Below are 72,089 nucleotides of genomic sequence, written 5' to 3'. Positions count from 1 at the left end.
TATATATATATATATATATAGGGCCAGCACTAAAGTGGGTCTCAGAATGAATTTTGCTAAAACCTCGGCAAAAACTAATGTACAACGAACTAGTGGAAAGAAAAGATATCCTAATAAATAACACAACACTGGAAATAGTAGAAGAATATATATATTTCCGACAACTAATCCACAGCTCGGGATCTCTACTACCAGAAATCAACAGAAGAATTAACTTAGCATGGAGTACTTATGAAAGAAACTCAATCATATTCAAATCTAGAATGCCACTTTATCTAAATAGATGTCATCCACAGAATCAAATCCCTCGAGTGGCAATGGACAGGACACCTAGCAAGAAGGACAGAAAAAAGACGAACCACAAAAATTACAGCATGAGAAATCAAGAGACCTAGAGGAAGAGCAAACTTGAGATTGAACCATGATATTCGGAAAATAGCAAGGATAACTTGGGCCCGCATAGCCAACAATATACAACAAAATGGGCCCAACTACAAATAGAGTATCTAAATATGTGAGAGAGGCTGCTCTATAATTGGAAATGGTTGAATAAGCTGGAAATGATGTTGATGATGATGATGATGAAAGGTCAATTTAAAAATTACTTATCAAAATATAAAATTGAATAAGAATCGCGTTCACTTATGTTATAAAATACTTCTTTGTTTCCTTTGAAATAATAAATAACATAAACAATTCTTATCAGCAATTAAAGTCAATATATGTTTAATTATTTTGGTCTCTAAATCATTGTTAGTAATTGGATTTCCATTAAACAAACGAAATTAAATACATTAAATTAAAAACATAATTAATACACTATTGGGAGATAAAACTAAGAGGGAGGGAGCGAAAATTAAAAAAAAATGGCAAAAAAATAGGAATATATTATAAAAAAAAGAAAATTAAAACAATAGCCCCTCTCGAAGATAAAAAGAAACTAAAAGTCACTGGTTTTGAAAAAAAAACTATATGTATGTTAGAATATTTATCTCAGCTGCTAAAGCAAGTAGCAACTGTCTATACAGTATATCAAAATTTATTGGAGAACCTGGCATATTTATCAAGCAACGAAAGTTGTATCTGTAACGAACCAGTATAATATCAATTTCTGTAAATCATGAATCACTGGTGGCGTACAAAATTTACAGCTGACAGACACTCTTAATTCGAATTTCGTTCAATTAGAAGTGGCCGAACCCGCCTTAATTCACCATAATTGAGCGAGACGTTCCACGACTGATTCAATTATACGTTTAATCCCAACAAATGCAGATTCATAAATTCATGAGGGTACTTACAATTTATTAGTTATACATTGGAACCGAAAGTGATTTGTCATAGTTAATAAGTATTTTGAATGGTATAAATTAAAATAAATTAAAGGCCAGCCGAAGCCACATGCGGCTAGTGCACTACTAATAAGGGTAATTAAAGGAAACAGGAGCATCTTTTACCATGCTGCTGGTCCTTTGATGTAACCGAAGATGGCGTAGCAATAACGATATTTCTATAAGGAATGTTTATATAATTGGCTACAAACTAATATTTCCATCTTGTTTCCAATGAAAAGAAACCTCTGGTTAATTAAATAACATACGATCAAAATTGTTATAGTCAGTAACTCAGTGAAGGGAGAGATACAATTAAACTATTTTTTTTTCAAGATCGACTAAAACGAAATACTGTTTGAAAAAAATTGTAACCTAGAATAATGAAGGTCTTGCAAAAAATACAGCAAATCTATACAAACAATCAGGAGTTTTGTATGTTTTTGTCGTGTGTTAATAATATAATAATAAAATTAGTAGTTAATCACTGCGACCTTATAGATCTATTGCATCCCTTTTTCCTGTGTTATAACTCATCATACAATCTTAGGGCTTTGATAAAAGCCAGTTTCTGAGACGATTTTACAGAGGTTAGTTTTCCATCTCCAATATCAGTTGTACAAAAGCTTATGGCATAAATGGTTGTCATCTTGGTGCACTCAGCGATGAGATGTTCTGTTGTTTCCCCATTTTCCCTACAGAATCAGCCTGTTACAGAATCCCAATGTAGATGTGTATTATTTCCCGTCTTTTGTTATCTATAAAAATTAGTATTGGTAAATGGTGTTTCCAAAAGAGAATAAAAAAAATAAAACATTACATTCACTTCATATCAATCTATTTACAGACCATAGATTTAGGAAGAACAGATATCACATTATGCATTTTAAACCGATCAAACAATCGGAGGTTGACTACGTACTGTAAAAACCAACTGAGATAGAGTAGGCGACATTGCCACATATCAAATTTGCGCCTATCTACTTAGTTTGATTTGCAGAAAAGGTGACTTTAAAACCTTCACCGGATATCAATAAATCTCAATTTCTTAATTAAATTAATAGTTTATTTTTAAAGAAGCATGCGTAATAATATGTTATTAACCAGAGGATATATGCGTTACTATTAAAGGACATGTTTACTGTATAATGTGCTGAAACGTCTAGAACTATTGGCAACGTCGCTGCTAGTCTTCCAGAATGAAATGAGCCGTCCGTCCCACCACCCCTCGCGACGGCCCTTGGTCCGTTATAGCATACTACGTTTAGCTTACGGTGTGTTTGAAGTCGGAATCAAGTCCGAACTGACCTTTTCAGTGTTTTTCAGTAGTTTTCGTTTTGTTTAACGTACTTTTAAATCTGCGAATTTTCAATATGGTACGACAGTGTCAAGTGTGTGGAAAAATAAGCTCAAATTATCCGAATTTGTCTTTTCACAGGTAGATATTGGTTTAACATATTATATTTCCGCCGTAATTGTACATAGGCGTCCCACAAGGGAGCCTCTCACAATTAAAATAATTTATAATTATGTTTGTTGAATTTTGATCTATTAAAACAAGAACGTAGTAGCCGGTGATTAAATTATAATTCGTCTCAATTACTACCTAACTGTTGTAGATCATAACAAATTTGAATATAAACGTTGCACTTGATACTTTACTATTAGCCAGAAAGTGACATTTTTTTTCTTAATATTGCGTCATATTTTGGTCATTATATACGATATTCTAAAGGAATTTTGCTCAACAAATAAACAAAGGTGTTTACCCGACCCTTTTTACATTTTATTGCTTTATTATATCTGCCCCTTCGGCCTTGTTTAGACAATTTTTTACCACCGTACAAATACCTCTTCCTAGAGTTATTTGTACGGTGTGTTTACCTTTCTTTTAGAATGGGACGAACTATAAATAATTCTTAGGCTACTAGTTTTATACATATCTATATACAGAGTGACCCTCCAAAAAAGCATTTTACCTATTACGTTTTTGGTTTGTGATTTTTATTTCAATTTTTTTACATAAGATGGGGCCATTGTAACGCACATTTTCAAAATATTTTTGTCAACATACAGGGTGATGCAAACCGCAATACGTATGCTTAATACAGTTTCTTGAAAATTGGGACATTTAACTAAAATTTGATTATCTGATGAAGCTACCTTTAAAAGTAATGGATTTGTAAATAAACGTAATATTCATTATTATGCGACAGAAATCTCATACTGTAGCACACAGATTTGATACTTTTAATGATAAATGCCTTCTATTGAAAGACTAAAAGGCAATTGCCTCGTGTCAGAGCCATCATAATACAAGAAGAAGACCGAAAGACAAATCTTATATTTTCAAAAAAAAACATAATTTTCTCATTAAATATTGATTTCTTTTATTAGTAATACAAGATTAAACAACTATTACACAGAGTACTTCTCAGGAAGCTATCGATTGCGAACTAACTATATCGTTACTAATTACTAATTTTGAAAATTTCTTTTTAAAATCAAAAAAGGTAAAACTAAAACCTAAACTATCATTTGAGATTAAACGGAAAGTTCTAAATAATGTTGCCTATTCTAAACAAGAAAAATGTATTTATAAGTTTCCTAACATCTCTAATTAAATTTGGACGAAAATAATATTTCTGTTTGCTATTGGTAATTTTCTCAGGGAAAATACGTAAATAAAAATGACTTTTTAAGTAAAAAAAAAGTCAAAAATACAAGTTATTTCAAAAAAGGACTGTCCTTTTCAAAAAAGGACAGGTGGCAACCCTAGGTATTTCTGGAATGGAAATTTAATGACAATTCTACAACTTTAGTTTGAAAATATGTTCCGGTCACCTATGTTTCCAAAAATGTCTAAAATGTGCTTTACTATTGCCTCCATATTCTGAAAAGAAATTGAAAACCACAAACCTAATATATATCTGTTTCGGAAGCCTGAGTCACCCTGTAAATATTCAAAAGTAACTCAAAATTTATATAGCATTAACTGAAAGTTTAAATTGAAAATCGACGTTGGAGCGATTTTCGAAAACTACCTACTAACGTTTCAACATAAGTATATGTGGGATATTAATTATATTATTATATTAGACCTTATAACAAAACTCATCTGATGAAAAAGTGTTACTGTAGTATATTAATATGGAGTAAAAATTTTACTAATTACTTTACTTTTACTTTACTAATTAAATTCGTTCCAAAAAACGATACGCCACTGGCCATGAGAACAATCCAAATGGGCCTAGTTGCCAGGGTCGGAAATTTTAGACTTCTCTGTCTCTTCTGTCCTTGTTTGACACATTGGAATGTTTGATACACTATCAACGAGTATTTATGAATGAGATGTTCGGTCTATATTTATAATGTCTTTGTTACAGACATACCAAGAAAAAATACATTTTTTTCCTTTCATATAAGTAACTTATATGCTTCTATATTAATGTAAGGCAGCTTTGCTTCAAGGCTCGGATCTGCATTATTGAATATCTGTTGTAGCCTCGTACATTCCGTAAAAAATGCGAAACATATGTAGCGAGCAAGTGAACTTTATGTATAGCAAAATGCAACTAATCTAGCAGCGGCCGACGAAAGTGAGCAACCCACTTGTCCGGCCAGCAGGAGGTCAGCGGTCGGGCGGCGAGTTGCAGGTAGACCGTGACCATGGCACCGGGCTCAGGTTCACTACTACGTGGCCCACAAGTAACCTAGTTTTATTTCCATATAGTAACAATAAAGAAACTCGATTTGGCGTCGTCGAACTCCGTTGGGTTTGCTTTTGTAAACAATAAGCCTGCAATGTATAACATATTGAACTGATCTGCTTTGAGTGTATTTAAAAAAGAGAAGTTATGTTATTTTATAGTTATATCTAGTTAATTTCTTGAATTTATGTTCAATAACGTTCCTACTTGCTTAATCATTGCTTTTCTTAATCGTTCTTCTTTTACTTGCGCCCATACGGGTATATGCTTGTGCATTGTGCTGTATGATATTATTTTGTTCCTAATTGTTCTCTAACGTTGAGGAACTTGGTTAAGGGATTTCTCTCGGGCATTATTATTTATATTATATAGTATATTGCATGAACATTTAGGTTCAATATACTGCTTATCGATAGCTTGTAGCTTGATAAGGAAGATGTCATTCAGATATATGAGTCGCATCCCTTTTCTAAATCTAAGGGTTAGCCAATGGTGTGGAACTGGTACTTTATAATCAGTAATTTTACTGATCTGACTAATTTTCTGATAATGAGGATATCATGGATATTACTGAAGTCACTTCTGAATTCCGCTTGCGTTCGTGACTGTGCTTTTTCGTTAATATACCTTTGTTTATGATACAATCAAATATTTATATTTTATAATAGCTATTTATGTAACTAGTACCTAAAATGATGTTTTTTAGGACGAATCATTACTGTTTGCGGACGAGGCGTTAGCCGAGTCCGAAATAGTAGATGAGTCCTAAAAAACATAATTTAGGTACGTGTTACATACACTATTTTTTGTCATACGCTTTTTACAGTTTTTTAGAACGCATATTTGCAAATTTTCCATATTTGAAATTATAATAAAAAGTTGGCTTATAAATTCATATCTTAGTAACGAGTTTGTTTATTTCATCGCATTTTGCATGTCATTCGAAATTTGTCACAAAATCACACAAATTCATCAACAATTTAGACATTTTAGTCCATAAAGGTTGCCATGACGACCTTTACGGCCTAGGCCGAAAAAGAAACATTTTACGGACTGAAATGAGTCCGTAAAATAGCTGTTTTTGGGAGCGTATGACAAAAACATATTTATGTGTGTTTCTTCCATGGGTTTATCTTGTATAAGACTCTTATAAAAGAACTAGCGTGTACTAGCGACTTCGTTCGCGTTGAATTAATCATTTGTAATGGTGATGATAAAGCAAAGCAAGAATTACATTTAACATACAAACTGGATAAAATTTTCTCACATTTATGTCAGCATGAGAAAAAACAATATGGCGATATTATTATATAACTTGGTAATATTTGAGGGGTAGTTTCATCTCGTTGGAATTTGACTTTCGAAAAATCCGTTTGCCAAGAATAAGCTTTTTACGTCAAGCAGTTTAAGCAGAATCGTGGTTAAGAAATTACCCAACTTTTTGGAACACCCTGTATGATTTTTTAAAAAATTTCAATATATGTAAAATAAAAACGAAATAAATTATGCTTGTCCAAGCGTTTTCCCCAAAAGACTAACCGTTTTTTAAATAACAAATATTGTAATATATGAGGGGCGTTTTCACCCTCTTGGAATTTGAGATTCGAGAAACCTCTCCTTATCGAACCTCTACACCCCACAGTCAATCCGTTAACCAAAAATCAGCTTTAAAGGTTTGAACACCCTGTATAAATTTATAAAAAATCTTAAAATATGTAAAACAACAAAATAAAATATACGTGTTTAAGAGTTTTTCCGAAAAACTCACCGGTTTTTAAATAAAAAATATTTTAATATTTGAGGGATAGTTTCACCCCCGTAGAATTCGATTTTCGAAAAATCCCTTCTTATCGAACTTCTACACCCTAGAGTCAATCTGTTTTCCAAAAATCAGTTTTTTACGTCAAGCGCTTTAAGCAGGATCGTGACTAATCAATGACCAGATTTTTTGAAACACCCTGTATACATTTTTAAAAAATCTTAAAATATGTAAAAAAACAAAATAAAATATACATATTAAGCGTTTTTTTTCGGAAACTTGACCGTTTTTTAAATAAAAAAATATTGTAATATTTGAGGGGTGGTTTCACCCCCTTGGAACTGGAATTTCGAAAAATCCCTTCTTATCGAACCTCTACACCCTAGCATCAACCTGTATGCCAAAATTGAGCTTCTTACGTTGAGTGGTTTGAGCAGGATCGTGATTAATCAGTATGTCAGTCACTTAAGGATTTTATATATTAGTATAGATCTTGCGTTTGAGTTTTATTCACCCACAATAGTATATACAATATTGTATGCTTTATTACGAATTCCTTGCTTTACACTGTTAAACACATTTATGAATGTTTCTTCCATAGTTTTATCTTGTATAAGAATCTGATACAAGAATCTTGAGTTTGAGTTTTATCCACCCACAATAGTAAATACTGTATGCTGCTTTATTACGAATTCCCTGCTCGAAGTAGTAGTCCAAGCTACCACTGCAAGAAAAAAGGTGATCTCCAGTAACTTCCAAGACGGCAATTTTGCATGAAGGAAATACATTAACGTGTTTGGGTTAAATACAATTTACATTAATAGACTACTACAATAGAAGACTTTCAATTTTCTTTATATTTTAGTTGACCTTTAAGAATAAAAGGTGAACCAAAAAGGGTCATCCAAATATTTTACTAAATTTTTGATATTCAAAACTTAAGTGTCCAAAAAATTTTCCATTTATTAAAAAAAATTGTTTTTAAATTACCATTTATTTTAATTACTTTTTTGCTTTTCATCTGCTTAATGATGCTAACATGGTTAGCGAAACGTGCATCCAGGATTTAAAATAAAGTGTGTTTAGCTGTATTCGTGAATATTTTCCTGATTTTCTGTTTTAACACCAAAAATCTCTATTTCAATTTGTTTTCGATAATTTAAACTTATTGTAAATATAAAAACCAATATTTTATCTTTTTTTTTTCAATTTCACTTTTCAATTTCTGTTGTGTCGCTTTTTATGACACACTTTTTACGACATTGCATAAATTTGTTCATCTGTTTTTCCCCGAATTGCATCGTGAACCTTACTGGTATTCTTCTATTATGTAAACTTCGCTCTGATGCCACCTGATGAGCTATTTGACAATTTTTTTTACTTCTTCATAAAGCAAACGATTCAGCTAGAAAAAGAATGAACACTGCAATACCCAAGTGGAAACCATTTTAACAAAGAACTCAAAAACCTGGAAGACTCCATCCGAACATGAAATGGGAATCCTCTAAAGATTTTTGTTGATTTAATTAAGAACAATCTTCGGACTGTCTCGGGATTTTTAACAAGACACTGTCTCCTTAATGAGCACCTCTGTAGATTGAAACTAAGAAACAACGTTGAACGCTGATTCTGTGGGGAAACACAAGAACATCTTATTACTGAGTGCGCCGAGACGACAACCATTCGTGCCATAAACTTTAGTACGACTGATATCAGATGAAGAAGTAACCTCGATAAAACCGTCTCAGATACTGGCTTTTGTTAGAACCCTGAGACTGTATGATGAGTTATAATTCAAGAAAAGGGGACACAATAGATCAATAAGATCGCGGTGATTAACTTCCCCCCTCCCATACAATCTACAAAGCAATCTGTTTCATTTGCAGTGTTCATAAACAAAAATCTTTTAAATAAGGAAAATACCTCCTATTTAAAGTAAGCTTTTCTTGTTCTATAATTACAAAATGGGGTTATTGACACAAATAGCGATATAACGAAATCGTGAACGATCAAAATCACAGACACGATAGCCTGCCTGCCATCCGTCCTGTTCCTAAAATCCAAATCCGAAAGAGGAACTAGCCTCGTGTTATTATTACGAAATCAAGAACCGTCATCTTCCCGAACTCGATTACTTTCCTTTAACCTCTTGCACTCTTCGCTCGTCAGACGAAAACGGTTCCGTAGCCGGGCCATTACCTCCGATGCGAGCCGATGGTGTCGAGATATTCTATTTTCTCGTAAATGTCGAATATCTGGCCGGACACGAACTTGACACACTTGTCCGTCCGATTTCTGTCGCTTACGATACACTTTTCGACACGAGGCACCATAAATCATCCGAAATCTAGTTTATGCTCGGATTTATATACGTGAATTTATCTAGCTAGCAAGTTTTCGTTTTGTTCTTAAACGGAAGAAAACTGAGAGAGTGACAGGAGGCACTATACTAGTGCAGCATTTTTTTTTAAATTTAACTACGATGCGATCAAAAGTGATGGAAATAGTGGGCAATATAATGTGTTAGGGGACCTTAGACTTAGTAATAATATTATACTTATACGAAAACATTTGATTTTTGGTTTTTCTTTTATCTTCTTGAAAATTTACAAATTTTGACTTTGTTATTTTTGAAATCAGCATATTTTTCAATGTTAAGAATTACTAATTTCAATACATCTATAGCATTCAACACAGAAGAGGAAAAAACATATCTGACAGTCGATCCTTAAGGATAATCAACTCAGTAACCTTCAATTCGAAGTTGGTCAAAGAATGACTGGAGAAGTTGAACACAAAGAAGACAAAAATAATAAAGTCATCAAGGAATAAAAGGTAATGAAAAAGCAAACGATCTAGCTAGAAAAGCAAATAACACTCCACTAACTGGACCAGAACCCTTCTGCTTCCCAAGTGGAAAGCCACTTAAAACAGAACTCAAGAACTGCAAGACTCCATCCGTAGCTTGGAATGGTCATTGACGGAAACAGTACTGGGAGAATTGTTAGCTCAGGAGCTTGGAATATCCTCAAAAGAAAAATTCCACTAGTTCAACTCTCAGTAGATGACATAGATAGATAGATTAGATAGATAGATTGCATTATTTGACCACATTTTGTACAAACAAGATACAATTGGAGCATGTCATAAAAACAGTTAAATATATACAAACTAAAATACAAATTAAAACAATATGTAAAGTATAATATAAATACAGTGTGAAAACAATAAATACAACATTTAAGTTTGGTCGGTGTTAAGTTCATAATATTAAAATATTCCGCCACCGAGTAGAACGCATGGACTATCAGAAAATTCTTCAAAACTGTCCTAAATTTACAAATATTTTAACTTTTGACGGAAGTAGGAATCACATTATACAATTCAACATTTAAAGAGTTTCTTGAATATTTGGTGAGCCTAAATTTATTTGCTCTTATAACAAGAGCGGATATTGTGACATAGTTATGTATATCAGAGTTATACAAGATACTATCTTTGTTCTTGTGAATTTCTAACAATTGACATAAAATGTATAAAGATGGCAGAGTCAATATCTGTAAATTAACAAAGTGTGGTTTACAGTGAACAAGGTAACCCACTTCTACGAGGACTGGGTACTTCTGTAATTGCACTGCCTCCTTCTGTAATTTAAATATTTGTGTGGAGTTAGATGAGTTGCCCCACAGTATCACACCATAGGAGATATGGTTATGAAAAAGTCCATAATAGACATTTAAGACCGAGTGTTGACTAATAGTATAGTTCAATTTTCTCAACACAAATAAGGCGGATGACAGTTTAGGTCGTAAGGATTCGATGTGAGGGGACCAACTAAGTTGACCGTCAAGTGTTATTCCTAAAACTCTAGCACTTTTCTTACCAGAAATATTATATGTAGTGGAAAATATAATTTTTTGGGTTTTATCTGAATTCAAACTCAGGTAGTTACCAGAGAACCATTCTTCAGCTTTTAGGACAATGTGCTTAGGTACTATTTTCTTCTAGTTCTTTAATATTTTTGTGGCGGCATAACAGAGAAGTATCATCTGCATAGCTAATACATTTTTCAGGAGATAAAAAAACTGAAAAGATCGTTCATATATACTGGGTGTGTCTCAAAAGTGGCTCACCCCCTACAACTTTTTTATTTTTTCAGATAAAACGAGATTTGGTATGTTAGTATATGACATAAATTGGGATTGATTGACGTATTCAATTGTTTTCGGTCACTTCCGGTTTCACCGGAAATGACTACAACTTTTGATTTTTAAATGGCACCCTCGGTATTTTTTTACTTTATTCGCTAGAAAATGACATTCTCAATCGAATGACATATCATATGTCAATTTTTGACATAGTCACTCAAAAACAAATTCTATTTTAAATTTCAATCTAGAGTGTCATGGCTGTGTTATAAACACTAATTTTTAATCAAGGTGCCTTGGAAAAATAGATTTGATCGTCTAATGTTTTTAGTGTCCTGTCCTGGCCGGTTAAAAGATGCCCAAATCGTATTTTTATTCATATCTCAATATTTTCAAATGGAACGATTTCAAATGGCTCTAGAAAAAGCATTTTTTAAGAATAATTTGATACCGCACACTTGGTATTTTGAGTCAAATTGTCGTTATGAACCGCATGTTAAATTTTAAATAAACCATATGCCAAAATGTCAAAAGTTAACATATGATATGTCATTCGATTCAGAGTGTCATTTTCTATCGAATACGGTAAAAAAATGCCGAGGGTGCTATTTAAAAATCAAAAGTTGTAGTCATTTCCGGTGAAACCGGAAGTGACCGAAAACAATTGAATACGTCAATCAATCCCAATTTATGTCATATACTAACATACCAAATATCGTTGTTTTATCTGAAAAAATAAAAAAGTTATAGGGGTGAGTCACTTTTGAGACGCACCCGGTATAATAAATAGAATAGGGCCAAGGATAGAACCTTGTGGTACGCCATTAGTCATAAATTTAAAATCGGAATTCTCGTTGTCAAAAGAAACGATTGTTGTCTTAGTAGACATATATGACTCCATCAACCTTAGAGGGTCCCCTCTAATCTCATAACGCCGCAATTTTCCAATGAGAAGATCATGCGAGACACAGTCGAAGGCCTTAGATAAATCGCACAAGACTAGTTCGATCTGTTCACCAGCCTCCAGGCCTTCGACTATGTCCTGCACAATCTTGACTACAGCCTGATACCAACAATGTACAAAACTTTGAGAAACCCCTCACTGTAGTATTGAGCAATAAAAAGGATTTTAGGAGAGAAACGTTTGCTCAGCATGAAGACCGTATCATAATGTGGTATACCGATGCTCTTAAAACCAAAGCAGAAACAGGGATAAGAGTATTTGGACTGAAAAAAATACTCCGAACCAACGGGCACCTACTCCAGCATCTTACAACTTTTCTTAGATAGGAACTATTGAAAAGAAGAAATAGCCATCTTATCCGATAGTCAAGCAGCATTAAAAGCTAACAACTCAGTAACCATCCATAAGAAAGTGGTCAAAAAATGCCTAGAGAAGCTGAACAAATTAGGTAAAGATAATAAAGTCCTCCTACTCTGAGTAAAACCAAGAGACAGAAGGTAATAAAAAAGCAAAAGATTTAGCTCTAAGAAAGGAGCAAACACTCCAATAACTTGACCAGAGTCGTTCTGCTGAACCAAGTGGAAACCAAATTAAAGCAGAACTCAGGAACCTGGAAGATTTCATCCGTAACCTGTAATGGGAATCCTCCAACGATCTAAGATACTCGTAGAACTTTTTGGGGACTTACGACTGAGAAAATTCAAAGTTTTTTCTTGATTAAAGTAAGAATTCTAAAGTAAATTTTCGGATGATCACGGGGTTTTTAACAGAGCACTGTCTCCTCAACGAACACCTCAATAGATTGAAGCTAAAATTCACAAAGGTAGATTCTGTGGAGAAAATGGGGAAGCACCAGAATATCTCATCACTGAGGACAACCATTCGTGACATGAACTTTGGTACGACTGATATTGGAGATGGAGAACTAACCTCTGTAAAACCGACTAAGATATTAGCTTTGTCAAAGCACTGAGACTATATGATGAGTTTTAACTCAAAAAGGGGAATAAAATAGATCTTCAAGGTGGTGGTGATTAACCCTCTCCCATACATTCTGCATTCTCTACAATATTAGTCTCACTATTCTGGATTTCAGTATCATTAAAGAATCATATTTACTTTTTGGCTTGTTTTGACACTAGCGATAACACAGATGACTATTCGAATTTCTTAAATTTATTGCCAACCAAACGAGCAAAATCAAAATAGCTAACTATTTCAATCATTGTTAATCACTCTGAATATTCTTTTTGTCATTGTTACATCTACAAATTCTTAAATATGAATGCAAATTAAAATATAGTTCTAGGTATTCTAAATAAATAGGAAATAAATAGATAACTTTCATCGGTGATCAGAATTATAATAAAATAGTGAGATGGGAATTGCCTGAAATGCAATAGCAAAGGGCAATCCGAAACTCATTTAGTGTTATATAAATTTATAGAATAAATTACTTTAAAATATATTCAAAATAGAGTATTCCATATAATATCTAGACCAGTAGTTCCCAAACTTATTTTTCTCGTGGGCCACTTTCAAAATTTTACTGGTTTCGGTGGACCCCCTGCTGCTACATTTCTACCACATTCTTAAAGTCGCCAAAAAATAAAAATTGTGTCACTTCTGAGTTCTGTCCCTATATTCCGATATGTAAAATAAAAACGAAAAATGGTACATTTTATATCACTTTATTTATTAAAAGAATAGAATTACAAGAAAAAAATATTAAGGTAATATAGGTTCAGGTCATAATTTTAATTAATGGGAAGGATGTATCTGATGGAGTGTCAGCAAACGATCAATGTTTGGCTTTATTTTTGTGAGCAATAACCGCAAATCCCCCGCTCTGTGATGTTTAATTTGCTCCTTTTTTTTTTGTTAAGAGGTTTGTAACGGCACTAAAACTCCTTTCGACAAGGTATGACGAGGGAAAAGCTATTAAAAATTTCCTTGCGATTTCCCACAGTCCAGGATATTTTTCGGGTATTTCTGCTTGCAGCCAAAATGTTGGGTAGCCTTTTCTAAATTTCACCTTCAGCTCCTCATTAGTGCTTAGCTCGAGCAGCTCCTCTTGTAATACAACATTGGCCACTTCCGTTTCATCAAATGGATTTATGATCCATGGTGGTATATCCATCGTCAGTATATCTTCAAACCTGGTTTTGAAGTCATCATGCAGAGCACTTAAATGTTGACTGTAGGTATGGATATCCTCATCAATACATTCTACCTGCGACAAGTTTGGAAATTGAGAGAATTCGCGCCGACTAATGTTTTGCTTCATAAATTTCAATTTCCCAAGAAAAGCCGAAATTATCCCCTTTGTTTTTATTAAATTCAGGCTGTCCCCTTGTAACTGCAAGTTAATATCATTAAATTTTTTAAACAAATCTGTCAAATACGCAATGTCTGCTTTGAATTTGATCAAGTTTTCTTTTAAATCTGGATCTCTACTTTCTAAGAACTCTAATATGGAATCGAAAACAGAGTAAAATCTCGTTAAGCATGCACCTTTCGACAACCAGCGTACTTCAGTATGTAAGAGCAGTCGTTGGAAGTCTTCATCATTTTCGTCGCACAATTGAGCAAATAAACGCGTATTCAATGCATTGCTTCTGATTTTGTTGACAGCTTTTATTACAAAATGAAGAGATTGGTTCAACCTGTCACTTAAATGTTTTGCCACAAGATGTTGTCGGTGGATTACGCAATGAATAGCTGTAAGTCCTGGTATAATTCTTTTGAGATGACTTATAAACCCACGATATCGCCCGACCATTGCAGGAGCTCCGTCTGTTGCCACTGAAATAATGTTTGTAAATGGGATCGATTTTTCCGTAAAAAAATTACTCAGGACATTAAATATTGATTCGCCTTTAGTGTCAGTCTCCAAAGTTCTGGCAAATAGCAATTCTTCGTGAATTTCTTCCTCAACAATAAATCGGACATATGCCAATAGTAATGCTTCATTACTGGGTAACGTTGACTCGTCCAGTTGTATAGAAAAATGAGTTTTTTGCAGATGATTGCACAAAAAGCTTTCGATATCAGAGCTCATTTCATCAATGCGTCTTTGTACAGTATTGTTACTTAATGGAATTCTTTTTAGTACGTCAAATGGAGATTTGTGCAAAACAGTTTTTAAAACCTCTTCAACAGCGGGTAAAATTAATTGTTCTCCGATAGTGTGCGGTTTTCCAGATTTTGCTATAAGTAATGAGATATTGTAAGATGCCCGCAAGCCATCATCGTTACTTTGAGATGTTGAAGCGAACATACTGTGCATGGTGGGTCTCTTTCCATATTTTTCTTTCAATGTTTGAAAATATTTTAAATCTTTACCTATTTTATCAGTATGACACCTTTTTAGATGATCTTCGAGCTTTGATGGTTTCATAGAGTCATTGCTCAAAACTTTGTTGCATAATAGGCACATGGGCAATTGTTTGTCTGCCTCTGATGGAACAAAACCATATTTCAAATAATCGATACTATATTGTCGACATTTTTTCTTTGCTGTAGCCATGTTTCGTGTCAGTTACCTTACCTGTAAAAAAATGTTTTAGTAACCAAGTTTTTTTCTGAATATAGGTATCACACCGCAGCCTTTGTCAGCACGCGGAAATAGAATTACGGCTTGTAAAGGGACCAACTAATAAACCGCTGAGACAAATACAGACGTTTTCACAAAACGGTATCAATTTTAAAGTACATAATTTACCACTAATTTTTAATAGTATAAATAAAATTGGTGTACTCAGTATCGAATACTGATCATATTTGTGTAGGAAAAATAAAAGTCGAAATCCCAAAATTGTCCATAAAAACGATAACTAACATTTTATTAAATCAATGAGTTCACGCGCTCCGTGTATTTGCGTATTTTTGTCTGCGGCTTCATTGTTAAAACGTGACAAACTGGCATCGAAGTCCAAGCCCCGCCCTTTTCCCGTCGCCCGCGCACCGCTCGCTCTTTCCGAAAAGGAATAGTTTTGATAAAATAGTTACTTCAAAACCAATTTAAAATGATTATGAAATTACTGTTTTATAAAATTAGTAGTTATTTGCAAGAAAAATTACAAAATTAATTGCTCTGCAATATTGCTTATTCGGCCTTTTTAGAGAGGCAGTGTTTCTCTCGTGAAAAACAATTGAATAAAACGTGCTGTGTTTGTCTTCAAATCGAAAGAGGACAATTAAAATATCTGTAAGTTACTAAGTTACCTATCTATACAGGCCGTTGTGATCAACCGACTAGTACACGTAAACAAAATACTTAAGTACTATAACAAAAAAGGTAGGTTACTTACTTTTCTCCGGCACTAGCAAACACAGATATAAATTTTCTCACAACTTTTTTTCCAAATTCCGCCTTTTTTTCGAAATTCCGGAAACAAATGAATGCGTTTGCCTTTGGCATCAAGTATTTATAGTGGTGATCAAGTTCATGTCTGAACAAGCATTAAGCATTGTCGGGCGGATAGCGCTTTGCAAGTCTGTACACGAAATTGTACGTAATATCGAATACGCAAGTTTGGACAAGTAACAGTCGCTTGCCTTATTAAAATATTATCTGCTTAGATAGGTACTTAAAACAATGTAGGTAGGCCCTTATAAAAACTATGCTTACATTTTTGCTCTTTACTATCAAAAGCAGATAAATTTTCGTGGACCCCCATTAACATCTTATGGACCCCCATTTTTTGTTCACGCCTACGTAGACCCCCAGCAAGTCTCCCGTGGACCCCTGGGGGTCCACCTGGACCACTTTGGGAATCACTGATCTAGACTATTTAGAAACAAATTTGCTACTGAGGTTCGTCCTCGACTAGAACCCATTTTACAAATTGATGTATAGGTATTTACCCGCAATATACAACGCTTTACAATTACTATAATAATTTCAAACGACATTATTGATGTCTACTTGATGCTTTATGTTCTTCTTGGAGCAGGCGTGCAACAATGACAGAGATAGGTTCTTGCATTACAATTTACCAGTGGCGTTCTTTCACGTTAATATATTTATCGGATAATGTGAGATTGTCGGCGTCTACCGTATACGTAAAATATGCGGAATAGAATTCTGATAGATTATATGTAATCGGTGATTCGCGAATCAACGTATCTTTAGAATATATACAGAATGTCTATAACTATAAATGCATAAAGATTTATTAATTATTTTCACTTTTTATTCACCCATTCCTTTTTAGAGCTATTTCTAATAATTTATCACATTGATTTCAGAATATTTGGCCCTTTTTGGCCGTTTCTTTTAAACGCATCCTGCTTAATATTCCCTAATCATAAGGAAATTGTTTGCAGGACAATCGTTCATTTGAAACTAGATCTCCTAATCTTTAGGGACGGCTTCTTCTCCAGCCAGCCGAATTTCTTCATGTAAGTAATTAATAGCGAATCATCTTATGTGTGCAAGAATAATGCTGTGGTCTTTCAGCATAAAGAAAAATATTCAAATCATTGTTGTTTTCTTCCTGGTCATTATTTTTATTTTCACACTTCCATGTTCAGGGTGGGTCAAATTCGACGCTTTTAAAGGGAAACACCCTTTTTTATAGGAGATAGAAGGAGAAAACTGATATTAGTTCAATTTTTATCAAAAATATGACGATAAAAACAACACATCGATATTTGTTACCGTTTCGGAGTTACAGGGTGTTTTTCAAAAATGTACATTTTTAACAAATCGCTGTAACATTTTTGATACGGAAAATTTTGTATTTTTATGAAAACATTTCCAAAGCACTTTTTTACGTAGAATTTAATGGTTTAAGTATAACTTTTTTAAAATTAATAATTTAAGAGTTATTAACATAAAAATTGATTTCTTCATTTAACTGAAAAGAACTTAAAATTACCTTTCCAAAAATATAGCACACTTGATATTTTGTTATAGTCCCGTTCGAAATACCGAATTTTTAAAAGTTCGCCACTTTTAACTATAGTAGACTTTGGACCCCTTATTGGTGATCTGTCCCTAATGAAACTCGAAAACATATTTTTTCAGCAAAATGAGGCACCGCTTCAGAAAGCTGAAGTTATCAGCAAATTTTTGCAGCTAATTTCGAGAATAAATATTGAATAGTTAACCAAGATCCACGATTGCAGCCGTTGGCCACCGAGGCCGCCTGACTTAAGGATCTTTAGCTTTGCGGAAGAATAAAGGTTCTTATTTTTAAATTGCCTGTATAATCTAGACGAGAATTACTAGACTATTATTTGCCGATTATGCTAGGGTATCTTTAACCCCTACTGAGTTAATTAATTCCGCGAGAAATTTTCAAAAACGGTCTCGTCTGCCAATAACAGAAGACGGTCGACATGTCGAACAACGCTGAAGCAAAATCTGATGTTTGTTATTATTTATTTTTATGGTTATTTCATATAGTTTAAACGTGTTGATGTTGTTAAATATATATTAATTGTTATAAAATTCGGCATCTCTCATTGCAAATATTATTTTCGTTTTAATTGCTGCTCACAGCTAGAATTTTTGTGCATTACAACCGGGCGCCGTTCAAAGCCTACTTATTCAAAGTGGGCGAATTTTTAAAAACTCTATATCACGAAGAGGAATCGAGGAAAATATCAAGCACGCTATATTTTTGGAAAAGTAATTTAAAATTCTTTTCAATTAATTAATAACAAATATAATATACAGGGCGTAACATATAAAAAATTAAATTTTTTGTTGATAATTCTTACATTACAAATTTTAAAAAAATATATACTTAAACCATTAAATTCTACGTAATAAGATGCTTCGACAATATTTTCATACAAGTTACAGCGATTTGTTAAAAATGCATATTTTTGAACAGCCCGTAACTCCGAAACGGTAACAGATATCGATGTGCGGTTTTCACCATAATTTTTTTGATAACAATTAAGCTTCAGACACCGATTTAGTTTTTGTTTATCTTGTATAGGAAAGGGTGTTTTCCTTTAAAAGCGTCCAATTTGACCCACCCTGTACTTAATACTGTGCCTTTAGTTTCAAAGCTCTGGTTTATTCTTTAAACTGTTGACTTATTGGGCTATCCGGAGACTGAGCTGCGAACATCTAACAGCGGGGAAACTATATTTCCAGCAAAATGCCATTTAACCATCGTAATTTTTTGATAGTTCTATAGTAACTTAGTTGATCATATTTTATACAAAATTACCCTATTTGTACCAATTTGGTACCTTCAAATTCTTGTAAACAATGACATGGAATTTGACAATGACAAAATCATTTTTTAGCTAGTATTTTATTTGTAGCTTTTCTGGGTCGTATTTTAAATGTCACTAATTTGAAGGTAGATTTTTGCAAATAACATTTAACTTCCCCTAGGAGATGCAAGACCTTGTCGTTGGTGGGGAAGCTCCTGGTCAGGTGCTGGGGGAATCCCCCCTAGCACTTGGCTTGGTCTAAGAAGCATCTCACTCATCGTCTTGTCCCTGACTGTAGTGTCGTGGCCAGAGAATTGCACCAAGACATATAACGATACCGGGCGGGGCTACGGACAGCCTCAACCTTGGAGCACCGGGGGGCACCCCATTGTATTTTACCCCTTACTTCTACATGCGGGGCTCTGTAGAAGTGGACCGACTGTCCCTAGCGACTCATAGGAACACTATGAGATCTGGTAATATAGTAATAAAAACATCACCGGTGAAGCTGTGGGGAAACCCCCTAGCGACACTGGGAACAGTAACAATGAAAGTTCCAAGGGGCCAAACCCAAAGAGAACTACAGGAGAGGTGGCTGACACTTGCGTGAGACCATCCTCCGCAAGTGGCATACAAGCTACCACCTCCTCCAAGGGTCGGGAGCCTACCTCCTACCTCTAAACCCAACAGGCGACACAAGCTACCGTTTCGTCTACTCGGCCTGGGTCGTAGCTCTTCGACTGTGAGGGACACGGGTCTCCGTAGGAAGTCCTGGGACTGTATGATGAGTTATAACTCAAGAAAGGGGGACACAATAGATCTCTAAGGTCGCAGAGATTAACCCCCCTCCCACTTATTCTAAATTCTAATTCTAAATAACATTTAAATGTCGATTCTAAATGAAACGAAATTCTAGACGAAAGTACAACTCTAACGCCTGTTCGGTACAACTTTTGCGTAAAATTATCTGGGGAGATAATTTTTGAGGTTTTCAAAATTTACACGGGATTCTTTCCTATGCCACGTTCTTAATATGTAATCTTTGACCCCGTGTTCCGATGCACCACCCTCATATATGTATATGTACTTACGTGGATAAGCATATCAACGACTTTCATTTATCTTCTTTTTTTTGTTGCACACGCGGTGCTTCTACTCTATCTATCCTTATCGAGGACCTATCGTCACGCGCCAAATTTGAACATTTTAAAAATTTAATTAGTAAAGTACATACATTTGAACCTTGATTTGAAAAATAAATTGAATGTTTACTGTCACAAAAATGAGATTATATAAAAAAATCATTTAGACACTGCGTACGAATATCAATATTCTTAGGAAATCTAACCAGAAAGTATGCATGTGGTTTAATATAAATAAACGAACTGAATACTTTACTTGCCTATGAAAAGATAATTCGAGGACCTTTACATTATAACTTCCACACACCAAACACGTTCTAGTCATTTTTAGGTGCATTTAAAAAGTTCAACGAAAAAAAAATAGAAATCAAATTGCACAAACTTAAAATTAACTTCTCACTGAACACATTCCCATCCTTAGGTATATAAAAGCGGTCGATAAAAGAGTAATTAATACAATTTTTAAAATAAAAACGCAAAAAAACAAGTGTCGTTACACAATGGAAATAAAATTATGACATATCATAGATAAATGCAACAAGTTTAGATTGGAAAGCCCGTAAAAATTTTAGGTCGCGAAATTATTTTGGGTCGCGACCGTTATACGCGATCTGGCGCTGCTATAGCGGTCGCTAAGAACAACGGCAAACAAAAACAGAAATAATTTTCTCTTGTCAAAGTCAGAATCTTCAAAAATCATAATAATCTTTCAAAATCCAAACCGCTCTCATTAAAAAAATTCCGAAAAGTGTTTATAGCGTCCATTTTCAAAGTAATAGTTCCTATCTTATGAGTTTAATTCAAGTTTTATTTACTCCAACCGGTGATAATTGTGAAAAAGTGGCATTAAAAACTTAAAAAGCTGTGCTGTAAACTGTGAACTGCAAAAACCATCGTGGATCGTGGCATAACGTCGGTTTCCAATGTTTCATATGTATTTCATACATGCGTCCTTATATAAAATAAAGTTTCTTGTAGCCAACACAATGTCTTTTATTTATAAAATTAAACTAAAATAATAATAAATTTGAATAAACAATATTTGGCGATATAATTCCGGAAAAAGCCGAACCGCTCCGAAATTTTCAAAAGTTTTGGGTCGCGACCGTTGCAAGAATAGCGCCAAATAGTGTTTACATTGTCCTTATGGGCACTTTCCAATCTAAACTTGTTTCATTTATCTATGTGACATATTTATCTATGTGACATATTATGATTATGACAATATGATGACAATGAAAAGTTGGTTTCCATAACAATGTATAATTTGTACTTACTTTCCAAACCGTATAAAATTGTGATTATTTTCAAAATACGTGTAACTTTTAATGCGCAAAGTAAGGTCCTCGGAAAAGACAAACCTATTGAACGTTTCATAAATGGAATAAAGAAGGTTTGAAAATGGCATGCCGTGATGTTGGAGACATACTTTTTAATTCTAAACCTATGGCGTTGATTTATCCACGTAAGTATATATGATCTAGGTGTACCACACGGTATATAAAAGTAGTACCCATGAAAAATTACTAAAATATACTTTTATTCTACGCCGCTGGATTTTCAATCTCCAAGATGGAATAAAATAAAAGTAACAGAAATTCCTGTACAGGATGTATGTCGTTACGATATTCATACGAGATATTGAAAAGACGGGAGAAGAAAAAATCGTCTGCATGTATAAATCCTATTTATAGCCGGACGCGTGTTTAGAAGAAAATTTATCTATTTTTAACGTTTTCGCGACCTTGGTGATAGCTCTCGTCGTAAGTGGATGACGGCAGATTAATAATAATTAGGTTTCTGTCAGATTAAGTCAATTATATACGGTGCACTGTGTACGGAACCAGATTTAACATGAAAATCAATCCGTGCGGATAAACTGTTGATACCATGTTGCAATATTACTTGTTCGCCGTAAGTACAAGAGAGCAAAAAAAAAGACAGTTGGATAGAAATTACGAAGTAATAAGAGAGATGTATAGATATAGAGACAAATTAAGCTACATAAATAAAGACATCTACAAATATTGATCCAATGACGAGACAAAAATAGGCACATACAAACTTATAAGTGTAGAAATCTAGAGTATAGATAAATAGAAACCAAGTGTTATTTTTAATATAATGTAGATTTGAAAACTTGTTTTAAAAAATCATCATATAACATAAAAAAACGAAACAAATTTATCGCAATACCCCAAAACACTTTATTTTAAAGCCAGGATGCAGGTATTGCTAACCAAGTTAACATTAACAGATGGTTAAAACTTGCATTGGTCTAAATAATGTTTTACTTAAACATGTTTTAATAATCTACTGATGATGCAATCTTAGATTTGCGTATTTTTGTACGTTCAAAGAGCCACCAAAAGCGCAAAAACGGAAAACAGTGAAATTTTGGAACCCAGATTATACTTCATACTATGTTCATTTTTTTAGCACAAGTCATAATAGCTAGTTATAATTTAATAGGGAAATAACTTGGTTAATAGGAAAATTTTAATTTGCAAATATTTTGAAAATCATTGTATCTTTCGCTCTGCAAATGACATTTTTGACATAAATTTGTACTTATTAAAATTTTATTTCTATGCGCGCCATGGCCATTTCTATACGTATCAACTACAATCCATCAACCATATCTTGTATATTGGCCGAACTGACGCGAAAAGTTAACGTAAGCGGTTGAATATTGGACCAGTGAGCATTGGTGACACACTCTATGGGTGACACTGAGTTCGCTATGTATCATATAGGTAATAATTGTCATCTAAGCATTTTCTATGCAAATTTCGTGTGACAAAGATTTAAAAATATAGAGACAAATGTATCTGTGACGTTTATTTCTTTTTATTTAGTACACCAAATTTACGGTTCGGATGATATTTTCTAAAATCGTTAACATATCCTGTATATTTTCGATCATTTCTTATAGGATGCGAGTTTTTCGAAAAACAAAATTTGACTTACTTGATATGGGAATATTTTTGAGTAGATAGCTAACAAAGATAATCAAAATGAACTTACTTTTTTTTGTTACATTGGATGATACATACAGTTTATACATTATAGGTATATATCGTAGTCAGATAGTGTATTCCGTCTTTTCGTGAAGATCGTAGTCACTTCATGAAGCGTCGGTTAGGTTAGCAGGCTAATTATGTTATTAGGTTAGTTTTTTTCATTAAGTGACTAGGCTCTTCGTGAAAAGACGGAATACACTATGAGACTACGACATATACATTAGATTAGAACCTAACCTATTATCTATTTGCTTTAACAGTCTCTGGTTGAAAAATCGACCATCCTCCCCCACTCCCTTACTTATTAACTTTTTTATTTTTTATTTTATTTTATGTTTATACGAGTATATTTTTGAAGTCAGTTTGGTCAATCTAGAAAATAATTAGTACTGCCTTAAAAAGGGTTAAAACATTCTGATCTAAATCTAACTTTTTTCCACCGTCTAACTATTTTTTTTCCACATCTAAATGAAATGGGAGTTTTTTGTGAATCTTGTGGTACGGATGATCGATTGATCGAATGATCTGGCATGATTGAGGCCAGTCGATTTGACAGTTGTTACATATTTTCATTCCTAGTATTTTCTATATATTTCAATATCTTTCTAGATTCGATTTTATTATTTTTAACTATTTTCCGTTGAATTTCTATTCTATAATGTTCAGTATCTCACTGATTTGCAGTGAGTATTAGTTATTATAAATAAGATAAAAGCCTGTGTGACGTAAAGTACATCTACTGGGTCTGTGTCCATGAAAGGAATTTCAAGAATGCAGACACAATATTGGAGTATGATCAGTTTACTACAAAACACATTTAAATAAACAGCAAAATAGTTTATAGATCACTACCTATATACACGCGGCAGAGAGTCCACGTGGACTTGACGAGTATGCCACCGCGAAACATGCTCCTACTACTTGCCGCAAAAAATTGCCTAAAACTTGTTGACTTGCAAAAAAAAATTGTCGATTTTTGATTGACGGGACGCATCATCTATTTTTTAAGAGAAAGATCGATTATAACGGTAGTAGACCAAGCTTGGAGGACAGCGCAGTCATTATCAATAAAATAGCTGCGTGATCTTGTTAATTTTATATTGTTTTCTTTTTAATTTTTTAAAATGTTATTTAAAATATTTATAGCACGCCCATAATTTTCTGGCTAACAGAGAATTTTGTTTCCCCCTTTAAGGATGCCTGTAAGCTGTCAATTGCGAAAAATGACCGAGTGGCAAACTCAATTTGTTAAAAATGTATTTTTTGTATATTTTTACGGTGAATTTTTCGGATATTTTAACAGTTAGTTCTGCAGGTCCAGAAGCTTTTTACTTACATACATACATACTGCCATTACTCATTACTCGTTAACGAGTATTTGATATGAGCTTTTCTGTGACTGAAAAGCCCGATACGTGATGTTATCTCTCTTCCGCTCGCCGGTCCTTGTGTGAGGTTCAAGTTAACGTCTCCTTTCTGCTGCAATGGCTAAACTGGACGGGACCTACTTTGTTTACGCGGAATCCGAACCGCGGTCCTCGGCCATATCATGGTCAATGGCCTACCGACTTAGGAAGTGTCTAAATTAACTCTTACTCACGAGATATCCGATCTCATCCGGCCTCGAACCGGCGTGAATGAGCAGTGTGTATCAATAGATTTTACACTTTTCCCTTGGACAACAGCACGATGCAAAGTTTCGAACCGGTCACCCGTCCATCAACTAGCATCGCCTTACGTCGCTTAACTTCGGTGTTCTAATGGGAACCGGTGTTTCGACGTAGCTGGGCCGTTGCCCTTCGCCGGTCCTTCAAAAATCTCATTACTTTGTTGCCTCTTTACTTTTTGGTTGTCGCTTGTAACTGAGTTGACAATTCTTCTCCATTGCGTTCTACGAGTATTATGAGCTGCTTCTTCCCAGTCATTCTGCATGTTAATCCCCTTTAAGATTTCGTGGAAAATATCCTTGTATCTTTTGAGTTGTCCACCCGGCCTCCTCTTATCCTCTACATTCACCGTAAAGCAGAGATTTTGGTATGCGGTTTCCTTGCATTCTGCATAGGTGACCAGCCCATCTTAAGCAGGATTTTGTAATCATGACTTCAATACCTCGCAGTTAACTTTTTCAAGGACCGATACGTTTGAGACATGATGGAACCATTTGGTTCTTAAAAGTTGTCTAAGGTGTTTCTGTTGCAACTTGTTTAATGCGTTCATCTGTCGGCGGTACGGCACCAAGGACCTTCCATATAACATGGTGGGGATTATTATTGCTTGGTACACTGTAAGTTTTGTTTTTGTGCTCAAGTCATGATTGTAGGAAACCCTGTCTTTTAATTTCCAGAATGCTCTTGAGGCGCTGCTAATCCTGTGTTGAATTTCAGAGAAGATGCTCTTTACTTCTAAATCCCTTAAAAATAAAAATAAATTCCTCTTCATTATAAATGGTGTAACTAACCCGACTTTGTGTTTTATCTATTTAGATTAGATCATAAATCCATTTTAAGAAACCAGTTGAGTAAAACACTTTGTATATGTATACAGTTAAATCTGCAACATCGTTGAAGTATTAACTACGGCTGCTCATCTCTATACACGCATCTCTTAATACCCATAAAAATATGGAAAATACATTGTTATAAGTTATCCTCTAATTATTTTTCCTAGAACTCTCGCTAATACCTATATGAGACCGCCTGCAATTATATCCTTTAGCCATCATTGTTACAATTTAAAATTACATACTCTCGGTATCTTAATTAGCAACAAATACAAAACTGACGACCATTTCTTCACATACTTAATCCATCTTCTCTTAATATCTTCTTCGGCATTAGCAAATTGGTTTTAAGTTCCACAGAACCATTAAAAATCATTTATGAGTACTAAAATGATTTCAGGGAATCCAATAATAAAAGATACTTTATGATCCGATTAAAGTTCCCAGTTACATGCACGAAGGACTAAGAATAAAAGTACTGGGAGCCTCGATTTGTTTTTGTTTCATTTTTTATTTGCTTTGTTTTCTCTAAAGAGAATATAATTGGAACGCTATTTAAATATGAGCATAGTACAAAAAGAAATACGATGTAACATAAATTTTATAATTTACTGCACGTCATCATAAAATGCCCTTAGAAAACTGTAGGTATATTACCAATTGCTTGGGAAAATTGATTAAATTCAATAAAAATCATTTTATATAAGGTTCTAATCGAGCCAGGAAATTAGTCAAATATCTGATATTTTTAACTTTCATTACATAGGATAGAAATACCTATCTTAAACTACCGATAGGCATCAAATTTTTAAAGAAGAAAGTTTAGAGCGGGCTTGAGATTGAAGATTGGTGACATTTTCATTTTATATGCAAAAATATTTCGTGAACATCATCGATTGTCATTTCTTGGGCAACTTGACGGCTTTGTGTTTTGATCAGACGATATATGATTATAATGATATAGTTTTTACTATTGGTGTGAGCTAAATACTTGTCTTATCAAAATAATTTTTACTTTCTCAAAAAAATTTAGACTTTAAATGGTTTATTACTAGTATGGTAGGATTGAACCCACCGCTCAGTTGCCATCTTCATAGATAGCCAAGCACCGCTAAAGGTACTTGATTCCATAGAACTCAATTCTAGACTAGTCAATTGAGTGTGCGTATGTCTTCGCACTAACAAGTTTTAAGTTGTAAAGCCAGAAATTTGTATTTTCCTTTTATTTTTCGAATTCATATTTAAAGTTCTGTTAAAAAATTAAGTGTCATTTATTTTTTGTTGTTCAAGTTCATGTTACTAAACCATTCAAATATGGTATATGTATGTGGTCAATGGAAGCCCAATATTGGACGTTGTTATACTGAATAGAAGGTAATCTATGAAGAATAGAAGAAATATATGTTTTATAGATTATGAAAAAGCTTTCAATAGGACTCAACATCATAAACTTACTTATGCAGCTTCTCAGGAGATTAGATTTAGACCAGAAAGACATCCAATGTATGGAAAACCTATACTGGTACCAACCAAATTTGTATTCGCAGAGGATTAAGGCAGGGGTGTATACCATTGCCGCTCGTTTGTTCAATATATACTCAGAGGCCATCTTTCGGGGGTCGCTAGAGGACAAGCAGATTGGAATTAGAGTCAATGGAGTCTGGATAAATGACATACGATATGCCGATGACACAGTTCTGGTTGCGGATAACATGGATGATTTACAACAGTTGGTTAGTATGGCAGGAGAATGTAGTCAAAAAATGGGACTTGCCATTAACACAAAGAAAAGAAAATTCATGGTTGTCACGAGAGGTGGATGAGTTTAGAGACGCCAACTTAACATACGAAGGAAAATTCAAGTACCTGGGAGCTTGGCTTCACGATGACTAGTTATCTGACAGGGACATTAAGTGCAGAATCGAGCAAGCCCGGGGCGCATTCCTGGAATTTAAAAAAGTCTTCACCTTGAGCTTCGATTGAGATTTGTGGAATGCTACGTCTTGTCGGTACTCCTCTACGGCGTAGAAAGCTGGATACTAAAAGCGAGTGCCATAAACAGACTGAAAGCTTTCGAAATATGGATATACCGCAAAATCCTCAAGATACCATGGACGGCCAAGATAACAAACGAGGATGTGCTCAGACGTATTAATAGATAGAGAACGTGAACTCTTCAACACCATAAAAAAAGAAAGACTGCACACCTGGGTCACGTCATGCATAACCATAAATAGGTACCAAATTCTCCAGTTGATTATCGAGGGCAAGATCGAGGGCAGAAAAGGTTTGGGATGGAAAAAAATGTCGTGGCTGCGTAACATACAGACGTTGTTCCACACAGCCAGAGATAGGTAAGCCATGGAAAGTGTGATCGCAAACATCCGTTAATAGATAAGCAGAGACAGAAGATACTGAATAGAGAAGACAAATTATCGAATAATTAATAACGTTATATATTATCGAATAATTTTTTTGGCTTCCTGTCACGTCTCTAAAAAATACATTTAAATTGAATAATTAATTATTTTAGCGAGATAAGAGAGAATTACTTACACCTTCTTATCAGAAATTGTATGGTTATCTAAGTATTGTTTTGTTGTCTAAGTATTGTTTTGTTGTCATACTGCCATACTCAATGGAATTTAAATTGAAATATTTTATTGTAGAGTAAAATTACCTGCACATTCCAGAAAGATACTAAAATACCTTTTAGTGTACATCCGATATGGTCTAGTGGCTAGGATACCTGGCTTTCACCCAGGAGGCTCGGGTTCGATTCCCGGTATCGGAATATATTTTGATTCTTTTTGGTTTTTTATATTTTTTCTTTTTTATTTTTACGAAAGCCATACGGTTATTATAATTTTTTTTGAAACTGCATGATAATAGGCCAGAAAACAATAAATATCACAGATATCCAAAAAACTATAAACAGTCTTGTTTTAAAGACTGCCTTTGACCAAATATGTCATAGCTGCTTCTTTATTGCGGTACTGCAAAAGAAATGTTACGCCATTTGCTACTGTCTCTTTAATTCCAGTATTTCTTAAAATTTTGTAGAGTGATTTTATATGGTACTGCTGCGATAGGTAATACACAATAGAGGCAATACATAATAATTGATAAAATGAGTATTGACTGTTATTTTTTGGTTTGTTAACTTTAAGCCAGGTCTCCACCAAAGCAACATATGTCGACGACATTGTCATCAACTTTTGTTACTATTTTCATAAATATTGTCGAGACACGTAGATCGTACCTACCAAAGAAATATTGTTGCTCGACTTCATTTTTCTACTAAAGACCGAAAGTTTATTTAGTGTTTATCAACATGTGGAACGACGAAGATGTAATTATAATCTCAGCCGCATTCCTTATTATTTCGCGAAATGAGCGTCGTCAAGCCAGACGGCAACGTCGTTTTTGGATACGTCCTAGCCTAGTATATAGGCCTGGAATGATATATAGTATATATATTATTCCAGGCATCATATTTTCTATTTCTGTTCCTATACCAAGTATGCTTAGTGTCCCAAAGTTCGGGGTGGGCTTGATATTTTTCAATCAGATTTCTTGTTTTATCATTGCTCCACTCCATACCAAATTTATTTTTAGCAACAGAATCAAAAACAAACTTCTGGCCTTGTGAACTACACGAGTACAAATGGCAAAATATACCCGATAAAGTTACTTTGGAGTTGATTAGGTGGAGACATCTTTCGACATGTTTGTAAACATTGTCGTCGACACGATTTTTCTTCTGATGTACCGCTACGTCATGTATTAAGGATAGACAAGATACAATAGCTAGTAGAAAGTACATATGACATAATAGGAGAAAAGAAGTAAGACTGAAAGCACAGTAGATAGAAGGAATTAGGAACTCGAGCCATCGAAGAAGAATCTTGGAGAACAGAAAAAAATGCCAAAAAAGGAAAAAGCAAAATGTCTACTGAAGAAACAGGCAGATTTCCAGGAATAGCAAGGCTTTTATCATGTAACAAATTAAATTCAAGAGAATATGAAGATTATGATAATAAATATCTACAGCACAAAAACCCTATATTATAACTACATTTGCTTACAGGAAGCATTACAGAGAAATTGGAGAGCAAAATTTTTTCTATTGGAGGATACAGAAGAAGTATAAGAAAAGCAAAACTAGCTTATAATGTTTTCTGAAAATTATACTTGCAAATGAGTCACAAGCAAACAAAATAAGTCACAAAATTAAAAATTCGTTATCAAAATTTCATAATTACCGAGTTTGAGTTGTATGTATGTACTTAAGAGGAATTGGAATCTTAAAATACTTGATATATTCATACGTAAATAGATCAAGTAGACTGTTTCTAACTACTGAGTATTCGAGCTGGATTCTTAAAATATATCCGATATGGTCTAGTGGCTAGGATACCTGGCTTTCACCCAGGAGGCTCGGGTTCGATTCCCGGTATCGGAACAGAGAGGTGGCGAGGATTTTTTTCGAAAAATTTTGGAAAATCGATTTAATTTATTTGGCAATATGTTGTAGTGCTGAATGTGTACTTTACAAAACCGTATTGTTTTTAAGATTGACACTTTTTGTTCCAGAGATATTTCGTGTTAAATGTTTCGGAAAACAGAAAAAAAAATCTTTCTTTTCTAACTGAATTTCATTAACTACATGTATAGTTTTTTGAAAAAAGAAATTAATATTTTTATTCGTTATTAATGAAATAAGAAAATATTAATTGGAACTTTTTCAAAATATAAACTGTATACTAAATTCTGTAAAAAAATTAAATATTCATAATGTGTATGAATAAATGGTGAAACTAGATATTTTTGCATTTAAGTTTTTTTGAAACACGCATTATAATACTCAATGAGGGACCAATGACTCCTCATACACCGGTCTGCGGACCTGGCCTTCGGATAAGGTGTCCAGGAATAGCAAGGCCTTTATCCAACGACCTAATTTTAAAACTACAACGGAACTACTAATGCTTAGCAGAAATAAAGTGCGGAATATGGACATATGGCTGTCAACTGCTAACTATGAACAAGCTGAACCTGTATCAAGGAAGTTTTTGCTGCAGATTTTGCGACAAAGATGAACTGAACAGCACATAATATGTCACTACGAGGCTCTGGATCGCAAGCGACACTTTCTATTTGGGAAAACAGAACAGTATGAATTATGCACCCATTCTATCAATAACCTGCGCAAGTTGGTGCCGGGTACAGAAATAGTGGTGTGGGTGCAGACATAAAAAGGAGACAAACACACAATAGGTCTTACAGATCGCAATGTTTCTTACACAGGACTACACGACCCCTTATTATTGGAAAAAATTGTATGATTTAAATGAGGGAAATGAATTCTGAAATGAAACAATTTTTGCTGCAAGGCTTAGTTGTCTTAATTGTTAAATGAGTAGGTATTGGCAGTTTCTTGGTCTCTTAAGTTCAAGGTTCCTAATTCACCGTCCAGCGTTATCGGCGGACACGTGTGACCACTCGATTAATATTTGGGGCGAGGGCCACTCAACAATTTGCCGTGCCGCCCCCTGTCGCATACTAATGGGGCGTCGTCTCTCGCATTTAACCTAGATCAGTTCGTCCAGCTCCCACGCTTTCTACGGTCCGCCGCGGTCCGTCGAAGTCGTCGTCGATAGGTCCAGCGGGCGGCGCGGCGGTCGCGATGTGCATGTGGGAATGACCCCCCGTCCCCCCTGTTCGCGTCCAAGACCGGAATGGTTAAACGGTCGGCCACTTTGTGGAAATGGCACCGAGCTAAATTTTAATTGACGTCACCCAAACATTCTAGTTTAGCATTCTCGAATAGGAATTTTGGATTTCAGATTCGCGTAGTGTAGATGTCACTAAAACCATTTCTTTGTATTGAAAATTGTTTTTCCCACAAAATATTTTTATACTTGTTTCACTAATCAAATTAATATTGTCGGCAGATGATAAAGGGTTTGCATGATTTGACGATATCTGCTGTTATCAACCAAACCTATTCTCAACAACACCATCAGTGTTATGTTATGACAAAAGAATCGCATATTCTTAAAAATAAAAACGCGTAACATTATTTTGTATTAGGTAAAACTAAAACTTAATGGGAACTTGTACATTACTGCAGTACCAATATTAAATCTACAATTTTTTTATGTATTGAGCTAACTGCACAAAGCGAATCCGTTGAAATCATGAAATAATTATTTTACATCGGTAGTGAAGACGATTGAAGGACATATTTCCATATGGATAATATTCTTTTGGTATAGAAAGGACCGAAAGACATTTCAGAAAAACCACCTCCCTCACCTAGACATAGACAGACATAGACAATCATAATATCACTCAGTGGCGGTTTAACCATGAGGTCAAATGGTCAATGCCCCCCAAAAAAATCAGGAGAAAATTAGAAAACTTTTATTATTATACTTAATATAATAAATATAATTAATTATTATCTCTTATTAAAAATTATACTTTTTGTAAATCACTTTTTTCATCCTAAAATATTCAAAACTATTCTCAATTTACCCAATTTTCGCTTGAAAACATTTCATTTTACCAATTTTTCAAAACTCAAATTATAAAACAACCTAGGTTTTTGTATCGTTTATCGCGTATAATGTTTGGTTTAGTCAGTATAAATCAATATTAATAAATAAATACAGGGCCGTATCTAGACCAAAATTTCGGAGGGGGGGGGGGGTACAAAAGCTGCTAGGAAAAAAGCATAATAAAAAAATCGATCGCTATGGGCTACACTCAAATCTTAATTGAAAATCAAATTTTAAAAAAGTAAAAGGTAAAAATTATTAATCTTAAAGGATAAACTTGTCTTTTCCCTGGAAAAACGATTGGCTACCTCTTCGATATCGATATTTATTTCTCTATGTACGCTTAATAGAGCAAGTCCTGTCAATCGCTCCTGACCTGTAGAGTTACGTAGGAAGTGCTTCAATCGTCTTATGCCGCAACCGCACATGCGGTATTTAGCGAACTCCGAGCGCTCATCAACTACCGAATGCTCGTGATCGGACTTCGCCTTTCCATCCACACATGCGGGCTCTGATAGCAACAACATAGAGACGAGCGCTCGTTCTCGTCGCTGTACTCCGACTTCCTCATCCACACACATAGGAAATCGGCGAAGCCCCGATCGGAGATCGCCGAATACCGCATGTGCGGTTGCGGCATTAGGGTTGAAAAAGACCTTTCTGGTGTAGCTGTTGACACTGGTAGAGTTGCTAGGATCATTAGTAAAATGTATATATTTGGAAATATACACTGGTTACACTCCGATTATCGTTTCGATGGCGTTTTTAGGTCGGTCGAGCTTCCATGTTTGCCGCCACAAGTCTAGTTCTGCCGCTAAAGTGTCATAGTCCAAGAGTTCTTTGTCTAATAGCAGAACAATAACAAATGTTAATCACGTTAATGACCAGCAAAACACACAACATTCACAATCTTGTCCTTGTCAAACTTTTGCTGTTTTAAACACTTGAATGTTGAAAGTCGAAAATCGAAAATGACATTTGCTTTCAAAGTGGAAAAGTGAGGTTAGGGTGTATAATGTATATTCATCAATGACTAAAGATACAAGGACAAATAGCACCCGAGACCAAACTGTGACCATTCTTCCAAACAGTGCCGTGGCACATATTTTACTTAACATTGCCGCTTGAAGGGATATTTATATTTTTGATATTATATGTTTTCACTACGCCTATAGTGTATCGGGTGGTATCATACTAATTAATTACGAAAGAAACATATTAAAATGTTAACAAAAGGTATATTGTAACTAGTATCGACGTATAGTACATATCAAGTACATATAATATCAGAAAAATAATTATCGAATTCAATAAAAAAAAACGCTAAAAAGGTGTAGGGGACTGTTTGTTTCCCTATAAAACGTAACTTCTGGCTCTTTCTTATCATTGCGCCTTTTACACTTGAAAGCTGAACAAATTACCATTGTAATAAAGTTTATAAAAAGTTCACTACACACAACCAACTATTAAAAATCGCTAAAATTGTCGCTGATGACCAGCTGGTGATTCATGTCTAAAAAGTTGGCGTCTAAGGTCACAAATTCTGCTGGAGCCCGTATATGGGCGTTACATGTCCTTGTATTCTTTAGTCATTGATATTCATCCATCTTCTTCTTCTTCTTTTTTGTTTCGTTCTTACTTACTTACTTAATGATCATTACTTTTTAAAAATTTTCGGCCATAATTTCGGGGGGGGGGGGGGGGTTGAACCCCCAAAACACCCCCCCAGATACGGCCCTGAATAAATAAATACATTTTTACTATCGAAAAAAATTAGCCGAGTGTTTGAGATACAGGGCGAAATTTGTGTAGGTAATAATTCCTAATTTTCTGGTTCTGGATAAATGATGAACTCTCCTTGACTGATTCTGAAATATGTAGATATTTTCAAATAGACAACATAATATGGTGTTTAGTTTGTAAAATCGTGCGGTTAAGAGAAAACAATTGCTTAAATTTCGAAAAACGTTTAGAGAAAGAATTGACATAAAATATAAAAAATGTGAAATAAAACTTTTAGAAATGTGTATGTGTATTTATATTTTTGTGACATTATCATTGTGTTGTGTTATTAAGTGTTTTTTAAATCATACCGTGGAAAATTTGTGTAAAGAACATTGACTGGATTTTTAGTGAAATGGAACTAGACCACCTGTTGAAAAATGAAAGGGTAGGTTTCAATTTAACATAATTTGTATTTATTTTTAGATTTATTTTCCTTTAACTAAACGTACAAGTGCCTTGTAAGAAACCAATTAAATTTGGTCGCGTCATAAAAAAGATCGACGTAATATTTTTAGATATTGACCTCCCTACAATAATAATCACGAGCCGCCACTGATATCACTCGATTTCAACTTTAAATACCTTTCTGTTAGCTTCCTGTACTTAAAAGCCCCGCAAAAAACCGGCTCTTTTAATGGATAAGGCTAAAGGGTTCTAGAAATAGAACAATTTTGGAATTGGACACGCCTAGAACACAGCCAAGAACATCTTGACGGGATCATCCAAATTCAAAATCAAAAACCCTATAAATGTTTGTAGAAATGGCAATGCGCTAACGTGCGTCAACTGCAGTATACAGAGACTATACTGTAGGCTGAGAACACACATGCAGAGAAATCATCCCAAGAAGAAGTCTTCCAATGCCGTCATTGTTCGGAAAATTTACTCTATCTACCCAACTGGGGATATCAATAGAATTGAATTGTACAGAAAAAAAAACTGACCTTAATGGACTTTTATGATATTACTCTCCAATTAACCAAAGTTAATTTATATTAACTAGGTAATTATTTTATTTAAATAATTACTGAGACACATAAAGATCTTATGGATGCCAATGTAGCTTTTAGTTGAAATGCAATTTTTTTATTAGAATGACTCGTTAGGCTATTATAATAAGCAATGTTCTACAAGACTACTAACAAGGTATTGTTGAGTCAATAGTGGAAATGATCCACAATCCTCACATGTGATAATAGTATAAGAAAGTAATAAGTAATATACTGAGTTATTTAAAAAAATATATATTTACAAATATACAGGGTTGTTCACCACATACGACACGGAGTATGGTAGCTAAACGATTAGATTTTTACAAATTGTAAGTTCTGGGTTCGTTGAAGGACTATTAGAGCTACAATTTAAAAATATTTTTACAAGATACAGAGTGTCCCAAATAAGTTAAAAATATTATAGTTGTATTTTTTTAAAGGGAACACCCTGTATATTATTCTATTTTTAGATTTTACGATTGAAATAAAGGTAAATTTGATTAAGGTTTATCACACTTAAACCTTACCGTTTTTGAAATATTTTCAATTTTATGAAATTGCTGTAAAAAATTTAAGGCTTCATTTCTCCAAGGGTATCAAAGTTTTTAATAATAAATATTTAGTGAAGATTATTTATTGGTCAGATATTGCGTTGCAATAATAAAAATGTTACTACCTTATACAGAGTGTCCAAAAATTTATATTAAATAATTACTATTTTTAAACGACAATAACTTGTTTAATTTAAATGGAACACCCTATATATTTTACATGAATCACATGCACAATGTAATTGTCTATCAAATTGTATTATACCATTTTTTACCTATTTCTTCAAGTTTTCGTAGAAAATGCATTTTCTTATAATTTAGACCTCATTTATCACTATACCCATGAAATATTGACATTTTAGATTATTTTTAAAGATGTAACAAATTTTCAAAGAGTACAGATACTAATATTGTCGATATAGTTCGCTTATGTCATTAAAAAAAAAAAAAACTGTTTAAATATTTTTTGTTAAAAAGGACCAATTAATATGATCCCAGGATTCAAACTACATTAATTGACTGTTTACGTTCATTAATAATATTTGCTCCAAATACTCAAAAACGGAATTTTGTGTGTGTATTAGACAGTGTGGTAAAAAGTAACACTTTATAAATTTTATTTCATTTTTTGACGAATGCTTATTTATAAAAACAGAAACGTTCATTTTCATAACTTATTTATTGATTTCTGAGCCAAATTCACCTTTATTTAGAATACTTTATTAGTTAAACCAATTTAAAAGTATGTAATTAACTAATTTTTGGTCGGAAATAATGGTGGTATATTTAATTGGTATACGCTTTCACAAAGATTTAAATATATTTTTTTGTATACCAATGGGCTTTCAATACATTTTGTACATATATGTCGCTATAAAAAAATCTGAAATGTCAATATTCCATGGGTATAGTGATAAATGAGGTCTAAATTATAAGAAAATGCATTTTCTACGAAAACGTGAAGAGATGGCTAAAAAATGGTATAATACAACTTGATAGACAATTATATTGTGCACGTGATTCACCTAAAATATATAGGATGTTCCATTTAAATTAAACAAGTTATTGCCGTTTAAAGCTAGTAATTATTTAATATAAATTTTTCGACACCCTGTATAAGGTAGTAAAATTTTTATTATTGCAACACAATATCTGATCACTAAATAATCTTCAGTAAATATTTAGTATTAAAAACGTTGATACCTTTGGAGAAATGAAGCCTTAAAATTTTTACTGCAATTTCATAAAATTGAAACTATTTCAAAAACGGTAAGGTTTAAGTGTGATAAACCTTAATCAAATTTACCTTTATTTCAATCGGAGAATCCAAAAATAGAACAATATACAGGGTGTTCTATTTAAAAAAATACAACTATAATATTTTTTACTTATTTGGGACACTCTGTATCTTGTAAAAATATTTTTAAATTGTAGCTCTAATAGTTCTTCAACGAACCCAAAACTTACAGTTTGTATGTGGTGAACGACCCTGTATATACAAGGCTTTTTAAGTATAACAAGTATCTCCTGATCAGCCAGTTTGGTAAGTTAGTTGCAGCAAAATATTTGGAAAAAGAGCGCTTTCTATAGAATTATTTCACATTCTTTTTTAAAGTTCTATAAAATTTAATATAAAGGTTAAACACCTGCTAATTGAAAAATATAAACTCATCACTATAAAGCAAAAATGTATAAGACACTGCTACAAGTAGCATTCTAGCCATTTGGAACCACACTAATCTGTAGAAATAGAAATAAATGGGGAAACAAATGGAGAAAGCTTTATTAACTTGGGATAGGTTGACGAGGTAGCCTTGTTAATGAATAATTTTAACATATGATGTAGCATGATCGATGTAACAAATTGAATTCAATAGAATATGAAGATTATGATAATAATTGTCCACAACACAAAAATTCTATAACATAACTATTCTAAACTAAAAAATACTAAAACATTTTCTCACAGGAAACATTACAGAAGATAGCAACATTTGAGAGCAGATTTTTTTTATTTGGAGGATGCAAAATAAGTATAAGAAAAGCAATAATAGCTTATAATGTTTTCTAAAAATTATACCTGCCAATGAAAGCTACAAAATCAAAAATTACATTATCAACAGTTCATAATTACCGTGTTTGAATTGTACGTACTTAAGATGAATTGGAATCTTAAAATACTTGTCGTTCTATTCATACGTAAATAGGTCAAGTAGACTGTTTCTAACTACTGAGTATTCGAGCTGGATTCTTAAAATATATCCGATATGGTCTAGTGGCTAGGATACCTGGCTTTCACCCAGGAGGCTCGGGTTCGATTCCCGGTATCGGAAAATTCTTTTTGGATTCATTGGCTGTTCAAGGAAATTGAATTTCATTAACTACATAGCTATATATTTTTTTGAAAAAAAATATTCTTTATTAATGAAGTAAGAAAATATTAAATGAAACTTTTCTAAAATATAACTGTATAGTAAATTCGGTAAAAAAATTGTGAAACTTTTCCAAATATCGGAAAAAATTCGTAATGTTTATGAATAAATGGTGAAACTAGATATTTTTGCATTTTAGTTTTTTTGAAATACGCCCATTATTTTCAGGGCATATTTTTCATCTGGTCGGGCCCTAAGGCCCAAGCAAAAATTCGGGCCCTCTTTTCCAATAAAATTCAAAAATTCTCTTGTTAGTTTGGGTTAAACACATAAAACAATTATTTTTATTTTTTTAATACTTTTAAAAAATAAATAAACATTATTATATTCAACAAAATAAATAATGAAAAAAAAAATTATATCAATCTAAAGCTTATTTTATTTAATTATATTTTCCTTATCAGAGGTAACTGTTTTTTTTTTCTCTGCTATGTAAATTTACATTTGAAATTATGAACATTTTACAACCTTTAACTCTTTGCTTTAACGGGCCCCCCGGACCACCGGGCCTAAGGCCCGGACCTTATGGGCCTTATGGTAAAGTAGGCCCTGATTATTTTATTTAAATTAAAATACTCAGTGAGGGACCAATGGCCCCTTATAGATACTGCGGACCCGGCCTTCGGATAAAGTCTTTGTGTTTGTGGGCCGGATCAAGTCTTTGGCGGACTAGTCCTGCCACAGGCCAAGTCCGCGTCTCCCAGGCGACTTGACCTATGCTATTAGATTTGTCTAAAAAACGAAGGAAGGATAAGAAAAAGAGGCGGCGAATAAGAAACAAAGCCTTGGCGGACTTGTAACGCTCATTTTTTCTAAGCGGCAGTTTTTATTCCGATAAACATTTATTTATATAAAAACTATAACTATAGAAGTCCTAGCGAAACAAGGTATTACCAGGCCTTATATAGAATCTCTCGCCAATATATATACAAAGATGCCAAAGCAAGAGAAAAGATATATAAAACAACCCGAGAGTTCCCAACTGGCAAAGCAGTACGACAGGGAGACGCAATATCCCCAAAACTGTTTCCAGCAACACTAGAAGAAATCTTCCGGCAACTGGACTGGATCAACAAAGGATTAAAAATAGATGGAGAATATCTTAACCATCTAAGATTCGCCAATAGTGCTGAAGAACTAAGAATTGCCAATAGTGCTGAAGAACTACAAGGACAAATTAACAAATTAAATATAGCCAGCAATAAAGTGGGTCTCAAAACGAACTTAGCAAAAACTAAACTGTGTAATGTAACGAACTAGTGACAGAAAAAACATTCTGGAAATAGAGAAGAAAAAGAGAGAAAAAGAGAGAAAAGAATACATAATTTGGAACAACTGATACACAGTTCCGGATCTTTACTACCAGAAATCAATAGAAGAATGAAGTTAGCGTAAGTCAAATAAAGATTCAAATACGATTCTGTAAGATTTTTAAAATACTAAACTTTTAATTAAAATGGATTCTGTAAATCAAAGACATGTTTTCCTGGTAGATACCGTTCATAAAAATAGGCGCTAATTGAATATAATGCATTTTCTTAGTTTAGATAGACGCCGGCGCCTCTACCCGTTTGCTAGATACCCGCGCGATAAGGGCATAGGCCCAAAGAAAACGAGATAGAGAATGAGCAAAGAGAGGAAATAAAAAACGATTGGTTGCGCTCCTGCGCTAGGTAGGTATGCTATTTTTAGCCGACCGCAGTAATTGCCGAGAGAAGTGACACGTTAAAAATAAACCTACGGTAGGCGATATGTGAAAAAATTCGAATGGCGCCACAGGTGCATCGATTTGTAAATTGGGATCAGAGGCGTAGGTCGCATAAAGATGATTTCGAACAGATGTAGATCGTACAACGTACGATACCATAGAAATTGTTTCTTTCATATTGTTGTATTGTATTTTAACTATTGGGATTTCACATTCATTGGAGATCTTCCATTCCGGTCCCAAGAGAACATTGTGACTCAGATACACAAAACAAAAACAAAATAAAATTTAACCTGTGTAGATTGTATGGGCGGTGGGGGTTTGGTGAGAAGTTAATCATCTATAACACATATAAATCTATTGTGTTACCCTTTCCTGTGTTATAACTCATCATACAGTCTCAGAACTTTGATAAAAGCCAGTATCTGAGACGGTTTAACGGAGGTTATTTCTCCAAGCTTATGGCACGAATAGTTATCGTCTCGGCGTACTCAGTGATGAGGTGTTCTAGTGTTTCCCCATTTTCCCCACAGAATCTGCATTCGTCGTTGTTTCTCAGCTTCAATCTACTGAGGTGGTGATTGAGGAGACAGTGTCCTGTTAAAACTTAAACCGAGGAAAATCTTTGATTTTTCTCGGTCGTAAGTTCTGAGAAATTTCTTCGAATGTCTCGGTCGAGGACTCCCATTCCAGGTTACGAATGGATACTTCCAGATTTATGAGTTCCACTTTAAGTTGGTTTCCACTTGGAAAGCAGGAGGGTTCTGGTTGAGCTAGTGGAGTGTCGCTCCTTTCTTAGCGAGATCGTTTGCTTATTCATTACCTTCTATCTTGGTGGGCTGGCACTCAGAGTAGGAGGATCATTTTATTTTCTAGGCCTAATTTGTTCAGCTTCTCTAGGCATTGCTTGACCAACTTCAAATTATGACAGAAAGGTAATAACAGAAAGTGATATGTAACCAAGGCCCGCTAATTCAAGTGTAGTAAAGTTTTACTGAACGATTCAAACATCCTTTTACCAGCTGGACAGTTACATAATAATATGACGTGCAATATTCAAAGTAGTATCTGCAGTCGATGTCTCCTCGTAATGCAGTCAGCATTCTAGCATTATTGCGGTCTCCCAGCATTAAGAGATTTCTGTTTTTGAGTCTGAATGGTCCGGACAGGATGTTTCATGGCGAGTGCCATTCCGAAGCTTTTGTTCCATTCATAGAACCTCTTTTTCCTACCATTCGAAGAATGATCTCTCCCCAGGCCTTCTAGTGTCACAAAATACATACCTTTACTTTTTATTAAAGTTATCCTAAGATGTAGTTCAGTTTCTAGTTTCCTGCAAATTCCTCTCCTGGTTTCTTCTTCATTTTTTATTTCATTCCTGTATATAACTACTCATTTTATTAATATTCACAAATATAATTATAAATAGATAAGAATCTATATAACTAAAGTAGATTTACACAGTGGTATGTCCTATCAGCAAAAAAAGACAACAATATAACAAATTCTGTGTCCTAATCATGCAACGCACCACTAATCTTGTACAAAAATGTAATTAAGATAAAATTTTTACATTAAACACTTTAGTTCTATTTTTCCTAGGCCACTACAGGATACTCGACGTAAATTCTTAAAATATATCCGATATGGTCTAGTGGCTAGGATACCTGTCTTTCACCCAGGAGGCTCGGGTTCGATTCCCGGTATCGGAAAATTATTTTTAGATTCGTCAACTATTTCGTATTTTGTTGGTTGCAGACGTTGACAACGTTTTATTTTTTTTAAAAATTTTCTGAATTAAAATTGTTTTTTTTTGTAGAATTAATATTTTGTAAAAATTGGCAGAAGAAGGATTTTAGAGTGCTACATTACCATCGGAACGTTTAATCCGAACAGTTTTTATCATTGCTGTTACACAACGAACCACCAATACATACAAGGGTAAGGAATAACGATATAGAAAATATTAGGAAACCTGAAACACAGAGCACACTAAAGAAGAACGCTAACTCCCATGCATTTTTTAGTTTCAAAACGGTTTCAAATTTGTAAAGAAATATGTAATCTGTATATTGAAGTAGCGCCATCTAGCCGCCCAGGAAAGCAACAAAGGTAGCGGCAAATTTAAATAGATGCAATTTATTTTTAAGCAAGACGTATTGACTTGTTCGCCAGTTAGAGCCAATCAGATTTCCACAAAATAATGTGTAGTCGTTTGACTGGTAGTCATTTGACTGGTCCCTAGTTGGCAAACAAGTCAAATGATAAAAAACAAAAATTTATATATAGGTATAAACTATTGTAAAGTGTTATATGGTTTGCTTATATCATTTTATGTGCATAAAAATCTACAATAAATAATTTATTTTAATTTACAGAAAATTATACCATGAAACATTTTACAAACAAATAAAACAACAGATTAAAAAGTATAATATTTACTATAATACCAGATTTAAGAATACATATCGTTATAATACAAGAGAAAGTGACTAAGTCCATCAAAAACAATGTTTTATTTATGTGTATTTTTTACATATGGACTTGAACAATTGTGTAATATAACATTGAGGAGTTTATGTACAAAAATATGGAGTTGATCGATTTTTTTTGTAAAAAATATATGGCGTTGTAAATATTACATTGTTAAAAAATAAAATTCACGAATATTTGGACTGGGTTAGGTTACCTCATCTCACTTTCTCGGATTATTAAATAAAATTGTTAGATAAATCAAAGACCTTTAACTCAGACCTTACCTTTAATAAAGATCTTAAAAATCAAACACAAAACAAAGTTCAAAAAAATTCAAAAATTCAAAATCACGATTGTAAAATGAAGATTGCAAAAAAACACAGCGACACAACCAGAAAACAGCGAAACGCACATCTCCGTTCAATGGCAAAACACAACTGAAGAGGAAGGAGGAAGCCGGAAACGGAAAACTGATTTGACATACAGAACATAATTAATAGGCCTATTTAGGCAACTTCAAAAACAATTTTGTACGCAATTTTTAGGCAACTATAAAAGTTGAAATAAAAATACGCCCTCTAGCGCCCCAGGAAATTACTACCCCAAAAACAGATCGTTCAAGGTCGTATATCTCAGTTGACCTCTTTCAAGGCGGAATCTCAAATAATTTTTTGAAAAGGCTATATCAAAGATCGATAGAAAAATTGGCCTTTCCCATCAGAAGATGAGATAGGATCTTTTATTACACTATCCCATACATAAAAGATACATCAAAGTATATGAGGAGGATAGCAAATTATTATTAGTGTTCCTAACATCGCGTCGCCGTGAAATTGCCACACTCATCAGAACTAGACTAAAAAAAATCGGCACAAATGGTTGTCGTTTCGGCGCACTCACTGATGAGGTGTTCTGGTGTATCCCCATCTTCCCCTGTGAATCTTCATTCGCCATTGTTTCTTAGCTTCAATCTACGGAGGTATTCATTGAGGACACAGTGTCCTGTTAAAAACCCCGTGACAATCCGAGGATTGTTTTTACCTAAATCAAGGAAAATCTTTGATTTTTCTTTGTCGTAATATAAGTTGAAGCAAATTCTTTAGATTTAAAGAATATTAGAAGAATGTAGAAAAGGAAGAGACTACAAAATCGAGCATAGCTAAGTACATGCGCCGATTGTAAAAGTAGAAGAAAAAGAAACTCAATGGAAGAAGGGGAACGTTAACATAGATAGCATGTAGTAACCTATTGCAGGGTGGTAAAAGAAAACCGGGTGGACAATTCAAAAGGTACAAGAATATTTTCCTAGAAAACTTAAAGGGAATAAGCATGCAGAATCAGTGGGAAGGAGACGTTCCACAATAGACCGCAATGAAGAAGAGTTGTAAACTCAGTTATCATCGACAATCAAAAAGTAAAGAGGCAACAAAGTAATGAGATTTTTGAATGTCCGGCGTGCCGAAGAGAGACGGGCATCACGTATCGGGCTTTTCGGTTACAAAAAAGCTCATGAAAGAAAACGCCTTACATAACTATCTTCTGATGCGTGTCAAATACTCGTCAGCGAGTAATGACAGTAAGTAAGTAACCCAACTTATGCAACTCTCAACTTTCAAGCAAAGAAGATACTATTTAGATACAGTCACCTTCATACCACCAACAGCGGTTAAAATAAGGCCTTAGAAATTCATAAAGGCACCAATTATAGATGCAAAAGCGCGGTAGCAGAGCATATTAGCTCGGCGATGCTCCAAAAACGACTCGTCGTACCCGTCGATACATTATTAATGGCGTCGCAGCGCCTGTCTCGTCTCATTCGGCAGCAGATACTATCTGGAACCTAATCGTATGGCTTAAATAATAATCCTCTTTTATGTCCGGCGATATTCTGCGAGATTACCATCTCAGATACGGTCGCGATGTGGATTCTGCGACTCTTTGATGTAATCGGATTGCCGGGATCTATAAATTCACTTCGATGGAGTTTAATGCGCGTCATTGGCGTAGGAGCTGTGACGTTTCGAATTTCATATCATTCTATTTAGTCAATTGACACTCACATACAATTACTATAGGTATACAGGGTGGTCGCAATTTCGATGCTCAACGTTTTTCGCAATTTCGATGCGTCGTTTCTTCACTGGCGTCGAAGAAACGACGAGAGATACCACTTTGGTAAAATTAGACAAAAGTTGGGTTATTAGATGTTGCATAATGTCGTCCATCCAACGTTTCTGTGGACGTCCCACACTTTTTTTAGTTTGCCTTGGCCTTCACACTATTTATTTAGTTATTCGATGCGTCCATCTGTCTTTATCCAGTCCAGAAATATGGCCAGCCCATTGCTATTTCATTTTAGCCATTTCCTGAATTATATCGGTAACCCTTGTTTGCCTCCTGATGTTTTCATTACGAATTTTGTCTCGTAGACAGACCCTTAGCATACATCGTTCCATAGTTCTTTGAGTTTTTAAGAGTTTACTTGCAAATTATTTTGTTAGACTGGTCGTTTCCAGTCCGTATATTTGCACAGGCAAAATATAGGTGTTTGGTTTGGTTTGGTGTTGTATTGTTTTTCAGAATATGTCCCAATTTGCCGAAGGTGCTAATCGTATACGCCTTGTAATTTCTGCGTGTTGGTTTTCTTTTCCAAGTCTAATATTGCGGCCTAAATATATATTCTCTTAAACATTAGATCAAATTATTTTGTGTAGATATGTTGGTATCTTCAGAACTCTTACTTTTGTTTTATTAAAGTTCATGTTCAGTCCTATCTTTGCAGCTGATAGATGTAATGGATTTAAAATTTCATCTAGTTCTGTGATGTTGTTACCTATTAGAACTATATCATCTGAAAATCTGAGGTGGTTTAGTGTGATACCATCTGCGCTAATGCCCTTGGTGTCCCATTCCAACTTTTTGAATACCTCTTCTAGAGCTAGAGTAAACAGTTTAGGTGACATGGTGTCTTCCTGTTTCAGACCTCTCTTCAATACTATTCTGTTGGTCGTAGTTGTTACATCTAATCTAATATGCATCGTTGCTTCCTGGTAAATATTTTAAATGATCTGAGTATATCTTGAGTCTATTCTTGCATTTTGTAGAGCAGCTAATACTGACCATATTTCAACGGTGTCGAAAGCCTTTTGAAAGTCAACGAATGCTAAATGTATAGGTACATTGTATTCTGTACATTTTTCTATAAGGATACGGACTGTATAGAGATGATCTATCGTGCTATATCCCTTCCCTTCTAAATCCTGCTTGTTCGACAGGTTGGTAAACATAAAAGATCATCATTTATATAAGTGTGATAGAAGGGATATAGGTCTATAATTTTCGATGTTTGTATTGTCACCTTTTTTGAAGAGTAGTATTACCTCAGAGTTACACCATTTAGTTGGAATTTTACCGGCATGTAAGCATTTATTCAGCACTATACTTCTTGCTTCTCGTACAGTCTCTCCTCCCAGCTTTAACATTCCTGTACTAATTTGGTACTTCTGGACATCTATTGTTCTTCATTTGTTTCAGTGTTGTGGTTATTTCGTCCTGTGTAATTTCTGGAATATCTTCGGATCCGACATTCATGATGATTAAAGAAAAACCCATTTTTTCTATTTGATTTTGGGATCTGGATGAATATAGACTAGCGTAGAAATCTTCAATGGCCTTAATGATATCATTCTTGTTTTGCATTATAATATTGTGTTTCCATCGTCTATTTTAGCTCTTCCATTAGAAAGTTTCTTTTTCAATATTTTTATTTTACAATTATCATTTAAAGTATCTCCTGTGAGTTTTGTGTTGTAGTTTCTTTTGTCTTTCATGATTTCTGTTTTAACCATTTTGTTTAGTTCCTTATAATATTCGGTTGCTTTGTTGGTTGTGTTTTGCCTCTTGCATGTTGGATCTTAGTTTTGGTCTTGCGTAACTCTTGCACTGGTTGGCCTTGGTCTTGGCCTTGCAAATTTAACGCTAGTCCTCGGCCTTGCTTTTTATGCAAGGCCTATACCAAGACCGCAGAACCAAGACCAGTCTCGCTCAACGCTAGTTTCTAGGTCGCGATGAGGATGATTCTGTCAGGATGTAAAACACGGCGTGTGCCACTCCGGATACCGTGGTAACAATTAATTTATGTCATGGATCATGAAATATGCTACAAGATAAGTTTTCTCACATTATATCAAGTAGCAGTTATAAAGAAATTGTGGTCTGAAGCTTCCCAATACGGGTATAACGCTTTCTCACCACATTGTATTGTAGATTGCTTGTTTCCAAACGCTATGTTCATTTACTTCCATCTATACTTTACGGAAACTTTTGTTCTTTGGATCTAGTACTAAACATACCTCGTTTCGCAAAACCCTGTCTCTATTAAACCATAATTTACTGTCGTTTTTCCAAGATTATTTTGATGTGTATATTAAAACGAGAATACGATTAAAGCCAAACCGACGAGTCTCTTTACGTTATGCCATTGTAGGAATAATAAAGTAGCAGTTTTATTACGAAACGTACGCTATAAATGATATTCATTAGCAATAAAGTTAGAAACGAAAACGTTAAGAGTAACGGTGAATTCGAGGTCCGAGTCTGTCGGGATGGGGATTTTTCTTTCGTCCATGGGTGGAAATTAGAATCTGGCAGATCGCTTCCGACGTCTAGAACTCGATTAAATTGAGCGTACGAGAAAAGGCTGGCCTAGAAAGCGGATCCGTCGTGAACTGCTAAAATGGACCAGGCGTTGAGTTGTTAACTGTCATTTTCGATTGAATTATTCGAAGTGATTCGGTTCAAACGATCCTCGTAAACGGCTCTCTACACAAGGTGCTTTAGAAGTGCATATGCTAATTATTGTGTTGTTATTTCTTATAATAATAATAGTAAATAGTACTGACAGAAATTGTATACTGGGTGACAACAAACTCGTTCTACAAGTCGAAGTGAGGGAGGTGAAAACTTCAATTCATGAAATGAAGACCACAATGCCATACAAAGGTAGTTTTGAATAAAAAATGCTAACTGGGAGCAAAGGAAGTAAAATTTCATAGTATGAAAAAAACATTTCAAAATTTTATTCATGGATAACTGATCTTAACTGAACTGACACCTCTATATTTGGTATATTAGAAGTAACTTACGTATTTTAATAAACCTCTGTCTCAAATTTATTTCCAAAGCTATACAAGGGTAATTTTGAAGGCTAATAAGAAATAAAAGCGAGACGGCACTTACTGACTCATCACAATATCTCCAAAACTACACGGCAGATTGAGCTGAAAGGTGGTACAGATACTCATTAAGGGGCATTTGGGACATATCACTATCGTTTTGTTGCTTTTCGGTAAAATACAAAGAAACCGTTAATTTCGAACGTTAAACAACCTTATTTTTTTATCTGAAGGGAAAAACAATGATTTGATGTCTTGCAGAACTCTTTGTCTAATTTTACCATATTTTTACACTAACGATTTTAATATTGTAAAATAAAAAGATAATAAGCGATTGTTTACATATTCAAAACCCATTGAAGGGATATCCTAATAATCATAGGAGACGGGGACATACAAAGAACCCAAAATGAAGTCGTTCATTTGCAGAGAAAAATATTCAGATTTTCCACCATTATCACAGAACACACTGAGCAAAATTGATCAGGAGTTAAGAAAAAATAGTCATGTACAAAAACTAGAAAATAAAGTTGTAAAAAACCTCGATGTTGTGTTGAACGTTCAAGTAATAACTAGACGACCGGACCCCAAAAATTTCAATAGGAAATAAAATAAAGTTAATATTCACTAATACGGATATTTAAGCATCCACATGTTCCTCCCTATAAATGCAGATTGTACAGGAATGAACTGAAGATGATAGCGATAGGAAACTACAGTTTTGTGAGCAAATGATGCATTTACTTGACAATATTACCCTGAACCCAAATTACATAACTATTTGGGTAAACCTTTGGGTTACCTTCTGGGTAAATCGACTGAACTGTAGTTGTAGGACAGGCGAAAACGCACACTCTCTGCATGAGGGCCATAGAAATGACCTCTTGGGCGGGTATTATTGGTGACCGAATGTTAAATCAAATATTTATCAACCATAATCTAAATGGCAAGGTGCCCGGTGGCGTAGAGATATAAGCTCTCGTCTACCAATCTGAAGGTAGTGGGTTCGATTCCCACACACGGCATATCATCAGCCGACTATTTTTATTAAAATAAAAATAGTTTGGGTACCTAGGTCGACTCAGCCTTAAATGAGTACTTGGGATTCACAATCCTGAGGTAATAATAGGCGGTTGAAGCGTAGTGCTAGCCACATTACCTTCCTTGTATACCGAACGGCTCTAGTATGGCAAGCTGTACCTTGCTATTCCCAAGGCGTTAAACGCTATATACGGGAGCTATTATTATAATCTAAATGGCCAGACGTTACTTGCGGTTTTAAGAAGGAGCTTATTCCAAATTTAAAAATTTTATTCCCCGATCCTCTTTTTAGATATGTTTATGTAGAAATATCTGCTTTTTGTAGAAATATTTTTTATTTAAAAATAGGAACAACTTAAAATAATCTATACTAATATATAAAATCATTAAATCCTGCGCGATCCTGCTCAAACCACTCAACGAAAGTGAAGAAGCACTGAGCAATGAAGCTCAATTTTGGCATATAGGTTGATTCTAGGGTCTAGAGATTCGATAAGAAGGGATTTTTCGAAACTCCAGTTCCAAGGGGGTGAAACCACCCCTCAAATATTACAATATTTTTTATTTAAAAAACGGTCAAGTTTCTGAAAAAACGCTTAAAAACGTATGTTTTATTTTGTTTTTTTACATATTTTAAGATTTTTTAAAAATGTATACAGGGTGTTTCGAAAAATCTGGTCAATGATTAATCACGATCCTGCTTAAAGCGCTTGACGCAAAAAGCTGATTTTTGGAAAACGGATTGACTTTAGGGAGAGGTTCGATAAGAAGGGATTTTTCGAAACTCGAATTCTAAGGAGGTGAAACCACCCCTCAAATATTAGAATATTTTTTTATTTAAAAACCGGTGAGTTTTTCGGAAAAACTTAAATACGTATATTTTATTTTGTTGTTTTACATATTTTAAGATTTTTTAAAAATTTATACAGGGTGTTTCATAAAATATAACCATTGAGTAATCACGATTCTGCTTAAACTGCTTGACGTTTAAAGCTGATTTTTGGCAAACGGATTGACTGTGGGGTGTAGAGGTTCGGTAAGGAGGGGTTTCTCAATTGTTTTTTCTCATGCTGACATAAATGTGAGAAAATTTTATCCAGTTTTTATGTTAATGGAAATTCTTGCTTTGCTTTATCATCACCATTACAAATGATTAATTCGACGCGAATGAAGTCGCGTGTACACGCTAGTAAATGACATATAGTACTAAGTCCTGTGTTTGATGTAATGAATTTATTCCACTTTAAAGACTCACACTGTACCTATACCAACATTGCAAGATTTATAAAGAAATATATTGTTCCAAATTTTTATGCACAACGAAGTGGCATAGCGTATCAGCTAGTAATAAATGTTTTCTTTATTAGTGCGGCGTTACACGGTCCGTTTTTGCAGGTCCCGCACTGCGGGTCCTGTTTTGCGGTATGGCAATATCGCATGAGATGACATGGCAGATGTAACACCATCCGTTTCTGCGGGATGTGCGGCGACATGCTGCCGCAATGCAGGATTGCGGGATGCGGGAACCTTGGTGACGACACAGTCAGTTGAATGTAAACTGTAGCACGGTACGTTTCTGCGGTATGCCGCTTTGATCGCGAAAAGCAAAATATGTTTCATACGGACCAATTTATCGAGCTAATTCGTGGGCTACCTGCCCCTTGGGACAAATCAAACCCTGAATATTCCAACAAAGATGCACGACAAAGGGCATGAGTGAATCCTCATTGTCGTGTTTTGTTTCGTTATGCTGGGTCTCAATATTTCAAGCAATACATCAAAAGATTTTTGAGACATCCAATAGTAGCCAAAGAATTTATCATTGTACTTTCGAATTTTAGAATAAAATTTTCAAATCTTCGTCTTCTTTCGCGTTCGGAATTAAAAGGATGAACCCAGGTTTTACGGCATTCCGGCTCTCGTAATAAATTTTTAGCTTCAAGTAATAAAACAATGTTTAATTTTGAAAGGGACATAGTTCCTTCGCCTCTGCCACACAATATCAAAATGTGCGTAGTAGCTGCACGAAGGTCCCGCAATCCGTTTTTGCAGGATCGTATAATTGGAGGCCACGATCCGTTTCTGCGGCATCCTGCAAAACGGGATGCCGCAAAAACGGACCGTGTAACGCCGCACTTATATGTATATTATACCGAACTGGACGCCGTTTATTTTTCGATCATACGGTATATAAAAACAAATAATATTGATATCGTAAATTGTTGACGTAAAAATATGTCAAGTGCTATAAATATATTAAATTATTTTCACATATTTGTTTCTTTATCTACAAGTATTATGTACAAGAAATGTAAAGATAAGTAAATAATAGTTTTTCTATTAAAAGTGATCAAATATCTAAAATTCCTTAAAAAAACAATTTTTTTAGGTTTAATTGATACATTTAAAAGTAAAAATAAAAAAGCTTATTCCGGTACCGGGAATCGAACCCGAGCCTCCTGGGTGAGAGCCAGGTATCCTAGCCACTAGACCATACCGGAGTACTGAAAGACTGTTTATTAATGCAATAAGAGACAGATCATAAATCATTTTCAAATTATCTTATAAATGCTATTATTATTATTCATAATTAATATATTATAGCAATAAACATATTTTAATATTAAGTAGTTTTTAAATCACATTCTAAATTAAGTCATTAAATTTTATTAATATCTATGAAATCTATTCGAAATTATGTTTGGTAATGGTAATGACTGTAAGAGTTTAAATGTCAAAAATAAAACGTAATATTTATTTTTATAAACAAAAATAAAATATTTCCGATACCGGGAATCGAACCCGAGCCTCCTGGGTGAATGCCAGGTATCCTAGCCACTAGACCATATCGGATAGTGTTTACACTGTTTTTATTTTTGTAGAGTAAGACAGTTTAGATTTTTATATACTTACAGGATATTTTACAGGATGTTACACAAAAGTGGCTAACCCCCATAACTAATTCAAATTCTCTTATTCAAAATAAGAAAAAAAATATTTAAAATATTTGGACGAAAAAAACTGCCTGTCAAAAATATGTGTATAGCATAAACGTCAAATTTAGTGATTACCACAGCCACTGTGACATAAAGAGAAGATATGTTGCTATCCTATTTCAAAAATGTTATTAAAAAATTATAATAAAAAATTATGATAAAATTAAAATGTTATATGTCAAAAAAAATTAAAAACATTTTTGAAATAGATATAGCAAAATATATTTTCTTTATGTCACAGTGGCTGTGGTAATCACTAAATTTGACGTTTGGCTATACTTTAAATATTTTTTTATATTTTTTTTCTCAAAAACGGTTAATGTTAGGTATAGAGTGTTAATATCAATTTCCATAAAATTTTACAGATAATTTACCTATAGAATAAAAAAAGGCGCATCCATTTAAAATAATAAATTTGTTGTCGACTTCCGGTATTTCCGGAAGTGCCGTCATATTGAAATAATTTTTAATCGATAGATCTCATCAATCAAATCGATAGATCTCAAAATCTCCGATCTAGATATTATGGTTCTCTTGAAACTTCTAATGCACGCTCAGCCTGGAACACCCATAGTATATAATCCAGTAAAATTGTATAGTCGTATAGAGAGTGAAAATAAAAAATTACGGGCAAGCTGATTTTTTCATAATTTGTCAGCGACTGTCTTCTGAGTGTAAAATTAACAAAATCGGAAATTTTCCCCTTGCGGTTTTTGAGCAATAGGGGTGTTTTTTTTTAAAACTGTACTACAACAAAATAATTAGACGCAAATTGTACATAAGAACGTTCTCTATAAGTTCGCCTAATGATTTTTTTTTATAAGTCTATTATTTCCGGACTTAGGGCTCAAACACACTGACGACCAGGTTGCACCGGCCAGGCCGCAACTACCTCTAAAACCATTAAATCAAATGAGATAGCGCAAACTAATGTCCTGGCCGTCCGTTGGTCATTGCGACCAGAAGACTACACGGAAATATTATTTTCTGCCGCTTGTTGCCGGTTTTCTTCCAAATTAATACTTTTTCAGATGAAATCCCTCAAATCCAAGGCACAATATTTTATTTTCTATAAGATATAGTGTTTTAGTGTAGTTTTTTCACACGTGCAGAAAATCCAAAGAAATAGTATACAGACTGGATCAAAGGTAAACTTAAATCTAATCCCTTTTTTTATTAAGGGTCGATTCTAGTAAAAACTCAAAACATTTTTATATGACATACCTACTCTATTTATGGTTGGTATGATACCTGTTATTATATTGAGTTTCGATGGTAAACAATAAAAAAAATAATATTTAAAGTTTCTCTACAACCACTTGTTTTTTTAATTAAATTAGTTTTTTTTAGTTGTATTGTAGTCATGTACAGATTTTGCGACATATCGACCGTCTTCTGTTATGGACAGACTGGGCAGTTTTTGAACATTTCTCGCGGAATTCATTAACTCAATACGGGTGAAAGATACCCTCTCATAACTGCTAAGTATTTCTAAGTCAGGCGGCCTCGACGGCCAACGGCTGGGATCTTGGTTAGCTATTCAATTATTCTTGAAATTGGCTGCAAAAATTTGCTGATAACTTCAGCGTTCAGAGGCGGTGCGTCGTCTTGCTGGAAAAATATGTTTTCGAGTTCCATTAAGGGCATATCATCAATAAGGGGTCCAAAGCCTACTAGTTAAAAAGTGGCGAACTTTTAAAAATTTGTATTTCGAAGGATTATAACAAAATATCAAGTGTGCTATCTTTTGGAAAGGTAATTTTAAATTTTTTCAGTTAATTAAAAATATAGACGGTGTCCCAAATAAAAAATCAATTTTTCTGTTGATAACTCTTAAATTATTAATTTTTAAAAAATTATACTTAAGCCATTAAATTCTACGTAAAAAAGTGATTTGGAAATGTTTTCATAGAAATACAAAATTTTCCAAAGCAAAAAAGTTACAGCGATTTGTTAAAAATGCACATTTTTGAAAAACACCCCGTAACTCCGAAACGGTAACAGATATCGATGTGCGGTTTTCACCATCATGTTTTTGACGAAAATTGAGCTCCAGACTGCAATATTAGTTTTCGTCTATCTCCTATAGAAAAAGGTGTTTCATTTAAAAGCGTCGAATTTGACCCACCCTGTACAAAGAGGACAACTGTATTTTAAATATTATATTTAATTTAACGTTTTTCAAACAGGATTCATTAGACTATATTTCTACTAGGTACATTATTTTGAAAAAAAAAAATTAAGAAAGTAACTTCAACATTCATAAAAATAGAAGTAATTACTGTTCATAAAAACATAAGTTCATAAAAACATAAGTAATATTCATAAGCAACATTCATAAAAATATAAGTAATATACACTAATACTAAAATATAAGTAATATTCTACGTTATATTGTAAACATTGAAATAACTGGAAGCTAAACTTTCTACCTGCTTATATTTAGAGCCATGTTTACTTCTAAAGTCGATAAGGGCGCCATATCAGTAGAAATAAGAAACAGAATATCTCCCTTTTTGTCGGTTGCGGATACACAATACTTTTTGTTTGTTGTGAATAGCAACTTCGCTTTTTAGTTAACTCGGATATTTTAACATTTCTGAAACAATATTTTCTAATTGGTAAAACGTAAAAAATCGTTAGATCTGACAACTCTGTTGACACTGGTCGTTCATCTGGCCGCAGCTAAAAACGCAATGCATCCGGCCAGCTGACGGCCAGGTCCTTGCGACTTGGTCGTCAGTGAGTTTGAGCCCTTAGCGGCCGTTTCATGAGCCCTTTGGAGTGGTTTTCAAAAAGTTTGTTTTACAGCAAATTGACCCGTATAAAAGTTGTTCATAATAAATGGACAAGCAACTTTTCCTCATGAATTGTTTTTGTAGCTTGATAGCGGAGATAGCGTCCAGTTCATGAACAAATTAGGGTAGTTTTCAATGTTACTCTTTTTTCAGCCAATTCACCCTAGGAAACTCGTTCAAAATAAGAGTACATATACCTTTGCCTTATGAACTTTTTTTGTAACTTGACTATTTTTGGAGATAGCGCCCAAAAATCTCAAAAAAAATCAAAAATCTAGCTATTTCCAAAAATAATGAAGCTACGAAAAAAAAATCATGAGGAAAAGTTGCTTGTCTATTTATTATGAACAACTTTCATACGGGTCAATTTGCTGTAAAACAAACTTTTTGAAAACCACCCCAAAGGGCTTAATAATAAACTTATAAAAAAATTATGTACAATTTGCGTCTAATTATTTTGTTGTAGTACAGTTTAAAAAAAACACCCCTATTGCTCAAAAACCGCAAGGGGAAAATTTCCGATTTTCTTTATTTTACACTCAGAAGACAGTCGCTGACAAACTCTGAAAAAATCAGCTTGCCCGTATTTTTTTTTTCAAATGACAATTTTATTGGACTAATATTCCAATATCTTTTTAAATTTGAATAAGGTTACTTTCGTACTAATAAGGTTTCTTATTAGAATTAACGAATTCATCAATATCAATAGTGTTCCTGTTCAAATTTTTCATGTTGAACTTTGAGACCTGTTGAATTTTCCGACGCTGTTGATATTGATGAATTCGTTAATTCTAAGTAACCTTGTTAGTACGAAAGTAACCTTATTCAAATATAGAAAGATATTGAAATATACATAGAAAATACCCAGGTTACTTTCGTACTAATAAGGTTACTTAAAATTAACGAATTCATCAATATCAATAGCGTTCGTGTTCGAATTTTTCATGTTGATCTAGTCAGTTTTTAAGCTTTTTTCCGAAGTTAATTGGAATAGGATGGGACATGGATGGGACTCTTAATTCTGTCACTGTTTTTGGAAATATACATCATTACCTTCGGAAATAGTATACACCATTGTCTTTGATATAGAAGGTTTGGTTCTATTTAAATTTCGTAATTTATAGAATCGGTTTGTGTACAATCAGGGTTAGATGAGTATCAAAGGACAGCGATGCTCGATACTTAAAGTTGTGTTCTGATTTGATACCGTAGTCATCTATATTTTAAAGCAAAATCTGATAATTGTTTGTTTGAATTTTCTACACTAACTGCTGCAAAATAAAACACTAATTCACCACAATACACCAAAACACTTTACTTTTGCACTGGACACGCGTTTCGCTAACTATGTTAGCATCATCAAAACTGTAATGTGTAGTTTTAATCATTTGCTGAAGATGTTAACATGGTTAGTGAAACGTGCGTGCAGTGCAAAAGTAAAATGTTTTGGTGTATTTTGGCGAATTAGTGAGTTATTTTGCAGTAGTTAGTTCTTATTTTGCTGTTGTAAGTTGTGTGTTGTATATTTATTTTTAGTGACTATCGAGAAATTACCGGTATTTGAAGACGATTTACTGGTAACATATTACCACGTATTTAGGACATTTAACCGGTAAATCAATAAACCGGTAATGCAATCCCTAAAGTGAGCCAAAACCTTGTTTTTCGGCAAAATATCAACGTTTGTACGGAACAATTCGACCTCGAGCGAAATAGGACGCTACCGTTTCTCGGACCTGGCTAAAAAATAATGGTTTTTGCCGGCCGATTTGGCCAAAAGGCGAAATGGATGGCATTCCTGACAATATTCCAATCTATTTCCAACTTAAAAAGTTAACTGTACCTTCTATTCATCGTAAAAGAGAGCTGGCCTGCTACAAAAAGCGTCCGACGTACGTGAGCTAATTTATAGTTGTAATTTCATCAGCTCGCGATCGTTGCTCGTTCGTTCGTCGTTTTTTTTTTCACAATGCGTTTCGTTTTCGAGTTAACAACTTTTTGGCGGCCGAGAAACACGTTTTTACGCGGCCGGTGCCGTTACTCGGGAAACAATATTGCCTCACTCGGAGACCTGCAGGCTACTGACCTTAATTGGAATCCGAACGGAGATATGCATTGCGGGATGATAATGATGATGGACCGATGCAGACGGAATAAGCATCTGCCAAATATATTTCGAAAAGTTTCTTTTGGAACGATGGGATCGGAAAAATAATTTTACTAACTGCAGCATCTCTCGTAGACATTCACATTAGCGTAACTAGCAATTTATCCGGGGGTGGGCATGGGGGGGGGGGGCTGGGCTTGAGCCCACGGGGGGGCCTAGGGCTTTTATTTTTTTTTAAAAATGAAAAATAATTTTAAAAAACACATTTTTTGAATAAAACGTTTACATGAATTTCTCTATCAATAAATTTCATAGACTTGGTTAATACATTTTTTGAACATAACAAAATAATATTAACTAAACAAAACTAGAAAACGTCATTTTTACTGCATCACAAGCTAATAAAAATTAATATGTAGCCAAAAGTCATAATTCAGTATTTTTCTGGGGGGTGCCCAGCAGTAACTGGGAGGGGGGCGCACCCCCGGGCACTCCTGTAGTTACGCCAATGGACATTCATTTATTGAATCCATATACCAGGGTTGTCTTTTATACAGGGTGGTCCGAACTGTATTCCGGCAACATCGGCAGCGTATTCTGCAGATGAAAATAAGTTAAAAATTCCTGTAAATTTCATATTTTTAGGACATTCGTATATCCTAAAATGCTTAGTTTCGGAGATACATGGTGTAGAACTTTCATTTTTATTTCGATTTTTTCAAATAATTTCTGAACTAACGTCAATATTTGGATGAAACTTGGCATCCAATTGGGAGTTTTTTGACAAATTTGATTTTGATGTCAATATGACTCCTATTTGTAGAGGGCGCCACCTATATATTTTTTAACTGGTTTAAAGAGTAATAAATGTTCGTCCGTACCTGTATAAAACTACTGAGTAAAAAAATACATTTAAGGCGTTTTTTACGTAAAAAAGATCTCTTGGTAAAATTCACTACGAGTAATGGTTCTCGAGATCTTTAGAATCGAAATTATCAATACCTGTCATCATTGACATAAATTAAACATGCTCAAGTTATTAGACCGAAATCATAAATTTGAAATGTTTTTGTGCCAAAAGTTCAACAGGAACAGTTTTATCATCATTTATTCGAGGAAAAATTTAGGATTAATTTAAAAAAATAAAAGCTTCCCAAATTTATCATTTCACTTTAAATAACTATCTACACACATGTCTATTTTATTGTCAATAATGACATGCATTGACTATTTCCGAATATTCCGAATTTCCGATAGAACGGTTGCTCGTAGTGATTTTTATAAAGAAACATTTTTTACGTAAAAAATTACTGAATTTTTTTTACTCAGTGGTTTTATACAGGTACGGACGAAAAGTTATTACTCTTCAAAATAGTTAAAACACATGTAGGTGGCGCCCTCTACAAATAGTAGTCATATTGACCCATCAAAATCAAATTTCTGATATCAAAAAACTCATAGATACCAATTTTCATCCAAATATTGACGTTACTTGAGAAATTATTTTGGGAAAATCGAAATATAAATGAAACTTCTACCGAAGTTTCCGGAATACAGTTCGGACCACCCTGAATATTACATATAGAAACATAGTAGTACGTAAAAATTTTAGACCAACGCCAAACTTTTAGACCGTTTCGTTTAAAACTCTACCTTAATCGAAATTTTGAACTTGACGAATTACAGCCAAAAAATAGAATTAAGGGCAGAAATTTTTAGCGTAATATTTTTTTACAATTTTCGCGAATATAATTAATTGTCTCAACAAGAATGACTTGCCGTGTTGGTTTTTGTTTTCAACAATGAAGCACCACATCAGTTGACAATTTGTCGTTGGTATGTAGAATTTAAATGTGGACGGAGTTTTTTTAGTAACGAATAAGGAACAGGTCAACCAACAACGGCAGTCATCCAGGAAAACGTCGATGCTGTGCATAAGCTGATCCAAGAAGATCGGCATATTACATATAGTGAAATTGAAGCATCATTGGGCAGCGCATAATTCAAAAAATGTTTCATGAAGAATTATTTGTAAAAAATTAGTTTCTCGTTGGATCATCTGATGGCGGAAGAGCAGAAAGCAATAGAGTCAATTGGTGTCAAAGGACTCTAAGCCAGCTTAATGCAAGGAACTGGTGATGAACACCCAAACGCCAATCGGTTGTTTGGTTGTTCCAAAATGAGATTAAGCAAAACCGATGAAAGTTTCTTGAAGTGTTTCCAAAAAAATAGTGGCGTCATTTTTCTCAAAAGTATCGGTCGTGTAGCAACAATTCCTCGTGAAATCAAAGAACTGTTATTGCTGATTGGTATACATATCTATTTATTTGCCGGAAGTAATAGGTGAGTTTCGAATAATCAATCCTCAACGACGAATGATTCTCTATCAAGACAATGCAAGTTCCCATACAACTCGAAAAACAATTTAATTTTTAAAGCAAAAAAACATCGAATTGTTGGACCATCCTCCATACAGTCCCGACCTAAGTTCTAACGACTTTTTTACTTCTCCAAAAATTAAGAATGAACTGGGTGGTCAAAAGTGGGTGGACCCAGAAGATGCAGTCAGCGCCTTCAAAAAAGCAATTTTGAAGGTACCACCAAGCAAGTGGAATAACTGCTTTCAGAATTGATTCCAACGGATGAGAAAATTCATTTTTCTTCGTGGAGAATACTTAAAAAAACAATAGTGTTTAAAAGTGATCTACTCTTTGTTTTTACCTTTATATCAAAATATAAAAAACAACTCTCGTATTTGCTTAATCTCTATAACTCTTATATCGATAAAAATTCACCATTATGTTCTGCCAAAGAGGGAATTAATACCCGAAACTAAAGTTGTCCTCTTGTATGGTGCCAACACAAAACTTCCAAGTACGAATAAAAAGAATTCTTAAATTAATAGTTAACAAGGCTTACCCCATTAAAGATGCTGATTACGTAACATACTTCCTAAGAGAAATCAACACTCGGTCATCTGCTCTGGATTCACTTATCATCCATTATCTCATAGGAAGAGGCAGAGTAGCTGGGATTTAGGGCCACATAATCTGCAAAAAGAGAACTTTTACAAAAATTGTACTATAAGTACCGTATGATCGAAAAAAAAAACGGAGTCCAGTTGGCTGGGAAATGAACATCAATGACATTTCCCCTATAAATTTACATATAAAATGACAGCGATCTTCATTCCATAGCCATCGCTGACGCCGTTTTTTCTCGATCATACGGTACTATCTTCCTTCTTCTTTCAGTGTCATGCTATATACAGAGCGTTAGCGACCTTTCGCATGTACTTCTGATTATGTGTCATCAATCATGTTTACAAGTACACGTTTACAGATACTGGCTTTTGTCTGGCTTAGCCCTGAAACTGTATCATGATTCATAACTCAATAAAGAAGGACACAATAGATCTGTAAGTCGCGGTGATTAACTCATACATTCTACATTCATTCTACATAGGGTTTCCAATTTTCGGGATCGGGATCCCGTTCTGAAATCTCGGAATTAGAACCTATAATCCGGGGATTCCGGGGTCCCGAGATTGACTATCAGAATGAGAAATTTAGTCTAAAGAAATAATAAAAATGCAGCTACATATATAAAAAAAATGAAAAAATTATTAATTTATTAATTAAAATAGACAAAACAAAGTAACGTTCATATTTAGTAAGAAAAAAAAATACAATTCCTGTTGCAAAAAAAAAATATAGCAAACACGGAAATAAAATATGACCTTTGAAAGACTAAAGTATAAGTCGAATGATCTTTGATTGGGCATTTATATATTTCGAGATTTTCGGGATCCCGGGATTTAATATCGGGATTTCGGGATTAACATACACCGGGATTATCTCGGTTTGGAAACCCTAATTCTGCGAACCTATACATGAACTTTGGCTAGGTAAAAGAGTGCTGTAATATAGGTTAACAAGACTCATTATAAAATTACATATTATATATTTTATTAATATTTTTTTCAAAATTGAGAGAAAATGGGAAAATCGTAAAAAACAGTAACGCACGTCTATGGTTTCTTAATTCTTGTTTTTCTCCAAAGAGAAAAAGAATTTAATTCAATTAAATTGCTTCACGATCCTTTTGCATGACAAAACGTGAGTAATCACACATCGAGCAACATCAAAAGCGAAAAAAAAATGAGTCTTAACATCGCCTTTTAATGTACGTATCTTCCAGTACCTTCCATCTAGAACTGTTATCGCCGGAATAGGGTAATGAGGTATGGAACTCTAATCTTCCAGTGCGATCTTGAATACGATCTTCGCCTCATCTGCTGACCTAAAATTACCGATCAGGAACATACGCTTATCGTGCTCCGAGTCTTTTAGTTAGTCTTGATAATAAGCGGTGCCGGTACCCTTTCAATGAGACCGGTTGTTTTTCTCTTTTGAAATTACCTTGTGGTGATTTTCTCTTTTAATAGATAGCCCTTTAGTGTAAAGTATGAACACTTTTAATTATAAAAGCGTTTATATTCAAACACATTGTAGAATAAATATATTGTATAGTTTATCCACATCTATTTATCTTCAGAATGGTATGTAGACTACGTACAGATAGTAACATATAGATTTTGTTTCGTTACTTTAAAAGTCAAACTCGCGACAACAATTAATACAAGCGGATCTTTTGATTTGTCTAGGGCCTAAGGTATTTTGTCAATAGGACTATATTTGGTTGTTTCTTTTGTAATGTTAATGGATGCTTAGAGTATTTATTTGGCTTAGAGTATTTATTATACTGATGGTAGAACCAATAAATGTGTTGTTGGTTTTGTTTCTTTGCGGTGGAATCTGAAGTATAAGTCTTAAACTTCTTTACATTGAACCAAGATGTAGAAAAAAAATTTAGGGTTTAAATACAACATTATGAAAACAAAGTCCTCCTACTCAGGGTGCCATCTAGATAGAAAAGGAGTGAACGCTCCACTTACTGGACCAGAACTGGTCTGCTTTCCAAGCGGAAACCAACTAAAAGCGGAACTGACGAACTTGAGAGATCCCATACGTAATCTGGAATGGAAATACTGCAACACTCTGAGACACTCAAAGAAATTTCTGAGGACTTGCGACCAACAAAGAGCAAAGATTCTCCTTGATTTAAGTAAGAACAATCTTCGCATTGTCACGGGGTCAAAAGGACACTGTCTCCCAATGAACCCCTCAGTAGATTAAAGCTTAGAAAAAACGGCGAATGCAGATTATGTTGGGAAAATGCGAGAAAAATAGAGAACTACCCTCTGTAAAACCGTCCCATATACCGGCTTTTGTCAAATCCCTAAGACCGTATAATGAGTTATAATTCAAGAAAGGGGAACGAAGTAGATATCTAAGGTCGCGGTGATTAATCCCTTCCCATTCATTCTACATTCTAGGGTTTTGTAGCGTTTTTTTAGAACTACCACTGCGAACGGCGGCTTTTCATCGGAGAGCAGTCGTGGGTAAGGTATTTCACTAGAGAGAAAACTAATCAATAACAATAAACAAAAAAAATACAGATATTGGGCGCCAGGCATGTACAGAGAAAGAACACACAGTTGTATATTACTTAAAACTAATGACTATATTTATTCATGATGTTCGTTGCTGATACATGACATTGTAGAGTTCTAGTGAATATGTAGTGGTTATATGTCAAAGAAAGTGGTGGTAAGAGTTGTACTAAATATCTATGAAAACAACTATGATAAAATACAAGACATGTAAAGTTTAAGAAATATATGAAATGTAGCATTACTTTAATTAATTTGATATATTTTATATGATGTTAGTGCAATAATAATATCTATAAAAAAGTAATACTATTACAAGACATAATGCAATGAAACCTAAGATCTAAATTATATTTTAACTACTAAATCGACATGAATGTTCTTAACAATCTAACCACTCAACATAGTCTATACGATATTATTTAAGATGTACGTTATTGTTTAAGACTGTAAATGTTTTGAATGTTAAATGCAAAACTATAACTTAAATCTACACTTAGCTGTTCTTTATGCAATCCTGCTTTAAACAGTAACAGCGTGAGGTGGTCTCGCATCTCTGTACTCAGCCATCCAACACAACCAAAGGGGCCAGAATGAGGGCACCATGAGTACAGCCGTAACTAACTAGCTTACAGCTGGGAACGAAGCAGCATGGGACTCAAGCTACATCCACGCTGTGGCACTTATATGTAAGAAAAATCGTTCTTACTGGGGACACTCGTCCACAGGACATCCGTACATAAGATAATGTCCGTACATAAGACACTACCCGTACCTTGGACACAGTCCGTACCTTGGACACAGTCCGTACCCATGGTACAAAGAATACAAGGTATGATATTGCGCAGGTTGGTCGCTACGTCACAGGTGATAACAGTCGCTATTGGTCAGCACGCTCCGCGCGCCAGTTCAAATCGTCAAGATATTGTTATAAACCTGTTTTTTTTTTGTTTATATACCGTCATTGAATTATCGCTAAGCAAGTTACTGTGGAGCAGTGCATAAGGAGTCGGGCTAGGAAGCGAGAGACCTGAGTTCGAATCTCGGCCGGAACATCACTTTTTATTTATTTTTTAAATACTGTTGTATTCTATAGTTTATTTTTGTAGTATAAAAAGAACTATTTATTCTGTATTTTTTAATCTCCGTTATTAATATAAATTGATTGTTAGTACAATACCTCATTTAATATAAAATAATATTCTACTTTTTGAAATGTATCGGGCCCTAATTGTACCTAAAAGTAATATATTTTTAGTGATATACCATATTGTAAACTATTTAATATTTTAGTCACTTAAAAAGTTAATTTGCATTGAATAATTGCCTACCATTAAAGGAAATTTGAGCTATATAATCCTTGATGGGCATATTCTGGGTATGCAAATACTTCCTTTAAATTTTGGGTGTCGTTCAACCGATTTATTCTCAAAACCAGAAACTTCTACATATAAAAAGAAGCAGAGGTCACTAATTATAATAAACTTCACCCTTGGTATTACTTCCACTAATTATAATAAACTTCACCCTTAGAATTACTTCTATCACAATTACAATACGTTCATCTGCATTGGCATTTTCTACTTTTCGATGGGAAACAATAAACTTCCCAACATTTTTTAAATGATGTAACAATTCCTCTTGTGGTTACTTTTCCATAGATATCCTCATCTCTGTCCTCATGTGAATTCAGAAGCAATAAAAATGAAAATTATTTACCATAAACATCGCAAACTAAAAACCTAATAAACAATTTTATACCGAATATAGAAATAAATTTATTATCGTCCAAAACCATGTTAATAGATAATTATTATTTTTAAATATATTTTTGGAACTGCTGGTTTTAGTAATTATTAAATTAAACGAACTAAAAAGTCTTAAAAATAAACAATGCTTAACCATAACCTCAAAAATGCAGATCTCCTGTCAACTTTCTTTATTTTTTATTTATTCATTATTTTCCTAGTGACGTCACAGGTGGTATGCGCGAACTGAACGAAATTGGAGCCGCTATCGATCATACCTTGTTTTCTTTGTACCATGGTCCGTACCTTGGACACTCGAAATACTTCCGAGGGCTCAATAAATAATAAACAACATGTCCTTTCTTCCATGTGACATTCTGGACGACAAAAGAAAAGGAGCGCCAACGTGCCAGCAAAACACAAATACAAGTTGGGACATCCATAACTCTATCCTGTAGTCTCGAAATAGCAGCTGATTCAAATTATACAGCAAGACTTAAATAATCACCATTTCCAAAAGCTGGGATACAACCGAGCGTCAAAACAAAGTGAGGTTAAGCACGGAGAGAGTTGACAGAAGCGATGTTGACAGCGCCTCCTCAGAGCGATAACAGGGTTGTGTCGAACGATAACAGTGTTGGCGACTAGGGAACGTAAAAATTACGCGTCAAATAAACTATCCGGCCTGAACGAGAGGGAATCCGGTGATGACAGGCCAGACATCATATATTATATATAAAAAAGACATGTAACGAACTAAAAACGTTACAGTTTAAATAAGTCATTCCTGTTGTAGTTAGAAGAACCAGTTCTTCATCTCATTCCTTGTATAATTGTTTGGTAAATCGCTTATGATATTTATTTTGAAATTTTTCAGTTTCCTATCACCATGAACTGGGACCAGAGTACCTTCTTAATTTATACCGTCCGATGATGCTTGTCATTGTTTTCTCTAATCTCTAATGACTCTAATCTATAAATAGTTCAGTGACACAAAGCTTGTGAAGTTATATAGAGTCTTAGGGGGCATCTCCATCATATCACTAAGTGTTAACTTTATCCTTTCAATGCATTGGATTGCGAAGCAAACTCCCTCTGTAGGATATTTGCTGGCACCATCCGCATTAGTGACACTTTATACTTAATTTGTTTGAAACATTTTTTTCAGGTGATATCTAAGAAAATAGTATTGACAACCTTGTTAGGTTTGTTCGTTTTTCTTTAGTTTGGTGTGTTTTCCAATACGTCTCCATTCTGTCCTTTTCCCAATATTATGGATTTTTTCTTCAGGTTTCTTTTCCTTTGGACTTACAGAATGGGATATTGCCTGAAATCTAATATCACATTGTAAGATTTATTTTAGCTTCAGTTAAAGTTTTTGTGTTGTTTATTTAAAGTCAAAAAAATAAGGTATGGTGGAAACCTGAAACGGGTAACCGTTCATAGATTTCTAGTCTGAAACTAGTAATATTCTAAACCACCATTCCAAAGTCCAATTCTATAACTGCATGTCTATAAAAAATTCTTAGCATGAGTATACTAAAGTCCGGTTGACACGGTCCAAGTGTACTTGGACAAAGTACACTTGGATTGTGCCATATAAGTATACGTGCATGGATATTGTAAGCATTTCACTTGTACGCTGCGTCTACATACGTATAATTTCAACTGTTTTATTCAAGTGGTGTTGGAAGGCTTTGTAAGATCCAAGTAAGTTGCCTACTCACTTGGACGTTTCGAAGCGTACTAAGTTCCAATTTGACAGTTAATTCAATACTTACAAGCGGCGTACCAGTGAGATGCGCGCAGCATTATTATTATACAATAATTATATGGTAGCATGCGAGTCCACTTGAACCGTGTCAACCCGCCTTTAGCGTTTAGGTTCAATCCGAAATCTTACAGTATAATAATTGTTAATCAATCCAATATTCGATTTTCGCTAATTTTCCACACATTTACGTAAGAGATAACCGTTTACAGAGGCCAAATTTTTCTCCATAACTAAACGCCGTTCCTCCGTCCGCGCATGTTTATGTGCTCGTCTTCTAACATAGTCAGTCGCCCGTCATTCGTACACGTCCGCCACTTCATGAATTTTAATATCACGTCTGCGACGTAATAATAATGGGTGCCTGTAACAGGGGACATAATTATTGTAGCTAAATTATATCACTACACGATAATTTCCGAGAAAAGAAAAAATCGGCGATGTCCGAGAAATTATTCAGCGAGCTGAAATGCTCTGTCGTTCCATCGCCGCGTCAGTCTGGCCGCAGATCGTTGGCATCGCTCTATTTAGTTCAGTCTGCTTATGCATCAAGTTGCAAAGGATTCTAATAGATTCAATTTACATTTATTAAACTATAGAAGTTAGCATTTAGAATATCAAACTATATTAATTTTGGGGAATAGGTGACAGGTGATTCTCTTAACATACCATGTAAAGTTTATTTTTTATTATTCAAGAAATAGTGGAACTTTTGTAGGTCCCATAGATTCCGTTGTGTGTCAATTTCTAGAGATGTGTTTAGTCTAGAGATTTAACGTCTAGAGATTGGCCTCCATAAAATTATAATCTATTGTTTTTTGCGATCATACGGTATATAATCCGGTAATAAGACTGATAACTAGGTTTGGCTTAATAATAAATATTAAAAATATATTTTTGGTGTATGCTAGTAATTCAATTACTAATTAGAAAGAGTATTTTTAGATTTTTATATCATCATATACAGGGTATTCCTTAACGACATGCTAATATTTAAGAGGGTGATTGTTGGACCTATTCTAAGAGAAAAAAATCATATGAATGTATGTCCTAAACATCTTAAAATATGAGATACAGTGTGGTAAAATTTTCTATTTTTTTTTCATAAGATATCTTTATGGAACCTGGTACACCTCTGCATCAAAATACCTCTTTTGGTGTCCAAGGAATTCTATTTATTTCAACCAGTGCCGTCGATATGGGTTTTTCATTGAACATGTTTGGAGAAAAAAGTAGTACACCACTGACTTCTCTCAAAATAAAAATTATTTTCAAAATATCCATTCATTTCTAAACATTTTTTATCTTATTTTTTTTGCCGGATGCATAGTATTTGCTTAAAAAATAAAGTCAGTTTACTTCAGGATCAAACCGCTGAAAATCTGATGCGGTGACTGTTGAGTGGAAATCATCTTTGGATCGGCTGGAAGGAAATTAAGAAATATTTTTTTTGTATATCAAAATAAATATTTTGATGCATGTGTATCAAATATAATATCAGAGATATTAAAAAAAATAGAAAATTTTACCACCCTGTGTCTGTTAAGTTAAAGACACTTATGTTTAGGATACACATTTATATAAAAAATGTCTATACCTATGTGGCGGATTCATCTCTCCAAAAAAATCCCTTAAAAAATAACTATTTTATTTTGTAGATTTTCTTGCAGTGCAGTGGCGAAATATCCATAAAGGATTTTTTTGGACACATTTATATGTTACACATACCATATAGATATTATTGAGATTGTTTTTAATTTTTCAAATTTAACATACCATATTGTTATCTGTGATTGAACAAATTTTGTGATACATATAATTTTTTGACTTTGTATAAAAAAAACTGAAAAAAAATGACTTTTTAACTTGTTTGTGATTGTATTTTAAATTGTGGTTAAATACTCAATTTTTCGACTCTAACGTTTTATTTATAATATTTCTTACCATAATTTTAAATAAGAATTGCCAGTGAATTGAAATAAGTAACTTTGTTAGTAGGCAATATATTTAACTATGGGAAAGAACAACGTATATAAAAATGGCAAAATTGGCAAGTCCCTCGACTATCGTAAAGGCCAGTTGTTAATCGATTTCTTACCCTCTTTCATTAAAACTATTCACATCTGTTGAAAATGTTTACTTCGAATAGCCATTTGGGACACTGTGACTAATCGTTGGTCATTTATAAATTTGCAAATAAATTAGAAATCTTCGAGAATAAGTCTTAAGGACATACAGGTATCACAGTACGCATTGCATTTTTGATGTGAATTAGTTTAAAAATGGCATTAAAAAATAACTGATAGTAGTCCGTTTGTCGTTAACAATGTTTTTTTTTAAATTGTATGCAAAAGGCGAGATAACCTTATTTGCATTACATTAAAATATTAATTTTGAACGAATAAGTAACTATTTATTACAGTTGGGGGTTGGTATTACAACTTACAACAGCAAAATAGGACGCTAATTCATCACAATACACCAAAACACTTTACTTTTAAACAGCGGACGCGTGTAACATGTAAATACCATAAATGAAATATTAGCAATAGTTTTGGAAAAACCATTTTTAAACCGGTAATATTTTACTTTTTTCGATAGAAAATGGCATTCTGAATTGAATGACATTTCATATGTCAACATTCTTACTTAAAAAAAATCATGTTTTAATTTTTAATTTAGAGTGCCATGGCTGTGTTAAAAACATATTTTTTAAGAGGCATTGGAAAAATAGATTTAATCGTCTAATGTTTTTCGTGTTCTGGCCGGTTAAAAGATGCCCAAATCGTATTTTTAATCATATCACAATTTTTTCAAATGGAACGAGCGTGGCTCATTAGCATATTTGGAAAAATATTTTTTTACGAATAATTTGATACCACACACTTGGTATTTCGAGTCAAACTGTCATTACATTTATGGCCATGTCACTCTTAATTAAAATTTAAAATGCTATTTTTTTAACTCAAAATGTCAAAAGTTGACATACGCTGTCATTCTATTCAGAATCGTTTTCTATCAAATGAAGTAATAAAATAAAAAGGGTGTCGTTTAAAAATCAAAATTTGTAGTAATTTCCGGTGAAATAGGAAATGACCGAAAATAATTGAATACGTCATGAATCTTAATTTATGTCATATAATAACATCAACCGTCTCGTTTTTTTATCTAAAAAAATAAAAAAGTTACCGAAATATGATGGAAGAGTTTGTTTCATTAAAAAGAAAAAAACAACATAATAAACCATAGTAAATGATACAGCCAGAAAATAAGGCTCTGGGGATTCCTAAATACAATACTCTGTTTCATGAATTCCTAATTACTAAAATTATATTTGAATATAAAGTCATTTCTTAATATTCTATCGATTTTTCAAATATTAGTTGCCTCTTTTCTCATAAATATATTTCATTTACTAACTATTTGGATTCATTAATTTGAATTTTTTATGATTTTCTATAAACATCAGAACGTGGAATGTACGTCAAAGGCGGCCACCGGTCACTGGAGCTAAATACTTGAGAGCATCGCCGCTCTACATGACCGCGAGCATCGCTGGAAACCGAAATCGGTTTTTCGCGCTTTCTCATGTGCCGTAATCTATTACGAGCCCGACTCTCGAGTCTAACTGTTCATTAATTAATGTTTGTTTACCTATCGAAAATAATATTGGGTTACATGGGTGATCTAGCCTAGAGAACACGGTCAAGGACGCCGTTACACTTCTTCGGTCGTTTTTTATCATTCCGCTTTGGAATGGACGCTTAAAATATTACTATGAAGAATGAAGAATGCTTTACTTAATTTCATCTATGACGTTAACGAATTGTCGACGCTTTTTCTATAGGGTGCCCTAATATAGTTCGTCCAAACTCACTTTACCAATAAATTGAAAATTTAATATCTCTCCCAGTTTTCTAAAGAAACTATATCTAGCACAGAAGAGTATTTCAGTCTTAAATCTGGCCATGAATTTTAAAGATCTATAGAGTTTAGAGGATACAAACTCGAGATCTATGATCAGAGTGTAGAACAAGTGATGCTACTAAATATCTAGGGGCAAAAACCCTTTATTTGCACCTATAGATATTTATAAAGATATTTGTAAAGAACAACGTATACAGGGTTTGGCAATAGTGCGTCGGGCATCTGTAGCTCCTAGAATAAAAAACTTGGGAATTTTGTTTAAGTGCAAACCTAAAGTATGTACTAGGATGTATTTGAGGAAAATATTTAACTTCTATAGCGTGGCTCAAAAAAGAGTCAGTGGATCGGGATGACTTTTTTTCAATAGAACACCCTGTATATTATTGCATTTTTGGCTTCCTTCCAGATCACTTTATATAATACTAACATATGAGTAAATATATTTCGATAGTTTCAGAGATATTAATGAATAGATAAAATATAATAATATTTTTCAGCCTTTCTTAATTTTTTTTAAAAATACAAGAACTTTCCTGAAATAAAAACTATGTATATCAGGTATTTACTTTAGATGGTCTGTACTTACTTTGCTATAAATATGGTAATCTTAAATCAAACAGGATGTTTAAAATTCAAAGTCAAACTTTCTAAAATATAAAATAAGTTTTCTTCGTTTTTTATTATTTTTATAGTAAATGGAGAATTAAAAAATGAACATTTTTTGTATTTAGAGTATTTCAAAATGTTTAATGGTTTTGCAGATATTTGCGGTTTTATATTTCATACGGCATTTTCTACAGTAAATATTTATCAATGCCTCCCAATTATTTTTCTCTCGTATTTTACTGTACTTTACTTGAACTATTTTTTAATTCTCCATCTAATAAAAATATAATATACAAGGTTCCATTAAAAAAAAAAAACAAAGAAAAGTTATTTTATATATTAGAAAGTTTGGCGTAGAATTTTGTACACCCTGTATGATTTAAATCACAAAATTTATAGCAAAGTAGGTAAGACCAACTAAAGTAAATACCTAATATAGTTTTGATTTTAGGACGGTTCTTGTATTTGTAATATTTTTTTAAGGTTGATTGAAAAATATATATTTTTATTTATTGTTTAATATTTCTAAAATTACCGAAATATATTAACTCATATCTTAGGATTATGTAGAGTGATCTGACAGAAAGCAAAAAATACAATAATATATAGGGTGTTCCATTTAAAAAAAGTAATCCTGTTCCTGATGATCTTTTGAGCCATTCTGTAAAAGTTAAAATATTTTCCTGATATAAATTCTCGTACATACTTACTCTATAACAAGCATTAGGATCCTCGAAGAGGAAGTAAAAGTCCAGACAACAAAGGTATCATTAATATCAGGATATTTAAGCTGAACGACCACCTATAAAATGGTATAAAAGCTGGTCTTCATCATCCCAATTATTAAGAAACGCAGCTGCGACCAGTAATAACATTGACTCAAATGCTGGTCGCTGCAAGCTGGTCTTCAGTGCGTTTGAGCCCTAAGCGAACCACAAAAACTAAACAAACAGTTCATCAGATGAGCAATAGTTTGCCACGTCCTTACACTTGTTGAAGGTATTGTAGCGTTTTTTAAACAACTACCACTGCGAACGGCAGCTTTTCATCGGAGAGCAGTCGTGGATAAGGTATTTCACTGGAAAGAAAACTAATTAAGAACAATAAACAAAAAAATAGATATTGGGCGCCAGGCGTGTACAGAGAAAGAAAACACAGTTGTATAATACTTAAAACTAATGACTATATTTATTCATGATGAATTCTGATGGTAAATAGCATTGTACAATTTTAATAATTATTATAGTGGTTATTTGTTGAGTAAAACTATGTATGTAAATAATATTAAATATGTTCTATGAAAAGACTATGAAAAAATACAATGCGTGTAACGTTATAGAAAATATAAGAAAAGTAGCATTACTTTATTTAAATTGTTAAATTTTATGCAGTGTTAAATCTGATGTGTTGCAACCTGTAGATTCCAGAATCTATGTCTCGTTATTCATCTGTTAATATAGCGCAATAATAATATTTATAGAAAGTAATACTATTACAAGGCGTAATATAATGAAACCTAAAATCTAAATCACATTAATGATGAATGAATGTAACTACTGAATCGACATAAATGTTCTTAATAATCTAACCACTAAATATAGTCTGTACGATATTATTTAAAATGTACGTTACTGTTTAAGACTGAAAATATTTTAGATGTTAAATGTAAAACTAGAACTTAAACATACACTTAGCTGTTCTTTTATGTAACCTTGCTTCAAACAGTAGCAGCGTGAGGTGGTCCAGCATCTCTGTACTGTCTGTCGGCCATCCTGTTGGCCAAAACAACAAAAGGGGCCAGATTGAGGACACCATGAATCCTTACAGCCGTAGCTACTGACTAGGCTTAGAAATGGGAGTGAAGCAGCATGGGACTAAAGCTACATCCACGCTGTGGCACTTAGATGTAAGAAAAAATCGTTCTTACCGGGGACACTCGTCCACAGGACATCTGTACATAAGATAATGTCTGTACATAAGGCACTATCCGTACCTTGGACACAGTCCGTACTTTGGACACAGTCCGTACCTTGGACCCTAAAAATATGAAACTCTTGTTTAAAACCAAACAAGGTCTAATAAACAAAATAAACCTACCTCGAAATACTTCCGAGGGCTCAATAAATAATAAACAACAT

The 72,089-nt window shown here is 33.9% G+C and overlaps 6 non-coding genes across 6 annotated transcripts; 4 read left to right on the top strand and 2 right to left on the bottom strand.

Moving 5' to 3' along the window:
- The first annotated feature begins 28,481 nt into the window (after positions 1-28,481).
- Trnae-uuc lies at positions 28,482-28,553 on the top strand. Its single transcript has one exon. It is a non-coding gene; the product is annotated as a tRNA-Glu (tRNA).
- Positions 28,554-30,152: 1,599 nt separating this feature from the next.
- On the top strand, positions 30,153-30,224 carry Trnae-uuc. Its single transcript has one exon. It is a non-coding gene; the product is annotated as a tRNA-Glu (tRNA).
- Positions 30,225-37,914: 7,690 nt separating this feature from the next.
- Positions 37,915-37,986, top strand: Trnae-uuc. The gene has a single exon. It is a non-coding gene; the product is annotated as a tRNA-Glu (tRNA).
- A 3,447-nt stretch (positions 37,987-41,433) lies between these two features.
- Trnae-uuc lies at positions 41,434-41,505 on the top strand. Its single transcript has one exon. It is a non-coding gene; the product is annotated as a tRNA-Glu (tRNA).
- A 9,407-nt stretch (positions 41,506-50,912) lies between these two features.
- Positions 50,913-50,984, bottom strand: Trnae-cuc. Its single transcript has one exon. It is a non-coding gene; the product is annotated as a tRNA-Glu (tRNA).
- A 280-nt stretch (positions 50,985-51,264) lies between these two features.
- On the bottom strand, positions 51,265-51,336 carry Trnae-uuc. Its single transcript has one exon. It is a non-coding gene; the product is annotated as a tRNA-Glu (tRNA).
- Positions 51,337-72,089: the final 20,753 nt, after the last annotated feature.

The sequence above is a fragment of the Sitophilus oryzae genome, unplaced genomic scaffold, assembly GCF_002938485.1.
Source record: "Sitophilus oryzae breed Bouriz unplaced genomic scaffold, Soryzae_2.0 scaffold_1389_pilon_pilon, whole genome shotgun sequence".
Taxonomy (NCBI): Eukaryota; Metazoa; Arthropoda; class Insecta; order Coleoptera; family Curculionidae; genus Sitophilus; species Sitophilus oryzae.
The sequence above is the reverse complement of the archived record's forward strand: the minus strand, read 5'-3'. Positions and strand labels throughout refer to the sequence as shown.